Raw genomic sequence first — 72,089 nt, 5'->3', positions numbered from 1 at the left:
TATTTTCAAGCCATTACACAATTACGGTTCTACCTCCTGTGCTTTGTTAAAGACTTTGCAACGTCAGCGACGATAAAGTTTATGCAAAAATACAAAGACATGCAGTCGTTCGTAAATTTTACTCTGTGAAAGCAATCCTGAATTCCATGCAACACAACTAGATATATTGAAAGAAAATAAAAATAAAAATAATGTTTTTCTAAAATAAATTAATTTTCAATGCAGTTTTATGCCTGGTACTCGCTAGTTTTTTGACATTGTTTTATTCTAAATATAAGCTACAAGACAGTTCTAATTAAGTGATTGGTTTTAAGTAGACACAAATCTAGAATACCCTTGCCAGGCTACGCGGGTTTGCACACGATGTTGTTGTCACCACTGTGTCACCAACATACCCACATTCCTAACAATCATCAATTACATGAAAACGAGGTGATCAGTTCTGTGCCTGGGCACAGGACTGATCACCTCGTTTTCATGTAATCGACAATCAAACAAGGTGATATTGAATAAATATACGAATTATATATTTTAGTGCACTAAAATCAGTTAAAGCAAACAAATACCTACCACCGAAAGCTAAACTGGCAGTACACAACGGAGTCTTGGTTCCAACTTTATTGTAAGGAAGTGAAGCAAACACTCGCGACACACGAATCGGAAACACTGCCCGAGAATATATTTTTGAAAGTTTTCCCGAAATTAACTGCATAATCTTCTTTGACTTTCTTTTTTATATATAATCCAGGATTCGGACCTCACGTGGACATATAAGAGTTTCTGCTCAATAAAAAAGCTTCTTCGTCCCACCAATAGATGTCACTAGTGAAAATATTTGTGATTCTTGTACATTATTTAAAAATTAGATCATATATTTGGAACTTTTTCTTGAAGTGTCAATAATGTGTAGAATTGGTGAATCTTACACGTGTGTAAAGTCATCACTTAAACACTTACAGCCTATGACGGTCTTAAACCCCATAAATGCCCAGAGTTCCATATTCTTCTTCATCTATGTTGAGATGTCAAAAAATAATATTTTTATTTATTTCACTTTTCCAAGATGTTCGGTTCTAGGCCATCTGTGTACATTAAAGCGTTCGTTTTCGATATTGGAATATTTACTCCACCGCACAGCGCGAGCGGAATACAAATGGCCGGCATCTAGGAAGCAATGTCGCCCTTCAGTATGTAAAATAGCCAATGATTGACGCATCATTTATCAAGAAGGCTTTATTCTAGTGCCACAACGCTTACAGAGGGCTGCGACAAGAAGGAGTAGCAAAAAAGAACCTTTCACCCTTCCCGTACACACTCCAAATATAGAACGGTTCACACAGTTAACCGTAGTGATGGTTTTAATTTGGGTTATAAGTAAATAGGCTTCCATTTAAACTTGGTTCAACTCACAACTAATAAATTTTACCTTAACCATACATTTAACACAGAAGTAAAACCCTTATCCGCATCCCAATGGTGCATAGGGCACTGCGTCATATAAACGCTGTGTTATCTTGATCGTTTACACATGAAGGAAATGTGATCTACCCACCGCTTCGGGTACCAGTACAGGATAATATTGAATAAATATTAAAGTGAAAAAATTACTTATTTATTTGACCCCCTCTGGGAATCGAACCCGGGACATCCAGAACGGTAGCCGAGCGTGCTGACCAGTACTCTACAGAAGTAGATAAATATATTTTAGTTTTATATTCTCAAATATATTTTCACATTTAATATATTCTAGTTTTAACTGGATTCAACTCACCATATATTTCGCCTGCATATTAATGAGTTTAGTGAATACCATCTCAATACATTTTTTTATGTTTAAATCATTATACTTCCTTTATAAAGAAATAAAAAATACTTAAGTTGGTGTAAACTTTGTCCGCTTCCATATTCTAGTTGTAAGGGCGTTTCTACCGTACTGGAATCGATTCCTAGGGGGTCAAAATAAATTAAAGTAATTTCCACTCTAATATTTTTCTAAAATTACCGTGGACCTATTTGGAGCGAAGGACTGATCACCTTGCCTTTATAACATAAAAAAATTATCAAATTAGTATTGCATCAATTTGATGCTGTTACCGATGCATCATTGAGTACGGGTTAGGGTCAGTATTTGTAGTATGTATTGAAATATGAATGAAAAAATCTATTATTTTTGTGTTTTTATAATTATTTTGAACCATCCATTCCTTGCCACGCATTTCAATGGCTCAATCTAGTGAAATGAAAAATAAATAGATGGCGTGCATTATAAATATATTTAATTTCACAATGTTTGTGAAGTAATGAAAGTATTAAAAATCTGGAAGCAATAATCCAATCGAAAACATTGAAAATGATAAGTGTCCGCAGCTATCAAGAGGCACGCTGTACGCCATAGGCAATGCTTATTATTGAGAGAATACTGTTACGTTCAATACATAACACTTCCGTTGCGGTCAAAACAAAAGTTCAAATATGAAAGTAGGATTTTTTTGTGAAATTGGTTTTCAGCAAGACACTTTTTATTTTTCACCTTATTTTTGTCCTTAGCAATTATTTTCAACTCTGCATACGAGATGCGACCCATCATATATTTGCGAATCTGATCTACATACTGACGAGGACTTTTTGATATTTAACGAATTAAAAAAAAATTAATTAATGTTTTACTTAGTAAATACCACTATTTATTAAAATCTACTGTGACACGTGTTTTGATGCATTCCGCATCATAACACCGTATATGAAGCTAATTCTAAATTTTAGATTTGGGCCCTTGGGACGTTGAAGGTTGAAGAGGGGGTAGTAGCTGTTTCTTATTTTTATTTATTAATTTAATTATTTTTATTTTTTTATTTCTTATCATACTACCCCCTCTTCAACCTTCAGCGTCCCAAGGACCCAACTCTAAAATTTAGAATTAGCTTCACATACGGTGTTTGAAAATGATGCGGAATGCACCGAAACACGTGTCATAGTAGAATTTAAAAAAAACTGATATTTACTAAGTAAAACATTAATTAAAAATGGAAAGATTTTACCACAAAGTGACTGCCGAATCAATTAATAAAAGAATTCATTTATAGGATTTTTAAGTTTTTCTTATATTTTACTCGTTTTAAATGCTTGAATGATCTGTGGACTGGCAGTTGAATCGAGGCAATGCTTCTATGTTGAATAGCTAGCTATAATTGATAATATAGTGGTGTGGATGTAAGTAATTGTTAGAGCTTAGAAGCACTAACCGTTAATGGAGAATATTCCCAAGTGGTAGTTTGAAACGTGCATCATATCAACATTAACAATGCAAAAGCTTTATTTCACTACCCTTATCCAGACCGCCAATCCTCGCCCCAACTTCTTGCATGGCCTGAGTCCTTCCCTTAGTAAGAAGGGTGTTGCTAATCCACGGACTTACACATCCCATACTGAAGGAATTCACAATGATGTGAGAGAATTTCTAACTAACTTCAATATGTTAAATAGTCTAACTGGGTCAGATTGATAATGTGAATGATTAAAATTATATGACTTTCATTAATTTATTCGGGAGTCATTTTGCTGTGATTAATTATTTATTTTTAATAAATTTTCACTTTTTCTAAAATCTTTTGTGCCACTTATTTTCAAGTATTTAATCTATCGCATCATTTTCTGTTTGGAATAAATACAATATAGTATCTATCACAATTAATTGGTACATAGGTATTGATTCAGTTAAAATTTATTTTTTAGGATTTGAATTTTTCCAAGATTCAATGATTCATAGGGCACCGCGATGTTTCGATGCGGTGTAACCCTGATTGTAAATTCTTACGATTCTTATTCTAACAATTTCATACTTAATGGTAATAGGTCACTGCATCGTATTGACGCAGTATTATTTTCATCGTTTCTTTCATGTAATATAATAATAATAATAATAATATAATAATAATAGTAATAATAATTTCAATATTGCGCTTTAAGTACCAGTTAAAGGCAATATAAAAATGATGTTAAAGTAATTAGTACTAAAATTAATTATAACCCCTCCTTGAAATCTAACAGAGGGAAAATAAAAGTTTAATTATACCACGATAAATTAATCATTTCTGCCCCTCTAATTATTGGTCATTTTATCAAAATATGTTTGATTGGAAGTATATGACGTAAGTGAAGAAGCTCTGGATGAAGGATATAACTGCTGTTCGGGTAAGGAAATGAAGGGGAATAAAAGGTCGTAAAATGAGAATAGCGACAAGTAGTTTCATTGCATACCCATACTCAAATAGGCTTGTTAAGTTGTAAAGTGAGATAATTCGATAATGTTATAATAACCACATTATTTTTTTACTATCGCTGATTAATTATAAAAAATGCAGTTTAAATGCTTTTCTTCCATGACAATCGCCAACCTTTAGGGGCGGTACACAAACCATACTTTTTTACAATTTATTTTCATCCCCAAGCCTCAATATCATTCCAACTTTAATTTAATTTTAATTTCATAATATATTTTTATTTTAATCTCATAATTTTTTATGCAAATATTTTAATATACGTTTTTTAATTTGTAAATATAAAATTAATTCACCCAAATTTATTCATTATTTATGTATGAAAAAACTTTTTTGTAATAATCGGTTCTAATATTTAAAATGAAATTAATACTCCTCTGATGAAATCATTAACGAAAAGTGCTTTGGTAATTTACATTTTTTCACCTCTTTTGATTTATTTGTTTTCTCTCTTGATTTATTTGTTTTCTATTTGTAACCGTATAAAATTGTCTTCGAAAAACTTTTTTTTAATTCACTCATAATTTATTATTAGATTAAAACCAATATTTTTAGCTTTTCCACTTTTTTATTTGACCAGCGACCGGGTTTCGTCGTTACCGACATCATCAGACTGGTCTGACCAGTCAGATATTGGTTTTAATCTAATAATAAATTAAAAATGCAATTCCATCACGAAGTGTCAGTGGATAATATAAATCTATTAATTCACTCATATTTACATTTTTTTTCAATTTTTCCATTCTGTTTTCAAGGATTTGAAAAAAATCCTGAAAAATACATGTTTAAAGGAATATCGTTTTTTTTAAACGTCTTTAAATTTATTACTCTAATTGCTTATTCTAATTGATTTACCCGACCATTGATTTTAAATGGAAAATGATGAAAATGGAAAGCACCAATTTTGCAATGTTTGAAATGAAAATATTTGAAATGTATTTAATAACAATGCAATCGTTTTTTTATTAAAAAATTTTTTATATTATTATTTAATATTTAATAAATACCTACTACCTACCACTTTCAATTCACACTCTGTTTACATTGAGCAATGTTGAATATTGCTATTAACAGATCACGCTGTTGTTGTGGTAAAAACTGATTTACTAAATTAAGTAAAAATTGTCTATCCTAGGTAAGAAAGCCTGTCGAAATCTGTTTAAAAATGTAATGTGTTGAAACTTTAAAGCAATTGAAGTTGTCGAGATTTGGAATTTTCAAACTGACATTTATATTTTTATTTTTGTAGTAGATAATTTAAAAAAAAACTTTATTTCCTTTCATACATCACCAAAAAATCTTCAAGCTCTAATTTCTTTTAAATTTTTTTAAAAGAACAATTAATAATCGAACGTGTTTCTTGACTGTCATGAAAATTTATTCTAGACAGCAACTTGATTACATCAAAACAATGGATTTAAAATTCAGCAAAATAGGTACTATATTGCAAAGTATCTTTAGACAGGGGTATCCAAACTGCTATCTGAGATAATGTGTCATAAGCGTAGTGTGAATATTTTTTTCTGGCTTGTCTAAAATAGTTTTTGTTATATTGTATATCAATTATATTTCGCCTTGTTTTAAAAATTTTTAAACAAAATCGACGAACTTGTGGTCATATTTGTATCACATTTTTTAATAAGGTATCCAGTTTAATTTTCCATTGATTGAATAAATAAAAATATATTCTCCCGATTTTGTTACAGTTTATAATATGATGAAGAAAGTAGGAAAACACGTTAAGGCGTATATATCACTATTACAAATTCACAGCTATACGGAGAGTTCATAACTTACATGTCCTGTATGAATATGAATAGGTTATTGTTTGGATCAAGTTATTTGTTTACTGGAATACCTCAAATAGTTGCTGATTATTACTTTAAAAATACTGACATTTATACAGACTAGCATTCAAAATATCAGATTAGGGCAGGGGACAAACTATGGCATTAAAATCGCATGCGGCCTCTTTGCAACACTTATATGACATGTGATATTTAAAAAAATAAACTGTTATCTTCAAATATAACACTTGTCAAAAAATTCACAAAAATCAATGGATTTATTCTTGAATCAGATAAATAAATTAAGTTTTATTATTTATTGATTCGGCATTAACTTTGTGGAACGACATGATTATTTTATAAAAATTAAACATTTGAATATACCATTTTAATGAGTTTTATTTAAATACACGACTTGTTTCGAAAACGACATACGTTTTTATCTTCTGGTTCAAATTAAAACATATAAATAAAACTCATTGAAGTGGTATATTCAAGTGTTTAATTTTAATAAAACAAATTGAGTATTTAAAATTAAAAAGACTCTGCACTCCTGTGTAAGATTGATAACATATCATAAAGTAAATTAAAGTGCAATACGCTAGGGGTTATGTGGGTGTTAGGTTATAGATATTAAAACTTGGTACTAGGTGCAGAATACATAATATTTACGAGAATGATCATAAATAAAATTGGTGTTAATGTAAAATTGTTACTTTAAAAAATATATTTCATGGTATAAGATAATTTCGTTATATAAAATTAAATCTCGAAAATACAATAACATAGAACTGGTTAAAGTTTTGAGTAGATCGAACCATCAAAAGTTCATGCGGCCCTCAGTTTCGTTTAAAAGTTGGACAGCCCTGATATTGTGTATAAATTGTATGGAGAACAGACCATCTCGTATTGAAAACACTTCCGCGAACAAGTTGTAATGAATAAAGAGCCGATACTCCGGCAAATGCTGCTACAAAGGATATTGAAAACAAAGTTCCCAATGAGCATTCAAAGGCAGAATCCCAACTTATCATTATTCTGCCAACAAACGTGGTGGCTCTTTGTAGGAGTTTCTCCGTGTCCACTTGTCCCAAAGAGATTCGGTTTTTCCTTGTCAACAAAGACCGGTCGGCGGTTTTTCAGTCTTTTGGGCTTACAAAGAACAACAACTCCTAATTATTCCCCAAACATGCCGCAAGAGAGGCGCGATGGCTGCTTTTCCGAATCATAACGATAAAAATATGCGAAACGGCGTACAATAGGGCCTTTCTTTATTAAGGTGTGTTTTGTGAAAATATCGCGGAGACGTTTAAATATTTACACAAAAACCTTTGCAAAGTATAATTTTGAGAGATAACAAAATATTTGTTCAGAAATAAAGACGCTTTGAACAATTGTACCGTTTAGTGTTTTCAAAATTATTTCCCTTTTCAAGCGTATTGTTGGTTTCAAATAAAAATAATAAATCAACGTCTGGAAAAAATATTTTAATAATATGCGGAAATCTCCACAATATCGTTTTAATTTAAATACAAACACAACGACAAAATTATTTGTTTTTTTTTGCATTTTTTTTATGAGATGAATTTTTTTATATTCTGGAATTACTACTTTGTAACTTAAGGGATTCACAAACACAAAAAACCCAAAAAACAGTGAAACTCAGATTTGTGAACAAGGATTCGGACACGTCTCAAAAGGGTTGCCAATCAAATAATCTTGTTAAATTATCTTAGCATTATATTTACACACACACACACACGTGTGTATATATATATATATATATATATATATATATATATATATATATATATATATATATATATATATATATATATATATATATATATATATATATATATATATATATATATATATATATATATATATATATATGTATATATATATATATATATGTATATATAAAATCAAACTGACTAAATGAAGTGATCTATAAATAACGCCAGTATTGCTTTTAATAATTCGAATTCTAGGAGAATAAATATTTGGAAACAAAAGAATGGTTATAGAAGTTCGATATTCCGCCTTTACAGAGAAAACAAAGAATTTCTTTAGTCTTTGGTTAATGTTCTGACTGAATACCAAATTTTAGATATAGCATTGTTCTAAGCGTTCATTAATCTCATTCAATGGGTGAGTCGTTGAATGAATTATAAATGTAATCTAGCGACCTTAGGAACAGATTTTTTTTCTCACAAATAGACACAAAAATAAACTAGAAAGAAAATACACGAATAATAATAATAACAATTTCTTATAAAATATTGTTAAGAAATACAAACTAAAATTTTTAATGTCTCCTTTTTCGTCTTGTTGTATGTTTAGTACATCGGGAAGAATATTACATACATTTAATAAAGATCTCTTCTTAAACTGACTTTTTTCAACCAAAGATCGTACTGAGAACTACCATATGAAAGAACGTGTCGATTGGAGCATAAATATAACGTCTTAAATTTCGTTGTATATCATTGTTAGAGTGGCGTATGTTGCAAGCTTATATAGTGTTCACTTAAAACAGCCCATGACTGGTTGAAAGCCCTTTTAATACCTGGACATTCATTTTCTTCTTCATGTTTATTGTTTTTAAATAACAAGTTAATGCACAAACCCAGAATAGTAAAGAAAGATTTTGACACACTCAAAACATTGAGAACATATTTTAAAAATATTTAAAAAATCAATTTGATTTCCACAGTTTTGATTGTTTCAAAATATATTTTTAAAAATTGTTCGTTTTTTGAAAAATTAAATAGTTATTTATGTCAGTTGATACACGTCCGTTTCCTTCGTGTGGTAGTTAGCTTGATTGTTTATCAAGCTGGAAGTCCCGGGATCGATTTTTAATAGGGTTAAAATAAAATAACGCGAAATTTCCGCATAAAATTTATTTAATATTATTATTTTATGAATTCAACGGCCGAACTAACACTGTTTATATACAATCCTGTATTTTACGCATTACTAGTTTTGGATAAGGCTTAAAAGAAGAAGAAGAAAAACATTGTATTTATTTTTCATAAAAATCAATTATTGTTTTACTATTTTATCGCATTAATATTTATTTCATACCACTTGTACCCAAAAAATAACTTTAAAACATGCACGTATTATAACACAATCATGTATCCTAATTACACAGCAATTGTTGTATTACTTTGGAAGATAAAAGATTTGGAACAAAATAATTTTTACAGTTTTTGAAAACGTGTGTTAATATATTTCCATTGCTCATATCCTTGTAGACAAATTAAATTAATAATTCAATTTGCATCCGATCAAAAATAAAACCATTTATCAAATATTAATATTATTATTCTTTCGTATTTTGTATGAATAAAGCACTGCAACAATCTAATATGATTCCTTATTCACCACATGATACTAATAAGGCAGAAGGACGAAGATAAAGCATTTTTTTATTCTCTCCACACTGTTGAGCCTCTTTATTGAATTATTCAGATTCGAGAACAAAGACGATGTCGAGAATTATATGCATAATGTCAATGCCTTTTTTGTTATATACTTAGCAATAGCATTTAATGGTACCCTAGTACTGTATCTTGTAGTCTTGCGAATATCATATTCTGACCTATTTTTCCCTCCATATATCCCGTAATTGAGATATTAGAATTCAAGTAATGTAACATCCCCATGAAACTGCCTTTCTTCGGCTTTTTGCAAACAAAGGAAACTTAACGAAATGAGCGTTTTCAAACGAGAACCTTCCTCTAATCCTTAGCTTACGAATTGGTTGTACGAAAAGCTCTTCTGAGTAAAAAATTGTCTGTCTCATTAACGAGATGGGTTTTTACAATATTATTCATCTCCGAATGGTAAGTAATTATTATTTTTTGGACGGGAGAGATTTGTTCATTGCTTATATAACATAAAATAAAATTAATAAAAAAAAATTATACATTTTTACAAAACTGTATTCAATATTTTTTATGCTTAGTCATAAAAGTTATCTCTAATAAATTTGATAAAAATATTTATATTATTTCTTTATATCTTTAGTATTTTTTTTTTGTTTTGAATAAACTTGTATTTTTATAACATTTTTCAAAACCGTAATATTTTTGTAGGCCTAAACGGTCCGTCATTAAAATGGGAATCAAGTTGTGGTTGAGTGAGCTCGAATGAAGAATCCTCGACTCAGACACTCTGCGATGTTAAATTTGGGACTGCAATCCAACTTTTAACAGTACATTTTATTTCAAATGCTTTTTTTTTTTAAAGATATAAACAAAAAATATTTTCAAAAAAATGCACTTGACAAGTATAAAAATGTAGATAAGTAATTTAAATGGTAACTTAAATAATAAAATGATTCATGAAATGGAAAAATCTTATATTCGTCTTTTATTTACAAACATTTGAACAATTAACACGGTAAGTAATAAGAAGAGGGATACATAATATTTAACGTTTTTGATTATTTTTCTTTTATTTCTCATTTGAAATTGAGAAAACTGTCTATTGAATACAGTGGAGTTTACGTGGATGCCTTTGAAGTATAAATGATGATTGCTAAACATCAATATTATGTGCGATATTTTTAACTATAAAAAAACATGTAACGTTATATGATTGCGGAGCTTCTCTGCCTCATTTACAGGCTGTTAGAACTTGCTTTGGCGGAAGTGACGCCACGCGGTGCCGTTTCCGGCGTCGGGATACCCAAGACGCCCGGAAACCGCGACTGCAAAGCAGTTCAGTCCGATTAATGCACATGCACATTGAAGGTCTTTAGAAAACGTAATTCATATATATATATATATATATATATATATATATATATATATATATATATATATATATATATATATATATATATATATATATATATATATATATATATATATATATATATATATATATATATACATATATAAAAAGTTTCATTTTCACTTCAATGTTACGTTTTAATAACTTTTACTCCAATCACATGGTTAAATTTATGTGCCAAATATTTATTTTTTGAGGTAAAAAAAACATTCTTTGAAAACGTATTAAAAGTATAAAAATAGAAAACTTTCTTTTATGTATCAAACGCACCAGCAATACTCATACATAAGTAGGTACATGTTAATGAATTATACGTTTATATGTTACTTTCACAATACTAGAACATATAAAACTATAATGCAATTTTCGGTTTTAAAATTAAGAAAAGGTTATTGTTTTATTTTTAAAAAAACCATGCTTAAAAAATATTTTATTTTTAAAAATAAAAGGCTTGTATGAGACCACTTTATTATTGTAAAAACAACTTATTTTGAAAACTGTAGATGTTTTCATCAAAAAGTGAGAATACAAACACACAAAGTTTGTTTTTTAACCTACTAATAAAAACATCTATAGTTCACGAAACCGGCCTTGTTTACATTAATAAACTTAAAAAATATTAAAATGCAACATTTAACTTTTGTATCCAAATCGCATTTTTATTATCCGCATGGTGAATACTTAATTAATAATAATAATAAAACCCTTATCTGCACCCCAATGGTGCATAGGGCACTGTGTCATATAAACGCAGTGTTATCTTGATCATTTACACATGAAGGAAAGGTGATCAACCCTCCGCTTCAGGTACTAGTCCATGTTCATATTGTATAATATTACAGTAAAAAAAATCACTTATATTTATTTTACCCCCCTTGCGAATCGAACCCGGGACCTCCAGAACGGTAGCCGAGCGTGCTGACCATTACACTACGGAGGCAGACATTACACTACCTAATTAATAAACAAATAAAAAAAAATAAACGCGATTACTCTAGTTTAAAATATCATAAATGAAAAGAAATTTTTTAACATAAGTATGTGGTAATATAAAAATAAAATCTTTTTGGTTTCAAAAATTAATTTATACATAACTAAATTCTAATAATTCTCAAAAAAATTCATTTCTGTTTATCCAATTCGAACTAATATTCCAAAAGCTAACTTAATTAACCAAACAAAAGCACATAAACCGTCTACCATTTAGGAAACGATATACAGAACCTAATTTTTACAACTGTTGTTTGAAAAAAGGTACAAATTTAGTTTGGCTGCTGTAGCCGAGACCATTCCAGTTAGCAGCCACCCGCTGAAACAACCTTTCATAAATCCCGAACAACATGTTGCAATGAACCGAGCAACTAACGGTCCCGCTGAAAAACTGTTTTACTGTCAAACATAATTGGTAGAATTTCATTTAGTTCGCATGCAATCGAAATGTAAAAAATAATTATTTGTTGCAATTTTATTTTCTAGCCCAGACGTCGCCATATGCCAAAAAAAATATTTTAAAACTCATTGAATCTTTAACATAGAAATATTTCGAGTGTGTTGAAATACTTGTTCACAAATCTAGATTTTGTATCACGAGATTGATCAATATATCTAAAGCAGTATAAATGTCAATCAGGGGTAGAATTGGTAAATATTATAAGTTTTTTAAGTAATCATTTAACTGAGCCCATGAAGGTTTAAAGCCCTGTAAATGCAGACATTCATATTCTTCTTCATCTGTGTTGAGATGCCAAAAATTTAAACTAAAATTATGTGATGAGAATGAAACCATCTAGACTCCCTCACATTGCACTATACGGCCAACCCCAAGGTAGACGACTCCCGGGAAGACCACCAAAAATATGTTTCGACTGCTGGTAATTGATATTGCAGGAGGTTAATCTCTCTTAAAAACAAGCCACGAGGCCTACACCAAGATGATTAAGAAGAACTATTATTTACAAAAAAATATGTACAATCAATTTATATCTCACTTTTATTTAATTTTAAATGCGACTTATTCCTAAGGATAATTTTTATATTAACACAGCTATGTTTAAAATTTATAAAAATAAAAAAAACGCGTTTTCTCTTTTTGTCCCTTTCGAAATCGATAAAAATTAAAAACTGATTTTAGCTTCTCAAATCATGAATGATGTGATGGTCTCAAATCAATCCAATGATTTCAAATAAAAAAATATACGCAAATACGGGATGTAAAAAATGATGTATACATGTGTGTATTTATCTTTTACGACATTGAACTCTATAGAAAGTTTAAGATAAAGTGACTGACTTCCTATGATAAATAAGTTAAACAAGACGGTAAATAAAATATTATCAAAAAACTAACGTCTAGTATGAGTTGTTTTTCTTTTGGTTACCAAAAATCACATAATATTTATTTTAATACAAATAATGGCAGAATAAGAATACGATGTAAAGTAAGATGATTGAGTGTACCAAATAGTTCGATAAAACCCACGCCATGGTTTAATATGCGGACATTATAACGTTTTGAAACATAAAATCATTTAACCCTTGAGCCGCTCGCGTGGGGTGCGTTCAAGTTATGACTGAAAATGTCGTTTACATAGTAATTTAATTTATGCGCATGTATTGAGGCTTCATTTTTCAATACTTCAGTATTTCAGGCTGTATTGGGAGAGGTTTCTCCAGTCATTATGAAAAATCACAAATGGAACCACGGCCGTGCTCCTGATGTGAAATAAAACGGCAAATGTGTGGGGGAAGATAGTGATTTCGGGGGTGGAGGAGTCGAAACTCAGAGGGGTTGGAAAAGTTCGGCTAGTACCAGAAACGTGTGGAAAAACGTTACGAGACCCGGAGTCGTAAACGGCGTCCGGAGCCTGCTTTCTTATAAACTTCTGACGATAATAAATGAACTTTGGATATTCGCAGGAATATTTTTGCAGTTGATCAAAAGTAAGTGAAAAAAAGCACATTTAAATAGATTTTTCAGTGAGATAATTGCCCCAATATGATTTTTTTTAAACTTCGTTGTTAAAAACGTTAAGTAAAATAAAAAAATATTTAATTATTATTGTATATAATTGTATAACTGATCTACCAACCACAGTCTGGTATTATGATTTACATTTAATATTATGACACATTTTTACATAGTTATCATTAAAAAAAATCTTTTGCTATAAATAACTTTACAGTCAACAAAGTTTAAACAAAAATAATTGTAATAACCTCACCCGAAGATGCACATATATAAAACTATTCACTGCTTATTGCTTATCCAATAGTTTAACTCGCGTGTAGTGTAACGGTTAAGCCTGTTTAGAAACCATGCTGGAGGTCTCGGGTTCGGTTATCCAGGAGAGGTCAAAATAAATGTACTTGACTTTTTTTACTGTAACGCTTATATAACATAACCCTGGACTGATTGATATCAATATTTATCAAAAAAAGATCAAAAAAATAATTACTTTGATTTTCTAAAGTAATAAGATGCAATACCCTATGCTCTATGAAAGTTATAAAACATTACCTCGTTATAACATATTTCTATTAGAACAAAGAACAGGCAATTACATATGTATAATTTTCCTTTCATTTTAAAAAGTAAATACCACTAGAATTTATCTGTTGTGTGCAACGTTCGGGCACTGACAGAGTCAAAATAAGTACTAATGAATATTAACCTTCAAGATACTTACATAGTTTCCTCGCAAACTCACCGATCATATCCCAAAAATACAGGAAGAACACACCGGGAGCAGTAAAACTAACGGTTTGTATATGTTCTCCCATCCATCCCAGGGTTATACTCGTACGTATAATATTCCGCGGGTAGTTACGGGATAGTGTATGGTACAAGATGGCGCTATAGTATCGCGCTTATAGCTAGTGCTTAAAAACATTTTATGGTGTCTGGATATCTCTTATATTCAATGTATATTGTTATTAAAGATCGAAGAAAACGTTAGCTTTGAACGTGTACGTATTAGAAAGGACAGAAAAGGTTCACGAGAATAAAATAACATGACCCATTAATAAAATATTCAACGATTTTTTACGCAACCTATTTTCAGTAGTTTAAATATTTATAATGGTGTTCTTTATCACCTTGTAATAAAAGGTTTTATTTCAATAAATGATTATTTTTTAAAAATTTAACACTTGAATATACCACTTTAATGAGTTTTATTTTATTTACGGCTAGTTTCGAAAACGACAGATGTTTTCATCTTCTGGTACAAATTAAAACATCTGTCGTTTTCGAAACTAGTCGTAAATAAAATAAAACTCATTAAAGTGGTATATTCAAGTGTTTAATTTTAATAAAATAATCATGTCATTCCACAAAGTTAATGCCGAATCAATAAATAATGTCAATGAATGATGACGAATATTTTTATCATTCACATTTTCAATGAAATTTAATTGTTTTATATTTATTTACAATCTTCTTCTTTCCTTTCTTCCTATTCTTACCCTTATCCGTTTCTTATGGCGACATACACTGCATCACTTTGACGCACTGTTATATTTATCGTTTATTAATATATGTACATTAAAAAAAACTAATAATTAGCATAGTCTCTATTTAAGGGGCTTATCTGCAGGTAGGACAGTTATGAAAGATAAGGTAGATGTGAACAATACAGAATTATTGAAAATAAATTCATTTTGCAACTAGCGGAAATCGGACCCACAACGCTAGTTTTGAAATCGAGCATCTACCCACGGCGCCTGTCATATGAATCAAAGTGATAAGTCCTGCATTTTAGCAGGATAATATTAAATATGAGAGCCCAAATAATTTTTTTTTATTTCAACCCCTCTGGATTGATCCCAGGATCTCAATATGGTAACCAAATGTGCTACCCTCCACACTATGAAAACGGACAATGTATCAAATAAAATTGTATTTTTTGTTAATTATACATGTAATTTATTTTGTAACTGATCACCAAGCGCTTTTACATCGTATCAAGTTTTTAGAATGGTAACTAGTATACACTAATTTTTGCTTGTATACTGATACAAAAATTTTCTTTAAAATCTAAAACAAAAAATTGTTTTAATGTTATTGGTAAATAAAAGGTACTCAATTTTGAATTAAAAGTTAAAAATTTCAAAATACTTGTTAAAAATAATAGTTCTCGAATTTCTTCTGAAATTAACCAAGAAATCGCTTTTACGAGTACTAGAAATTTATTAATAATCCTTTCCGGAAAATCTAGACTCTACTGTACATTTATCATCACTATTACTATACATTTCCCTAATCTGTTGTTCTCCATAAAAGGAAGCATTATTTTTTATGAAACCAATAAAAGTACATAATCCGTACAATGATGTCATTGCATTTTTATGTCTCTATAAGAATATCTATTGAATCTGTCGCCATGGTGTACGCCATTATGTGCATAAAATAGTCTGATTTTACGATCAATTTGCTAAGATAGATTTTTCAAAGTACTCTGGATTATGGATGTGAAAATAATATTGGCAGTGAGACATTTTTTTTTGTATTCATGTAAAACCAAATAGCCGACAAAATAATAAAAATAATAATCAATTTTCTTAGTACTAAAACTGTAAGTAAAATATTAATGTCTCATGAAAATTGACCCAATGGTGCATAGGGTACTGCATCAACTTCATGAAATGTTGGGTTGGTCGTTCATTCCATGAAGGCAAGGTGATTAATCTTACGCTTCATGTACCAGCTCAAGGTGAAGTCTATCAAATATTATAGTGATAAAACACTTAAACATATTTTGACCTTCCTGAGAATTGAATCTGGGACTTTCGGATGGTATTCAATAACAAATACAATTTAAAGGTAGATGATATATTTATATATCTTTCAAAAATCCATGATAATGGATGTTCGATAATAGACATTATAAACGTTATAAAATTATCATTTAAGCCAGCCAAATGCCCGGTCGTACGCCTTGCAATGCTCAGTGTTACATCTTGTGTCGTATAAAAACAATACATGTATAGTTGGTTCATAAAAAAGTTGAGACACTTACAATAAATAATAAATAATTCGATGAAATATTATTTAGATCATTATTATCTCACTTAAATGATATCTCAACAAAGTTGAAGAAGAGTATGGAAGTCTGAGCATTTACGGGGCTGACGACCTTCAAAGGCTGGTTGAAGTTATCAATTTACACACGTGTAACATTCACCAATTCTACCCATTATTGACAACCACACCACTCAAATTCTTGGAAGTTCTTGAATCACTAGAATTTCACTAGAGACATCTATTGGTGAGATGAAAAGAACCCTTTTATTGAGCAGAAACTGTTTTATAAGTATGTGAGGTCCGAATCCTGTATTATAATCACACACATGAGAAACGCCTGAAAATATCATTTTAATTTTTATTATTTTAGCTTATTATTTGACCACATAATTTATTGTTAAGTAATATTTCCAAAATAATACATTATCAAACAAAATGAGTGTTTGATAATGTCCTAAGAAGACGAAATGCGTCACGAATTAAGATATACATAAATAAATGTAGAATTCAATCCAACAAAAACCTTGTTTTATTTTGGATATATTACCCAACAATTCAATATGGAATTCTACCAACTGTCTGCAGTTACAATAAATAAGATAATTTATTCAAAAATTTTTAAGTTTGTCCAGTATTTGGACACACTCAAAATGTTGTGTTTATTTTTATATGTAAAAAGATGTTCATAATGATACTAGACTTTACTTCCATAATTATAAATGTATAGTATAACGCAATCTGTATAAGTTTATGGCAGGAGTGCAAACATTGATGGGTTTATTACTAGTTAGCTCCTTCTTCCTACCACTCTCTTCACCCTAAGAGCAATTGCTTGTCATATTTTTTTCACTTTATGGTGTTTGGCGCGTATCTTGGGCGATATATTACGAGTTCGACGTCCATTGTGCCCTAATGATCAATAGGTTCTTTCGTTATGACAAACATAATGGGGATGACGAAGTCACTGTAGCTGCCTGTGTGGGGTAGCTGTAGACTCGGAACAATTCACTGTTGGGGAAACTTTGACGTACAAACTGAAAATGAGACATATGGTGGAGCTGAACTTCTAACAAAGCAAAGCCTGGAACATTGAGCGAGACGAGTAAAAAAAGCTCACCAGCTCATACAAAAATATGGTAATTTGTGAAAACCTGCTTTATTTTTATACAAAAAGTTTTATAAATAACTCGATGAAAATATACATCTCCAAATTTTAAACATAATTTTTCTGTTTGTTTAAGGTATTCACATAAAAATGGTTTATCTATTTCAAGTCGAGAGTGATTATATGAATAAATTTAAACTGTGTAAAGTAAACAATAATATTCTGTCAAGATCTTTTATTGAGATTTCAACATACAACAGATGAAAAAAAATGCGAAAGTTTGGCCATTTATAGGGCTTACGACTTGTCATAGGCTACTTTGAGTAATCACTTTATACATATGTAACATTCACCATTCACTACTCAAATTTATATTTATGCTTCAATAACGACTTTACGAAATAATAAGTTATTTATTGTAGCAATATTTTCTGAATTATAGTACAATTTTAATGATATCAAAAACCCCAAATAAATAAATTAAATTAATACAATAAGCTTTTTCTTGTTCTTCTTACCCTTATCCGTAGCCAATGGTGCACATAGCACTGCATCAAATTGGTGCAATGTTTAGTTGATCATTAATTACATGATGGTAAGGTGATAAATCTTACATTTCAGAAAATATAAATAAATACAAGAGTAAAAAACAATTATATTTATTACCCCCCTGGGAATCGAACTACATGTATATATGTATATATATATATATATATATATATATATATATATATATATATATATATATATATTTATATATATATAAGTATGTATATATATATATATATATTTATATATATATATATATATATATATATATATATATATATATATATATATATATATATATATATATATATATATATATATATATATATATATATATATATATATATATATATATATATATATATATATATATATATATATATATATATATATATATATATATATATATATATATATATATATATATATATATATATATATATATATATATATATATATATATATATATATATATCATATACATATATATTATCAACAAAGTAGAAAAATATCTTCTTATACAAACAATTTTAAATAATGTCTAAATTTTAAGTCTTAATCTTTATTTTTATTAAATATTTTTTTTTTTGTATTTTTTATAATTAAACACAATTTAGCAGACTCTAAAAATCAGTGTTTGATTTTAATTTTGAATATATAAATTAATATGGAGTTCTACACATTGAACGCCAAATCTATAAATAAACTGTGACTATTTAAATGTCCGCCTCCGTAGTGTAATGGTCAGCACGCTCGGCTACCGTTCTGGAGGTTCCGGGTTCGATTCCCAAGGAGGGTAAAATAAATAAAAGTGATTTTTTCACTGTCATATTTATTATATATTACCCTGGACTGGTACCTGAAGCGGAGGGCTGATCACCTTTCCTTCATGTGTTAATGATCAAGATAACACTGCGTTTATATGACGCAGTGCCCTATGCACCATTGGGGTGCGGATAAGGGTTTTATTATTATTATTATTATTAATCTTTAAGTTTTAATAACTGGTTGTATCTGTGTTTATCATTTTTAATTACATACATGGTATTAATTTTTATTATTGTTGATAAATACAACAATCTTCTTTTCATTTTTTAGGACTAAGGAATAAAGAAAAGGAAAAGGACTAAAAAATATTAGTGGAATAATTGTGTAGTTAATTAAGTGAAGTCAGCTATGAGAGCGTCTGTAGGCGTGGATTTCTTTTTCTAGGAACAGGGAAAATATTTACATTTATAAAGTTTCCACAAAGTATGAAAAAAAATCAAAACACGTGTATATCTCACTTACCGTGTAATCAGAGTACTTTAATCTATAGGGGAGGTAGTACACATAAAAATACATAATCAAATAAATATCCCCTTACAATTACTTAGTATGATATGATGATAAGCAGATTTGTGAGACAATGTAAGTAGGTACCGGCAATATAACATGAAACGGAAGTGATATTATTTGTTTACGGAACTACAATCTGCTGTATTCTGCTCAAAGGATGTCTGCTGATGCTCGCAGTAGAGTTTGCTTTGTCGGTTGAAAGTTTATTAAAAGGAAAAGTTGTTGCACCGAAGTCAGAACAACATTTTTTACCGTTAAACAGACCAGCCATTAGTGCACTACCAGACTACAAAAACTCTTTCTTTGAGATGCACCTGGTTTTCATTATTATCTTGAAAATATATACTCATTAATCATATAAATAATAAATAACATTTTGAGTGTGTCTATATACTTGTCTCTAAATTTAGATCTCTCTTTTTAAGGAGTTATTTACATTTTTGACAAGTCAACATAAATGAAGAAGAATATGGATGTCTAGGTATTAACAAGACTTACGACCAGTAGCAGGCTGGTCGAGCGATCGCTTTTCACACGTGTAACATTCACCATTCTACCCATGACTGAAAAACACACACACACCACTCAAATTTTGGAAGTCATGCATATATTATTTTTTTAAACTTTATAAATTCATGTTTTGAATATTGAAAGCATTAACTTTGTGGATGATATTGATATATTATTTCGAGAAATAAAAATACTTTGTGTTCTGATCCACTCACCTTTTTATTAACCAACTAGTTTCGGCAACAACCTGTTGCCCTCTTCAGGGTTTCATTTATTACTTATTATTAGAAATAATTTATAAATTCAAATAATAAAATAAATGTTGGCAAATAAACTTTTCGTGCTTTGAATTAATTTCCTGGTAATTGTATTACTTTCATCATTCTTAATTCTGGATGTACGAGAAAGCCATCTATGGTAGATGTTTGAATGGTGATATGAGGAAAGAATGCTAGGCTAAGATATGGGAAATATTGTTGATAAAATTTAGAGAGGTTTGTTGTGATGGTTTTGGTATATGAATCAAATGAGTGAAGAAAGAATAGTAAATCAAATTTATGATGCAAATATGATCGGTAAAGAAGCAGAAAAAGAAGAAATCTTAGCTGATGAAAAGTCATGATCGAGTTTTTCAAATACTTGAAAGTATTGAAGTATTAAAGTACTTGAAGGTCAGGAGTCGGAATAATCAGCGGATATATATACAATATATATATATATATATATATATATATATATATATATATATATATATATATATATATATATATATATATATATATATATATATATATATATATATATATATATATATATATATATTTTATTTATTGTTTCGGCATTAACTTTGTGGTAAGACATGTTACAATAATTAAAGAAAACACTTCGTTTTTTACCACTTGAGTTTAATTATAGACTACATGTTTCAGAAGCTAAACTTCCATCATTCAGGTCTGTATAATAACTAAAATATAAAATATAAAATTGTTCTATAAATAAGGATAGGGGGAAAGTAAGGGGAAGGGGTTAGTCAAGGAACGGAGTTTGAAAACAAAGGAAAAATTGAAAGCAATGGCGAAGAATTTTGAAACAATATATTATTTAATAAATTATTATTAGAATTCAGGTTTTTTTGTATTTCTAAATTTTCAAGATAATTCATAATTTGGCCTTTATATGGAACAAGGTGTAATAATTTTAATTTATGGGAGTGAAATGAGTGATTAGTATCTATTATATGATTTGCAAATTCCGAAAAATAATTACTAACAAGACCGCTTTGATGTTCTTTAATTCTAATCTTTAAATTTCTCGCAGTTTGGCCAATATATTTTCTATCACAATCTCCACACGAAATTTCATAAACACCACTTTTTTGTAATAAATCAATTTTAGATTTTGAGTTATCGAGGATTTTATGTAAATTATTATTTGTATAATATGCAGGTTGGATATGGGAGGGTAAGATTTTCGAAATATTTTTAGTTATTGAACCCGTATATAAAATTTTTCGCCAAGATTTATTTTTTATTGAATCATTATTAGGTGCTGAATATATGTATTTTTTGGTAAAATTATTTTTAATTTTATTTTTTAACATTTTATCTATTAGCGCGCTATTATACCCGTTGTTTTTTGCTATTAGTTTAATTGTGTTTAATTCATGATTATAATTTGAGTTACTGAGGGGGATATTAATTAGTCTATTTAATAATGAATGGAAACTGGCCATTTTATGTGAAATGGGATGAATGGAATCAGCTGGAATGACTGTGTCAGTGTGTGTTGGTTTACGATATATATTAAAATCTAATTTATTATTTATAACTTTAATCGATAAATCAAGAAAATTTAGGGTATTATCGTCATTTTTTTCCATGGTAAATTTAATATTATTATGTAAAGTGTTGATGTGGGTAAGGAATGAATCTAATTGTCTATCAGTCCCAATAAAAATACAAAAAATGTCATCAACGTACCTAAACCATCTAAAAATACATGTTTTTACAATAGGATGATTAGAATTTAATAATTCTGTCTCAAAATCATTAAGGAACATATCAGCTAATACTGGCGAAAGAGGAGAACCCATTGGGAGTCCGTCTCGTTGTTCATAAATTAAGCTATTAAATTCAAAATAATTTTGAGATGTACAAATATCATAAATTCTAGTCATTTCTTTTACATACAAATCATCTAAATCTGAATCACATAATAGTTTCATAAAAACACTTTTGGCATCATCTATTGGGACGTTTGTGAATAAATTTACAATATCAAATGAAATAATTTTAGCATTAGAAGGAATATTTAAATATTTAGTTTTCTCAATAAATTCCAAAGTATTCTTTATGCTATATGTTGGTGAAAAAATTTTATGACATATAATTAAATGATTTAGTAATTTACAAAGTTTATAATTTGGCGCACTCACGTATGATACAACTGGTCTAATTGGAACATTTATTTTGTGTAATTTAGGTAACCCGTATAATCTTGGAATTTGGGGATTTTTATTAATAATAAAATCTTTAATATTATCAACAATGATAGTAGGGCAACGTTTAAGTACTTCTTTTAATTTCGTTTGATATTTAATCGTTGGGTCTTTTTTCAAAATTTCAAATTTTTCACTATCCAAAAACTCTTTACATTTGTTTATGTAATCAGTTTGATTTAAAATGACAATGCTATTTCCTTTATCTGATCTAGTAAAAATAAGTTCTTTATCATTTAAAGTCCGTTTTATATTGTTAACCAAAACACTTTCATTGTTCACATTCTTCTTTACTTTCGGTATGTTCTTAAATAAATCAGCACATCGATGTTTTAGAGATGGAGATTCTTTCCAAAGAGCAGCCTCTGTATCCACTGCTAATTGAATTAAGGGTTTTTCACTTGCATTTTGAATATTGTATTTCAAACCTTTTCTCAAAAGGTTCATTTCGTTATCAGGAAAATTATGTTGCGAAAGATTTACTACACGATCACTAAATTTATGGTTCGATGAATTTACACAGTCAAATTTAGTTTGGGTGGATTGATTTTCAATAAGTAATTTCAGTTTTTTATCTAATTTAATCTTCTTTTGAAATGCTGCAATACTTGCGAAATATCGTACCTTATCATCAAAGATATCCCATTCAATAGGGTGTAATATATGGGTTAATTCACAATGCAGATATTTTAAAAGAATTTTTATATTATTTCGTACAATAAAACAGGATTTCAGTTCTTCTTTTAGCCATGTTTTTTGGGCACTTTTTATTGCTTTTTTAGCAGATACACTATTATTTTTGATATTTACACACACATAATTTGGTATAACATTATTTTTAAGACACTTTTGGTTGAAATATATATTTAAAGAAACAATTCTATATTTAACACTAAGCTTTTTATATTTATTTGCCTTATATGCCGTACTGGCCACTGATATTTTATTTATTGTTTCGGCATTAACTTTGTGGTAAGACATGTTACAATAATTAAAGAAAACACTTCGTTTTTTACCACTTGAGTTTAATTATAGACTACATAGAACAATTTTATATTTTATATTTTAATTATAGACTTATTTATAGAACAATTTTATATTTTATATTTTAGTTATTATACAGACCTGAATGATGGAAGTTTAGCTTCTGAAACATGTAGTCTATAATTAAACTCAAGTGGTAAAAAACGAAGTGTTTTCTTTAATTATTATATATATATATATATATATATATATATATATTATATATATATATATATATATATATATATATATATATATATATATATATATATATATATATATATATATATATATATATATATATATATATATATATATATATATATATAAATATATATATATATATATACATATATATATATATATATATATATATATATAAATATATATATATATATTTATATACATATATATATATATATATATATATATATATATATATATATATATATATATATATATATATATATATATATATATATATATATATATATATACATATTTATATATATATATATATTTATATATGTATATATATATATATATATATATATATATATACATATTTATATATACATATTTATATATATATATATATTTATATATGTATATATAAATATATATAAATATATTTTTTTTTATTATTTGGAAGGAAAAACAACAGTTACAATATATGATAAATAAGAATACAAAAAAAATCATGAGCATCAATTACAGTTCTTCACACCTATGCATAAGAAAAGTCTATATATATATATAAGAAGAGACATGAGACAAGGATGGGATAAAGAGAAAAGGAGATGACAGTGATAGGAAAAGAAGAAAAGGAAAAGAAAGGGAATAGAATTACCCTTTTAGGCTTATAAGATTTCGAACAATTTAGCTTTCAAGTTTGAAAGATCGGAGTAAAACATATCAAGGATATGTATGAGGAGATGCATGAATATGGAAGAAGGGGAAGATTGTTTGCAAAGACAGATTGCTGTGGCATTCTATTCTCTCTGTTTACCCTTGCGGGGAAGTGGCGTGATGGTTAGCTAGTTTGAGTTAGTTCGTATATTTTTAAATTATTGATTTATACCATCTGACGATGTCACATTGATGTCAATGTTAATGTTAGGTCAATGATGAAACGTGAATGTTTTATTTCATATAATTGTTTGAAGAAGATAGTTCGCAAAACTGATTGGTGTAGCATTCTATGCTCTCTGCTTACCCCAGCAAGGAACCAGCGTGATAATTAGTTATTTCATATATTTATATATTATTTATGTATACTATCTGACAGTGTCACATTAACAGTCACTTTAACACATTCACAGTCAATGATGAAACTTCAATGTTTTGTTTCGTAGAATTTTTTAAAGAAGATGGTTCGCATTTTGGTGGTTTTTTTGTATGAAAACAATTTTAAAAATTCACTTCAAAAAGTCTTATATAAGTAAATGTCTCTCAAGTCTAAAAGCTCAGAAAGCTCGCAGCCATCTCAGCGAGTAATGTCCTCTTAATGGAGTATCTGTCCTCTCCCATACATTAAGGACGTCTGCCCGGGTAATTAGGTTAAATAGGTCCTCTGTTCGTCTGTTCTCCGGGTGCAATCATGCGGACCATCGCAAAGTACTGATTTGTTGGACGAAACTATGAGAGATTCTAATCACTGCTCTTTGAAATAAGGTCCATTCCAGAGCTAAATAGTGATTTAATGAAGCCGTTACCGGAAGTAACGAAATATCAATGTTATGTATCATATAATTCCTTAATTATTATTATTTCAAGTCGAAATAAACGTTTTATAACGTTAAATGCGCAGTAAGGAATTGCAAAACCAAAAAATAAACAATTTAGAAAATAAATAGAATTTCAAGGAATCAAACAGAAGAATTTCGTTGGCAAAAGATGGATAAAAGTATGCTGAATGCAGTCTAAATGCTAATATGTGAAAAAATATACATGATAGATGTTCAAATGGTGAAATATAGAATGAATGCATAGCTGAGATAAGTATTATCGATGAAATAAGGAAAGGAGTGTGGAGATGGTTTGGGAATGTGTAATGAATGAGTTAAGAAAGAACGCCGAAACAAATTTATGAAATGAATGTAGTTGAAAATAATAGAAAAGACTCAAAACAATAAACAATTTTTAAGGATGCTCTGATTTTTGCTCACAATTTCTGATTTTTTGCGATTTTTTCATTGATGAAGAAGAATATAGAAGTCTAGGAGAATGTTACACGTTTAAAACATTATCAATTAAACCAGCCAATGAAATGTCGTCATATCTGTCAATTACGAGACTTCCGTGTTTTTTTTTATCAATTCTGAGATAGCAAAAAAATATCATTAAAAAAAAATAGTGGAAAAAATCCATAATTTGTAAACTAAATTTAAAAAATCTCAATACTACCGTTTTTTTTCAAACAATATTCATATTGAAAGGATATAAATGTACACAGATGTTGAAAAGTTAACTTTTGCAGTCAGCAGTTTGTCATTTCTGTTAAAGCAAATAATTCCGTTTCCATATCTGCCAGAACGGATTATGTTTTCAATGGAAGTGATTTTTCATTAAAAAATATATTTTCCTGTTTTAAGGGTATAAATCACGAATGAAAACAAACCCGTGTTTAAATGTTAGATTTTTTCTCTTAGTTTTTCGATAATTAGGAAACATTGTGTTTTAAAAGATTAATATTAAATTTTATTCAAATAATATTTGTAATTAGAAATAGTGTGAATATTGTAGAAAAAGACACTAAGGAATTAAAAACAAAAATTAGTGTCACGCAATCATAAAGACTTATGATGAAATTCAAGTATTTACTTACTGTCGTATTTTTGTCTTACATATTTTGAAAACAGTGGTATAGTTTTTTTTTAAGAAATAATCTACCAAGACTCTTTTTTAAAGACTTGTCTGCAGCTAGGTTAGAAAAAATGTAGATGTAAAAAGATGTAAGCAGAGGTAAATGTTATTTATTTATCTTTTATATATTTTTTTTCTTTCTATGTTCATTTATTTTTGTAACGCAAAATTAAATTATATGTTGTTTTGAAAATAATAGACACAGCGTAGGAAGATAAAAATTATAATAATCACTAAGAATTTGAAATTGAAAGGTAAATACTTGTATCATATCTCTACTTAAGTAAACAATAACTACCTACGAAATACGATACGATTTTAATATGAAATCACTTACTTAATAATCGATTTATTATGTTCATATTTGTGTTGTTTATTTTCAACGCAATAATTTAAATTCTATAAAGTGAGTTACTGTAATTTTTGTATGCGTTTATCTTTTAAATAATTAATGGCATTTTTGGTCTGTTATTCACTTTCAATGAAATCAAACATCAAAAGTATCTTAACAAAATGTACAAAGTGTAATATTTTGAAGAAAAAACTTTTTAGAAATAATTTTATTTATACTTGTAATTTAGTGATAGCGAATGCAATCACTGATGTCCCATCATTGTTGTAACTTATCCTTTTTATGTTATCTCCCGTATCACTTAAATAATGAGTTATTTCATTAAATCATTAGTATTTGCAAGAATAATTTAATTTTCAATTTTTACGCGACTATCAAGTTTCATTGTAAATTCTGTATTTTTGAAAATTATACATATTTAACTATCAATGAGTTTAAAAGCCTTGAAACTTTGCCAAATTTCATCCAGCCTAACCAAAAGAATGGCAATGACAGGATGAAAAAAGGTGTTTTAATTTATTAGACTGCATAAAATGTGTCTGGATAAGGGAATAGGTGGTTTATTCATTATTTATTTCAGTGTGTTGTATATTGAAATACACCCTGTATTAAACAATATTTTTTTTTAAATATTCTACGAAAATAAATACAAATAAAAGGAATCAATATATATATTTCCCTTATTTAAATAGGCTTTTAAAATCAATGATTTTCATGATTTTTTTTTTGAAAATGTGACTCTTGAGGATATATTTCCCAGTATGAAATAACTGAAAAATACCACATGACAGTTGCAGTCTGAACTACTTATCCCTGACGCAGTGAATCCTACATCTCAAAATGTAATCTTACATTATTGACGAATCAAAACAGGCCATCGGATAAAAAGTGACGAATTAATTGAGTTGTACGCCGACTAAAGTGCTGGTTGATAATTTTTTTTAAAAAACAGTCAAAAAATGGTTGTCAAAATTACAATTATATAAAAAAATGTTTAAGGTTAAAGTTAAATAAGATGAATTTTTTTGAACAACAGTATTTTTTAATGTTTTTTTTTTAAATACTTGTTGCTTTCGAGGTCTCAAAATATTCATATTGATCTAGCAAACAGTTAACATTTTTATTTAAAATTATAGTATGTACTTTTTCTATAAAGATTTTTTTAGTATCTCGTTTTGGGACAAAACTTTATCGTAATTTGACTTCTGGATATTTTCAGTAAAATAAATATAAAAGAAAATGCCTCATAAGATAAATTCATAAATAACATTTAATTTTATTGTGCGTCAATAATTTTGAATTTTTCTTCTGATTTTCCAGAGTACAGAAACTCTTCAAAATATTTTCGTTTATTGAACTTCTCTATTGATATAAATGTAAATTGGCGGACGTACTGACGCTAAGCAATATTTGCACCTTTAATAAACGTTAATAAACGTTACTTTCATGTTTTGCACCAATTACAAAATTAAGTTAATTAATAAACGTTACTCTCGTGTTTGAAAATTAAAATTCAAAGGTCACGGACGTAAGTAATACCCGAGAAACATAAAATTGTATCGGTTGTTCAGTACATGAGGTTTATGTGTCGCGTCACCCGAAGCCAGAACAATGTTCTGTTCGCGCCCCCGGAAAGCTTCCAAAACTTTGTCAATGTACATTACGCCATCACAATGTCGCTATGAAAATAATATTAATGCAGAAACAATGTTCGGTCACACTCGGCCGGAAAGGAACATTAATTACAATCCGCCTTCATTATGTACGCTGGTTAAATAAAAGCATATTATGACGTCAATTTGCGCGTAGAAGAAACGGGTTGGATATGAAAGATGAACAGCGGTGTAGTTATGAACTATCAAGACTCCACGAATTCTCCACCGACAAGACAAAATACTGCAAAAAAAATTAATTACATGTATAAATTTTGAAATTATGACGTATTTATATGTATACGAATAATGATTAAAGAAAACACTTCGTTTATTACCACTTGAGTTTTATTATAGACTACATGTTTCAGAAGTTAAACTTCCATCATTCAGGTCTGTATAATAACTATTATACAGACCTGAATGATGGAAGTTTAACTTCTGAAACATGTAGTCTATAATAAAACTCAAGTGGTAATAAACGAAGTGTTTTCTTTAATCATTGTAATATGTCTTACCACAAAGTTAATGCCGAAACCATAAATGTATACGAATATATACAGTTATCAAATAAATATTTCAATAAACATGTTTTAAACATAGATTACGCAGCATCTTTTGCGTACTCAATGTTGACAAAATTCTGGAAGGAGCAGATGATGCTTCCCGATAAATACTTTCGAAGGAACAATGCAAGATGCAACCTTGTTAGACCTTGTTAGAGACTCGAAATATATGGCATTCATTCAGTAATTTTTTAATTGGAATTTATAGATTTCAGCGATTCCACCCGATTGTAAAAATAAGTTCATACAATTTTTTGCGTTTTTCTTTGAGTATTTCTATCTATTAGTCATCGATTTGTGGTCTGGGTCGGTTTGTGGTTCAGTAGTTAGTGTCACAGACTCAAAGAGAGAATTCATGAGTTAAACTCACTCCACTACATATAATCAAATCCTTTTTTTTAAATACTTTTTTTAAATATTTTTTTAAATACCACAAAAAATATGAATGTAAAAAATTCTAGTATATAATAGAAACACAAATATTTCCCTAAAATTTAAAAAGGTGTGTATGTGTTATATATTTTTTTATTTTTAAAACAAAATATCCAACGTGTTTAAAACCTGTGCCTGATTATACAAAAAATTACAATGTACATTTTTTATGAGGTTATTATAATTCAAAATTAAAAATAAGTGGAAAAACGAGATAAAAAGTTAAAAAATGGTGAAAAACTTCTGAAAATGTGTAAAATAAGAACTGTGAACTAAAAATCATTTTGCAAGTAAAAATTAGTGATCTATCCCCTTTCATAGTATTATAGTTAGAACATATAGATAATATGCTAGGTCTTGGGTTCGATTCCCAGGGAATCAGAATAAGTGAAGTTTTTTTTTTAATCAACTTTTATAAAAATCTTTTTTATTTAATTTCAATCAGGATTGATTCCTGAAGCGTAGGACTGCTCACCTTACCTTAATATAAAAAATATTAAACTTACATTGCACCAATGTGATGCAGTACCTTTTGCAGCTTTGTGTGGGGATGACGGACAGTATTAGTTGTTATACTGAACGTCATCAAAAAATAATTTCATTATTAAAAAAAATCTAATTTTGAGTATTTTGAGTCATCAAATACAGTATAAACCCATGTTATTAGAATATATATGAGGGTGTATATATAAATTTTTTATCTTCTTTAAATACAGTATAAACCCATATTATTAGAATCTATATAATGGTGTATGTATAATTTTTTTCCTCTTTAATTTAGGATACTAAATTTTTTGCCAATATCCTCCTCATATGCGAACTAGAAAAAAATCTAAGGCTGTTTTGTTTCAGGAGTCTTCAGCGTAAAACGATTTTTCAAAAAAATTCAGTTACTTTCCATAACAAGGGTGTTAAAACTGGGGCCGAATACGTGTGGTCACGTTCTCGTCACGTGACTTGGAATGTTTCTTTTATACAAAAAAAATGGAGTCATGTCACATTACTCGGAGCGTTCACATGGAAAATTAAAAATGCCGACGTAAAATTCTTTTTTTCTGAAACGAAATATAACAAGGAGAAAAGATTTCGTCTCAGTAAAGATTTAGACCTGAAAAGTAACTTGTTTTATCAAAAAGAGTATGTGTTTGTTTGGTGAAAATATCTTAACAAGTCATATCTTCATCAATTGATTCGGCAGTTACTTTGAGATAAATTTCATCCATTTTTAATTTAAGTCAATGCCACTATTATGAAAAAGTGGTATTTAAGTAAAACTTGAATAAAAAAGGCATAATCTTCACTGAAAAACGAAAAATTAAATAATTAATGATTTTAAATGTCTCGAAATATGTAACCATATTGAAAACATAACAGACACGTGAAATAATTGCTATTTACAACATTCAACTCAACGATTTTCTAGTACAATAAGTAAAATAATATAAGTGATACGTAGCATATTCTGTGCACTTAAAGAAATTACCTGTGCATGTCGTTAAAGAAATAAGAAAAAATATGGATGGTTTCAGAATAAAATCATTAAAATATTGTCCATTTACGGCGGAAGTCTGTGAAAATTGCAACCGATACCATGAATGGGAGAGAGATGCATGTATGTGGGCGGAGCTTATTGGAAGGGGTTGGAAGCATTTTCTTTCTTGAGCAATCAAGACAAGAACAGCAAATTTTGTAGTTATTCGTAAAAATGTTTTATCGTAATTTTTAAACGAATAAATCAATTTTAAATAAATAGTGATAAAAACACTTCTTCTATACGCAACTGATATCTCAGATATTTGAAGATATTTTCTAAAGTAGCCCTTAAAGTTATGTCTTGAAATTCAAAGAGTAAAGTTTTGAGGATGCTTTTCATCAAAGGGGTGTTTTTATTGAAGATAATATTATAAATGTCGTCGGTGGCGGATTGATCTTTTTACATCCGGTGCATATTACTAGCCCTGTCTGGAACCTTGACGGATATCTAAAGAATCACAAACGACGCTTCAGCAGTTAGTATTTCCGCACTCTCTGAAGGGGAAGGTCGCGTGTTGAAATGTCTGAAAAACAATCCGTGCGAGCTTTTTTAACAAAGTTTGAAAACTTTTTCGCTATCGAGTACATTAAGAAATTTGCTCGTTAAGATGTTCACAAACAACACGCTGGGAATTATGAGTAAGAATCATTTGTAGTAAAAATCGAATTGCAATTTTTTATTTAACTCTTACAATCAAAAGTTAATGTATACATTTTTTAAATATTTTTAATACAAACAATTATTTCTTAAAGTAGTTTTATCATGGTATGAAAGACATAAAGAAGATTTAAGAAATATTTTTTTTTAAATAAATATATTAAAAATTGTACTTACCAAAGAGCACAGAATACTTTTTTACACAATTACGCAATGCGGGTGCATCAATGCTTATAAATTATTTAAAAATATGAATTATTCATATTAAAAGTACCACTACATATAATAAATAAAAAAAGTGCAAAAGTTTTTTATTTGAGTAACACTCGTTTCTACTTTTCCCCACAATACAATTTAAATGTCTAACAACTACTTTTTTTACCAAAGTCTCTTGTTTTCAACCAGCTTTTTGATAATATCACTAACCATATTGTTAACCTTTGCATACTACGCTGTATAAAAAAAGTTTTTCATTTATTGTTTCGGCATTAACTTTGTGGTAAGACATGTTACAATGATTAATGAAAACACTGAATGATGGAAGTTTAACTTCCGAAACGAGTTGTTTTTAATAAAACTCAAGTGGTAAAAAACAAGTGTTTTCTTTAATCATTGTAAAATAGTTTTTATCATTTTTCGGTTTAGTATAGTTCTGAAGTAAAATAAAAAAAAGTACACGTCTTTTTTACAACACTTACCATAATGTGGTCGTAAAAAGAGGTTCACTTTTTTTGTAAAATAAACTTACTAATTACCCATCAAGCTGCTTCCTTTAAGGAATAGGTAGAGAGAATAGAATGCCTCACTACTCCGTCTTTGCAAACATTCCTCGCCTCTTGCACATAAATGCATGCTATTATAAAATATATACCCAGGGATTTATCAGACTCCTGACCTGATTATTTTAAGTATTTGAAATACTTAACGGTGCCAACAAAATAAAACGTGTTTTTGTACTTTTATTTGTACTTGATGATATATTTTTTTAACCCTTTTTGATCACTTATTTGTTCCGCGTGTACAAGCCATCTCAACACAGTTTTTTTTTTAATTTTATCGAAATGCTTTTTCAGTATTACGTTCCTTCTTAATGTCACCATTTGAACATTTATCAAACATAGATTTGCAACACGTTGACTGAAATTATTTAACTAATATTATTATTTTGACAACTCCATACTTATACCTCCATAGCATATGTTTGGTACAAAGACTCTATGATGCACTTCTATTTTAACACAAATTTAATAAAAAAAAACTCAAATAACCTCCTGAAATATGTCATAATACATTCACAAAAAACATTTTTTCATTCAGACGTTTGAGACATTTTTTCTTTTTTTTTGGTCCATTATTTAATTTCCATACGACTCGTAAAACAATAAAGCGATTATGAAATACGCTTTAATTAACATCAGTATTCAACCAGATTAACTCAATGAATGAGATGTCTCAATTATCAAAGTTGGAATACGAATTCTGAAACTTGATTATCTCAGTATCAATACAATAGTAACTGAATTATAATAACTTTGCTATTAGGGAGTTTCAATACTACGAGATAAGGGACCATCGTCGTTAGACATTCATCTCATTGTCACATCAATTTATACAAGACGCCATTAGTCAGTTGGGTACAGGGTGCCAGAGGGCTCGAAGCTACTGCGAATCTCAAACAAATCAAGAGGCTAACGCATTTCAGCTCTGTCAACAGGATCAAATGTTAAACCTTTATTATTTAACCATTGCACAACCATCAAATTATTGTTCTATTTATTTGTGTACATATTTATATATATATATATATATATATATATATATATATATATATATATATATATATATATATATATATATATATATATATATATATATATATATATATATATATATATATATATATATATATATATATATATATATATATATATATATATATATATATATATATATATATATATATATATATATATATATATATATATATTTATATATATATATATATATTTATATATATTTATATATATATATTCATACATATAGCACATTTAGCAAAACCCCATTGAAATGAAAAGAAAAGGAAAGGTTTCTTCTTTTGGTGATTTTATATGTACCTTTTGAGTTTTATTAATTTATCAGTTTTCTATTGCGCAGACTTTTACTGTAATTTTATTTACTTTTAATGTATCGGAGGGCATGTATGACTAGATACATCTAGCTCACTCCTTGCACTCCTTGCCTCCTTCACATCATCCATACAGGATGATGTGAAGGAGGCAAGGAGTGTATGTCACGACAGAAGAGTGTGGCGTTCCATCTTTTCTGCCTCCCCATGCAGGGAAACGGTTTGATGGTAGTAGTAGTAGTAGTAGTAGTTTTCTATTTTTTCCTTTTTTTAATTACCATAATCTTTAAGTGAAAACATAATAAGTTGAGAATTTTAATTGAATTGGTATCAACTTGTATTTTTTTTACGATTTACGGTTAAGTCATACAAAGTATATTTTTCCTCGATTCGTTAATAATAAAGATGGCACTGAAACACCAGCACCGCTGTCGTCAATCAAATAATTACAAAGATATATTATATAACAAATCAAAGCATTTCAAATCATGTGATTGGACGTTCAGAACAAAAGAAAAGGTTTCCTTGGTTATATTTATTTATGAAATTGTGAAGCATCCCTCATGTTATGAAAATATAAAAAAATCCAATTAAAAATCAGGTCTACAATATCTTTTCAACATTTGTAGCACTCAATAATAGGTCAGTTTATCCAAAAAAAAAATTTACCAATCAATGTTTACGGCTTATTTAAATTAAATTAATTTAAAAATCGATCAATGGCTTATTTCATCGATCAAGTAACAACATTGTAATTTTTTCATTCATTTATAAAATTATTTGTACTACGAGTAAGTAAAGTCGGATTAGATTAGGACCTAACCTAACGTTCAGGTGATACCAAATGTTACATTCTTCTTCGGCGTTGTTGTCCACATTGCTGATTATCCTCTCTTCTTGTCCTCAAAACATTATGTTTAGCAGCCCTCCACCCAACATACCACAACCCGTCTTGCTCCGACCACTGTTGAACTTTTGGCAGCCTTTATTAGGTCATTCCGTCTAGTGGAGATATTTTTTTCTTCTAATCACTATGAATCCTTCTTTAACTATTATCTCTTCAATTAAGTAGTTTTTTTTCTTTCAATGTTTATGAAATAAATAGAATTCGTCTCAAAAGGACGGAAGATAATTAAAAAAAGTGTTCCTGTATGAAACATTGATAATCTAGGCTGCATTACTATTTTCGGGAATTAATTAAGTATTATTATTTTTCTACTTTATTCACTGTTATCTTGGTGGTTAATTAGATGAATGTAATTGGCTGTCCAAACTCAAAACACAGTATGGGACATTTTTTATAGTAGGTTTTTTTTTGCATTTTTGGACTAAGTAGATTCTACTTAGTCCAAAAATGCAAAAAAAACATACTACAAAAAATGTCCTTTACTGTTTTTTAAGTTTGGACAGCTGTAATGTGATCGATCCTTTTGTTTGAGTACTTTCCTGCCAAGTCAATATTTTAAAAAAATTACAGTTACAATCACATATTAATTTTGAACTTCCTGAGAATCGAACCCGGGACCTCCAAATGTGTAACCACTATAATTTTAAAAAAACATCAACATTGCTAATGATTATTATTCTTTTAATTCAACACTTGAATATACCACTTTAACGAGTTTTATTTATATGTACGACTAGTTTCGAAAATTTACAGATGTTTTTATCTTCTGGTACAATTTAAAACTAACGAACAAAAAATATATTTAGGGGTATATATAGGTTAATAAATATAGGGAAAGAAGGGGTGGATTAAAATCAGATAAAACGTTAATTAATAATAAACTGTTTCAAAATACGTCACCATTTTTATCAATGTTTCCTTTTACAAAAAATCTTGTTCCTTCCCTATATTTATTAACCTATATATACCCCTAAATATATTTTTTTTTCGTTAGTTTTAACTTGCACCGAAAGATGAAAACATCTGTAAGTTTTCAAAACTTGTATATATAAATAAAACTCATTAAAGTGGTATATTCAAGTATTTAATTTTAAAAAAATAATCGTCATGTCATTCCACAAAGTAAATGCCGAATCAATAAATAATAATAATGCTAAAGATAACTTTTTAAAATTTTATTGCTACTTTTTTGGTTGTTTGACCAATAATACTGGGATCTTCTACACTCCATATATACTCGTACACTGTCTAAAATAAATAAAATATTAAAATGTATACGATCATGTTAGCGTCATCCTTAATTACAATTAGTATGACATCTCAATACACAAACACATTTCAAAGAGGCTTTTTGATTGTCACAAATAAATAATAAATTCCAATTTAAAAAGGTTTACTCTTTGTCGTTTGTATAACGATTGACCTGTATAATGTACTAACCGACCCCTATTAAATTACTCTGGGAGGACAATGTTTGACTAATGCAAGATTTCTCAGCTTCAAAGAGATCCAACATTAAGGTCCAGGTTATACAACCTTTTTCAATTATGCCCTGGATTTAATTGCATGTTAATTAAGCAAGCTTTTGATAATGAGAAGAGAGAATGAAAATACTTCGGGGATGTTTAATAATTGAGCGGTGTAAATTTGCCTTGGGAAATCCGTCAATCAAGTATTTTTCCAACCTTCCTTGAAGTAGAAATGTGTAATTAATCTTGTAAGCTGAGTACTTAAAATTCGTTTCTTTTTTAAAAATCTCATTATGTTGAAATCGAAGTGTTGTTATGTTTTGTGTTTGTTGATTTTTTAAAAATATTTTAACACAGATGTTTTAGAAACACTTTTTTGGTTATTAATATTATGTCAAGTATTTTTTTACTTGGTCGAGTAGAAAAATAATTACCATTATTGAATGTTATGTTCAAATGTGCTAGATTAATAAGGAACAGTTTATAAAATCAAATGAAAAATAAAAATAAACATATTATAGTACCTCAATAAACGTATTTAATTCATTTCTGATCCTGATACTTACCTTAGACTTAGACCAAATAGACCACATACCAAACGAATTTATCCCGTCTGAAAAATTAAATCCCACAAAATGTAACATCTGACTAACGTGAGTCGTATTCTAAACAAAGGCTTGCCAGCATACTGCCTTTTTCCATCTTTGATTTTCACATTCGGAATCCCAAATGATTTTTTTTCAAACACTGCATGTATACTTGGAAGTTTTGTTTTAGCTTTATATATTTGAAATTCTAAAATCTGAAAACAAAAACAAAATACACGCGGGTGTCGACTGTCTTATACAAAACAAAATTACTTTCAGCTAAACAGGAGAAGTAATAATTTAATCTGGAGCAAACTTTTACCAAGTTAGATTTGTATTCATTTCATTGAAAAAAAAACAATACTTAATAACAACAACAAATAACGGATTAGTATAATATTTTCAACAATAACCTTTTAACGAGTAAATTTATTTTAAACTTACTCAGCAAAACGATTAATGAAACTTGGTATTCTAAATTAATTTTGTAACATTAATTAATTATTATTTTGGGTCAATAAACAATGTTAAACATTTAAAACCAAACTCTAAAACTTTAAAATAAACAAATTTATATATTTAGTACATAAAATTATTTTCCTGACGACAAGTTAATTAACCTTTATATCGACAAGATATTTTACCAAAAATACATTTCTTACTAATAAGCTAACAAAATCAAACACACACGCGTTTTTCCGATTCAGTATCACACAGCAATGAAAAAAAACCCCAATCAACTATCACAGAAACTTTGACAGAAAGTATAATACACGGATTTATCCTAAAAACATGTATTGAAGACATTATTTCGTGTGATTTATACTTTTATTTTTTTTCTAGATTTCCGAACGAATCGATGTCGAGGATGAAATATTTTGCTGTCTCTCTCTTAACATGAGACAGATGCATGGTGCAAGAATATTAGCCCTCTGGCTCATCAGCCTTTTATCAAAAAGTAAGTAATCACATTTTGATAAAATAAAAAAACATCCCCTTACTTTAATTTTCTTATTACAATATTATTTTTAAGCATCAATGTTTATCGATTATCATATCTTATTATCGCCGTATTTTTTTAACTTTTTAAAAAAACGTGCCATTCAACTAAAAATGTGTTTTTTTATAATAATAAAAAAAACTTTTTTTATTATTATAAAAAAACATATTTTAATTTATTTGATAAAAGTCCTTACCATTACGTATTTTTACTACCTTTTTATTATATCCTATATTTTTATACGTTAATATATCACTTTTTACCTGTGAATGCACATAGAAGTACATATGGTAGGTAATAAATCAAAATAAGTTTTAGAAATAAAATGTAATGTTATATTAAGCTTCTGTTTTTTACAGTTGAAGCTTTTACACCGGACTTTGGGGAACCAATAGTGAACCTTACTATAGCACGGGGTAGAGATGCAACCTTCAAATGCATTGTCAACCATTTGGGTGGATACAGGGTAGGAAACGTTCAATTTATAACACAAAAAAAAACAATGTAATCATTTAAAAAAATTATAATAATAGTTTTCTTGTAATGCACTTTGAATTTTTAAGCAAATACTAAAATATTGACATTTGCAGGTTGAAAATAAATACACATTTGATGTTATAATTACGCTCTTGCATTTTTGTACAGTTAAGATAGTTTGCATTAAAATTATTATATTCCCTTCCTTTCAAAAAAAATACTGAAAATAAGGGTTTTTAACTGATGAATTTTATAATTGTAATACTGTAATGATTAAGGTTTTTGATTAGCGTGCTGAATATTAACAGCAATATTTTTTTAATATTACCCTTTACTGGTACCTGAATTGCAAGACTGATCACCTTGATATCAATGATCGGGTTTATTTAATGCCCTATGCATTAAGGTAGAGTCAAAAGAAGAAAAAGACGTTTGAAATATACAATTTACATGAAATAGTATGCCATCTTACAACCGGTCATAAAAGGGAAGGTCGAGGGTCGCAAAGGGGTTGGAAGAAGGCAGCTGTCCTTGCTTCGGGACATTTGAGGATAGACCGGGATGAGAGATGTGGAGCTGTTTCATGCTGTCCAAGACAGACAAGGTTTCTCCTAAGTGATCGTCAATGTCTAAGGGACCCGCTAGGATACATGAACAAGAAATATACATATCAATTAGAGAAACATATTTTTTTTAAGAGGAATACTTATTAAAAATAAAATAATGAAATTCTTACTAGGTGGGGTGGGTAAAAGCCGATACAAAGGCCATTCAGGCCATTCATGATCACGTGATCACACACAATCCACGTGTATCCGTGTCCCACAGCGATCACACCACGTGGAACCTTCACATCAAGGCCGTCGCTGAGGAGGACCAGGGACAGTACATGTGCCAGATAAATACGGATCCAATGAAAAGCCAGGTGAATATTTTTTTTAATATATTTTTATTTATTTAACACCAAAAGATGTTCTGATCTGAGCTTTTTACTGATAAAATATGTTCAAATGGTAAGTATGGAAGGAAAAGTGATATAAGATAAGGCTACATTTAAACACTTTTTTGAAAATTTATACAGGTATGCGATAAAATACAATAAATTTTATTAACATGACGTAATTTTTAACTTCAATTTATTTCTGCTTAATAATATATATGAGTTATATTTTTTTATAATATTGTATTTCATGGAACTCTGATCATAATAATATATATAAATTATTATGATACGTACACAAAATCATAAGTAACTTCAAAAATAATTCCTCCTATTCATTAAACTGCACATCAATGATGGGTTGACGATTCAAATATTAAGGCTGTAATTTCCTTACAATTTTGATACTGAAATAGTCCTGTTATCTTCCTTTCCAGGTTTAATTATGTTGAACACAACAACCTTTCTACAAACGGTATTCGTTTGCGCAAGGGTTGTTATTAGCTACAGTTACCCTAAAATCTAGAAAAGTACATCATTATTTGTAGCTCTTTTTCTCTTTAATACATTTTATATTGTGTCTCCTTTCTTTTGTCTGCTATCACAAATTTTACGGTGTAAATTGTAAGTGTACAAAATGCCGATCATTCATCTTAGTGAAATGCTTTTCTTGTTCGAGTAAGAGAAGATCCGAGTTTGTAAATAAAATTTAAACCAAATAATTTTATTTGCAATCCGGATAGGGTGGGCTTTGGTACATACCATATAATTAATTTTCCACATTTTTTTACGTCAAATTTAATATTACTCCATATACACAGTTAATTATGTTATTTTAAAAAGGGATGTAAGTTTTAAATCCTTTTTTATAGGTATTCTATGTAAAGATAAGCAGAGGTTTTTCTTTATAAATTCACAGTTAACGCAAAATGATGAAAAAAAAATTTTCACCAAAAACTAAGCGTAAAAAATATTATCCTTGTTTCCTACAAAAAATATCTTTAACTTATATTTATATTTGGAACACAATATACGTTAAACATTTTAACTACTTTTTTAAACAAAATAAGAATAAAAAATTTATATATCTCTCTGCATGACTATAGAAATTTTTACTTAAATATGTTTTGAATAGCTAAATAAGAAAATACACAATTCAACACATTCATAAATAAACATTACAACCCTTCAATACATATTTCATAAAACATTTACCCTTTGCTCAGAAACGAAAATTTACTAAAAGCAACGGTTAAAAATAGAAATTCTGGTATCATTTTCCATCTAGGAGAAAATAAATTCATTACGCCCATCAGCGACGAGTATCTTCTCTAATTAATAAGAAATTCGATTACTTACAGGATACATTAAAATCAACCAATAATGTAAAAATATGAACTGGCATTTTTATTTACTTTTATTTAAGTTACAAAAAAAATATTATTCGATGGCGAATCGTTCAAATAATGACTTACATTATTTTGTCTGGAGGAAATGTCGTTAGATATGTACAGCTTTCGGAAATATTAAAGCAATGTATAGAAAGGGGTATAGGTATATGATACTCAGAAAATGTCAATGGTCTTGAAAATGTACGTAAATAATTTTATTTAATAACTAGAATTATAAAAACATTAATAAAAGAAAAAAATGTGTTTTTAATACATTAACGTCAAAACATCATGTCAAATATTTTCTGTTATTTTCTTTTCAATCACAGATGAAAAATACTCATCATATATTAACTAAGTAATGAGAAAAAATATATGCAGTAAAATATTGACGTTTCATAATTGACCATATATAAAAATGACGCTATCAGACGGTACATATAAATAATATAAAAATTAACTAACTTACTAAAACTAACAAAGTCTTCTCCTCTTCTACATTAATGCATCTCCTCATATGTACATACCCGCCGATCATTTCGACTTCTGATTTGACTCTTTCAAGCATTTGAAATACTCGATCATGCCAAGTTTTCCTCGGTCTTTCAACATTATAATTAAGTTTTAATAAAATATTTATAGTGATTTTAAAACAAAGTTATATTTTAATTTTAAAATGGAAAATCACAAAGTTATTACTTCACATATAAATTATATTTAATAAATTGTTTAGCTGGGCGCCCTAGAAGTGGTCGTTCCCCCAGACATCATAGAACAAGAGACGTCCGGCGATATCATGGTACCGGAAGGGGGCTCCGCCCGAGCGTCGTGTCGGGTGCGGGGCTCCCCGACCCCCCACGTGGTCTGGAGAAGGGAAGATGGAAAGGACATAATACTGCGAGACCAATTAGGCACAAAATCGAAAGGTTAAATAAAACTTGTATTTAAAGCTTTCGACTTTGAAAATAATAACTGAAACATTCAATTACTCATCATAAAATGCGATTTACATTCTTACGATTTTCTTTTCGGCGCACTAATCATCAAAATGATTGTTACAAAACGTTTACTTCAAACTCATTTTAAAGTCAAAGACTTTATAAAAGCACATATTTTAGTATAATTTTAAAGTTTATTCTAAATTATATTTGTATTTATTTTGAAAATAATATGACTATAACTTATCGTCTATACACCTACTGAAAAAATCAGAAATGACATTTCCGACCCTTGTCTGCACCCAGTGGTACAAAAGAAACTGCATTCAATCTATGCAATATTGAGTTCATCGTTTATAATGTAATACACAATCAAGGCTCAACTAATCAATGCTTCGCTTAGGGTACCAGTCCACGGTAATATAAGATAAGTATTAATTTTGACTCTACTGAAAATCTAACTAAGGTTCTTCAATGTTACCAAAAGCACTACACTTTATAGATAGATAACACGACAGTTGTTTATATATTTTTTTCGCTATTTGACACAAATATTAATATCTACGATATTTCAACCATTTCTCTTAATTAATTTTCTTTTAATGCACATAAATACATCTAAAGATAACACATTATACGTGCACGTCGTCCACTAAACATAGCAAAATTTCTAATGTGTGATTTTTTCCAGCACCTAGATATCAAGGGGAAGTTTTGTTATTATCAAAAATAACGAGATCAGAAATGGGAGCGTACTTATGTATAGCAAGTAATGGAGTTCCTCCTTCCGTTAGCAAAAGGATTATGGTTAACGTACATTGTGAGTACCAAAACTCTCATCTTATCTCAACTCAATAAATGTTTACCATGATTTGAAGTTGCTTTAATGGTGATGTTTTAAATCGCGCTTTTGGTTTTAAATTATTATTTTCTTCTATCGATATGTTGTAAAAATTGTTTTGTAAACTTTTGAAACTAAAAAAGACAAATATCACAGTTTGAAATATGTCTACTAACTGATCTAAACATCAGCTCAGTACAATTCGTATGCAATTTGTATTCGCTGTTTTATAAAATTATTTTAAAGTCGATTTTTAAAATGATAGGAGGCCAAATTAAAACTGTAACCCTCTTACCAATTTTTTACTTTACCTTGTAAAAAACCAGTATAATAATGAAATATTTTTTTAACAAATGGGATTTAAAAAATAAAAAGTAATTTTTTTAATACTTTTAACCCCGGTTTTCCTTATCATTCGTTGTTTGAGATTAAACAATCAAGTTACAGACACGGGACCTATTCAGATCATATCCGTTAATAATAATGCTCAATTTGCTTCCCTCGAGAAGATAACGTTGGTATAACCTCTTATTGACTTAGTTATTTCATTAATTCTTAAGAAATGTAGATTTTATTTAAAAATAACACTTCCAGTGAAATATTTATCAATATATTTCAATAGTGTTAAAGACATGGCTAAGATAAAAATTTGGAATTTTGAACATTTAAGAGTCAAATTTCTCATTGACTGGTTTTATTTAAGTGATCATGTTTTTAAACGAAAATCTTGATGAACATCGCTTGTAAGGATATCAAAGATTTGAAATTATTCAAAATATTTTTAAAAATTATGTTGCCCGATGGAAATCACGTATTAAATTTCAAACTATATTCTAGTTCACCCAGTTATACAAGTTCCAAACCAACTTGTTGGAGCGCCTCTTGGGACTGACGTCACTCTGGAGTGCTTTGTGGAAGCGTCACCAAAGAGTATCAACTACTGGTTAAGAGATAACAGTAAGTATATGATTTTTTTTTAATTAAAACGTTTTCCAATATTTAGAATAAAAAAATTCTTAGTATTGAGCTTCACCTGTGGTTAAAAGGGAAAGGTAGATGAATTTGTTCATTATTTATGGGTTTAATTTAATAAAGTAGTATGCAATATACCGATGGCTGTTACAGAACTAAAAGGTTAATTTTACCAACAGATTTCCGAACGAAACTGAGTAATGTTAAAATTAATTTATTTCAAAGCATTATCGTTCCGATGAGAAGAAAATTTATATACTGGAATTATAAGGGAAATGTGTAAGAGTGAAAATAAAATACTTTAAAAGCTAGCTATATATATATATATATATATATATATATATATATATATATATATATATATATATATATATATATATATATATATATATATATATATATATATATATATATATATATATATATAATATATATATATACATATATATATATATATATATATATATATATATATATATAAATATATATATATACATATATATATATATATATATATATATATATATATATATATATATATATATATATATATATATATATATATATGTATATATATGTGGAAAACAGTAAAATCTTTACTTAAACTTGATCTTATACATAATTTTCAAAAACAAGCAGTAGATAATTCTAATTATTTATTAACAAACTTGATTTGTAACAGTTATATTTTTCATAAAATAAAGTATTTTTAAACCATATTGAGTATTTAAATTGAGATATTAAAAAGCTACTGAAAATCATTTGCGTTATCCGAACTTGTCCATTGACCGTCAAATTATTTCAAAGACAAAAAAACGAAATGGGCTCCTCCAAAGATCTGTCCAGAATAAATCTATTTATAATATTTAACCGTTTGAATGCGCAATTTCCCTCTCAGAGGCCAATCAATTACCATTTCGCTTTTACCTGAAGTGGTAATTATTAAGTGGGAAGGTAGGAGTGACGCTATGTTAGAAGTTTACCTATTTAAATATTTATCGAGAGGGCACATCTGGCGCAGAGCTTTCTAACACGGCTTTTGGCGGCTACAGAGATTTTCGCGAGAGTTCTGCCTCTGAATAGAGCCTTACGCCAGGTTGTATGAATCAGACAAGCCTACTAACAAATTCCTATTGTCACCCAAATTTCTAAGTTTGAAACGTTAGCATTCCTCTATTGCGTCATGCGGTGGAGGAATCGATATGCAAACATATTGCTCGCAAAACTTTACTTGTTCTTGCTAAGTGACATAACGCTTGTTGTTCCGATTCCGCTGATCTTTTAAAAGCTTTCGGAATAAATTACATACAGAACTGTAAACAACATTATAAGTTAAATATATCAGTAACTTGATGCCTTTATTACGGGAGGATGATTTGAATAAAAGACAAGGTTGAATTACAGACTTCAACACGAACAAGGAGATTTTTTTTGAGAAATATGTATGTAGTATGAACAATTAGAAGGCAAACAATCTGCCATTAGATGCTTTAAATTATAACTTTACCGAAGGGTGTTTATATTTTTAAATAGGTACACATATTTCATTTTTGTTTTTCAATATGTATAACTGATTTAAACAGAATTAAAAACGAAGATATAAGAAAGGAATGTAAGGCTGAACGAGGAATAATTGAAAAGATTTGAAAGAGCTCTTTGCGGTGGTATGGACATGTGGAGCGAATGGAAAGCGAGAGAATGACTAAGAAAATATATGTGGCGAATGTGAGAGGGAAAACAGAACGTGGACGACCGAAAAAGACTTGGCACGATCAGATCAATCAGAACCTAAAATCTGGCGGTGTCAAAAGTCTGCGTAATCGGAGGGCATGTACGACTAGATGTATGGATGTGAAGGAGGCGAGGAGTGTATGTCAGGACAGAAGAGTGTGGCGTTCCATCCTCTCTGCCTACCCCTGCGGGGAAACGGCGTGATGGTAGTAGTAGTAGTATATGTATATATATATATATATATATATATATATATATATATATATATATATATATATATATATATATATATATATATATATATATATATATATATATATATATATATGTATATATATATATACTTTATATAATTATTATATGATTATTTTATGTCAACATTGGATATTAAAAAAATATAACACTTTAAAGACATAACTTAAAATAATAAGATATTAATGAATTATTTTGGTATAATATCCAACGTGTGCAATATAACTACGTTTATATACAGAAGTATACCATATTTGTCTATTTCCATCACAATCTTCGCCTCGCATCGAAAGAAGTCTGGCATCGGAGGGTTTTAGTTGTCCCTATCTACAAAAAGATCCCGGATAATTTTACAAAAAAGTAATGGAGCAAGCTCGTAAATGTTAAATGGAAGAAAATGAGAAAATAAATAGGGCCATTGATCATAGAGTTCAGTTTATAAAGCAAATAGCTGCCACGGTACCGCTGCAAATAGACGTGTCACTTAAGTGTGTTTCCCAGCCGCGGAGCGGGCCGTGTGCGGAGCGCGGGAAAATGTGAAAATGTTTTTCCTTATTCTTTTTATCACCCGTTTAATTTCTCAATAACGTAGAAAAAGACAGTACATTCTCATGTTAATGTTATCCTGGTAACATTATGTTTGAAACACGTTTAGCATTTTAATGATTAATTTTCGTTGTTTACAAATTTACATTTTATAGAACCGGAGTTTAATAAAGACGCTGGAAAATAAAATACGCGAATGCGAATATTAAATACATTTTCAATTTAATTTGCGTAATATTTTACGTTATTCGCATTTTGATGTTTCTATGTTACATTTATTTACTCTTTCCTCAAAACGTACAATTTTATGTGTTAATATTTTAAATACTTATTTAATTTCATTTTATTATTTTTTCATTAACACGAATTGACTACGTAAAAATTAGAGAACAACATTACCATGCGTTATCTCTTTACCACTCTTACCATATTACTAGTCTTGAATGGACATATTCAGAATAAGTGTATTATGTACAATACACCCTCAAGTTGAGAGTGTATAACATATTCAACTTTGGAGGCGCCAACGCATTCGTAATTGCTTTTATATAATTATTTTTTCACTACTTTGTTAAAAAAAATATGTCAATAAATAACCACGCACCGAGGTTTTTGTCTACCAGTTTTGAGACGTCACCATCTTTTATACTATACGCCACTACCACAGCAGTATTCACAACTTACAACTACACAAACTGTTAATCACATGTGATTTTGGTCGACCTGAGAACCAACATGCACTAAGAGTTGAAGATCAACATGCACTAAAAAGCCGAAGTCTGACATGAGCCAAAGATGTTAGTCAAAATATGTCAGGTTTATTTACCAAAGTTTGAAAGGAGTAGGTGGGGTTTAAATTAGATGCTGACAAATCTTGGGTTATCAATGTTGAATCAAATACAGGACTATGAAGATGAATTTAGTACTTAGAAGTAAATGATTCTAATATTAATAATCTTCATACTTTCTCTACTCCTGTAAATGTTTGCTAAAACTTAAAATTATAAGTCTTTGACCCTCGTTTTATTGGTGACGAATGTTATTTTCTGTTAGAACAGTTTTAACTGCTTTAGTTTTGTAATGTAACGTCTAGTTTGAACTTTCACCAAATCAGCTGAACTTAATTCCAAAATTTCAAATAAATCTTCCACCTCATAAATAATGCAATCGCAAGTACGGCTGAGTAACAAATTGTATCGATTCGTTTGAAAATATGCCATGAAAGCTATTAATGGCGTCTAGCTCTTACACCATATTTCCTTACAAATACAAGATCGCGCCAGATGGAAAATAAAAACGTCCGACGTTATTACGTGGAGTAAATGCAAAACTGGGTATGTGCCCTACAGGGTTGGATGTGCGCTACGGACGCCGACGGGAAGGCGGGACTCTTATGTACATTATAAATCACCAAGACGTCAAAGGAAATATTCTTAATAAAATACAACACATAATGTATCATGCATTATATTGTACAGATTGCCATTCTGTACTTGACTAAAATAGATGAGGGCATATGATGCCGGAAAATATTCACATTCTATAAAAAAAAAACACCCTGTTTATTATTATTCAGCCATTCACCCTTGTTCGCGTGCAATAGTGCATATGATAACAGATATTTTATTTTTAATTAATTTTTTACTTAATAAATACCACTATTTCTTAAAATCTACTGTGACACGTGTTTCGATGCATTCCGTATCATTTTCAAACAACGTATGATGCGGAATGCATCGAAACACGTGACACAGTAAATTTTACCACAAAGTGACTGCCGAATCAATTAAAGATATTTTATTAATTGTTTCGGCATTCACTTTGTGGTAAGACATGATTAAATTGAATAAGAAAAATACTTGTTTTTTATCACTTAAACTTTATTCTATTCTATTAAAACGACTAGTTTCGATTATATTTAGGCCTAGATATGGAAACATAGCTTCCGAAACTAGTCGTTATAAAAAATACATATAACTCAAGCGGTAAAAAACAAGTGTTTTTTATACAATTTTAAGATAACAGACATTAATTTGCGTTTTAACGACGAGAAGGCAAGATGATCAGAATAGCCTTTTAGGTATAGATCCAGGATAGAACTGGCCATCACGATGTTTCTCGGCAGGGGTAGGCAGACAGAATAAAATGCCTTACCACTCTTAAAATGTCTTATAATATATTCCTCTCCTCTTAAAAATATGTATCTCCTAATACAAACTCGCCAATTATTATATGTTCAAATGCCATAAAAACCTACGAAGCTTATACTCTTAACTTCGAGGTTTAGATAAAGAATATACAAAGAATTAATGAAAGCGATTTAGTTTTAATTATTTAGTTCTGCTAGTCTATTTTTAAGGAATATTGTAATTATATTTAGACAGACGTTGTGACGTAATTGGATAGACGCTTAACTGCAAAACTAGCGTCGCGGGTACTATTTCAGCCAATTGCGAAATAAATTCAAGAAGGATTTCTTATCAATTGCTTTGGGTATTTTAATACATATTTTTTACATCTGTAGACAAGTCTCTAAAAGTAAAGGCTTTTCAATTTATTCATTTGAAAGATATATTTATTTAAGAATAATTGTATTTTTTTAATAGATGAAATGGTGATATCATCGAATAAGTATGTAGTTCACAGTTCAGCCAAGTCAATATTTGAATCTAAAATGACGCTTACAATACGCAAACTGCAAGTATCTGATGTCGGTGGATATCGATGCATCGCCAAGAACTCTCTTGGAGAAGTTGAAAGTAATATTCGCTTATATGGTGAGTTTATAAAACCTTATTATACATTAATAACTTTTTATGGTAAACAGGTCTTCTATCTAAGTCTGGGTTTTCAGACTAATTCTTTTCTTCATTTTTGGTATCTTAGCTTTTTTCTCTACTCCTTATGTTACACCCATCTTAAAATCGTATCAAGAATTTCATTGATTGTAAATGTAACGTATATTACATTGTTTTCTACGATCACATATATTTTTCAACAAAAAAAATGATGTTTTAATTTTTTCCTGCAATTTTTTTTTGTATTTTCACTCGAGGCTACTCATATTTTTTATCAATTTTAAGACATCATTTATTTATATTATATCTCCTCTCTTTGTATTTTTTATCTAATCTTCAATACAATACACATCAAAGATTATATTGATCGTTCAAAGGGATTTTTTAAAAATGTTTATCAATAAAATATGTATAAAATTTTTGCATCTAAAATTTCAAGCTATAAAATTTTGACTTGTTTTTGTTTTTATTAATTATGAGTTTCACAACATTTTGAGTGCTTACAAAAACTTCAAAAAGAAATCTAGGTTTCTCGACTTATAAGAATCATGAGTTATTTTACAATTTTGATACTTAAACGTAGATAAAGAATATGGAAGTCTGGAATTCCAATTTTTTATTTATTTATTTTGAGATGTCAAATATTAAAAATAATAATAGACTCATTGGCATTCGCTCATCATTATTTGTATTTTTTTCTATAATTCTTAAATGTTTTTTTTATTGTTAGAGAAAAAACTTATTTTTCACCACTTGAGTTTAATTTATTATTACGACTAGTTTCGTATGCTATGCTGCCATCTTCAGGTCTAAATATAATCATTTGTTTTTTTTTAAATAGAAATACCTGGTCCGACTCGTAAATCCTTACCATTCGAAGACAACGAAGAAATTGACTATTCTGAAAATGAAGCCGGATTAGAAAACCAATTCGGCTCTGCTGAAGTGGGTGACGATGACGATGGAGGCGGGGATGACGTCGACGGTGAGGCCAGTGACGTCACTATCGTCAGCAAGGTGAGGAACGCTCCTCCCCCTCACCCCGCCCAAGGAAAACAGCCTCCGACAAACCAGAGAAGCAAAGGAGGGTCGAAAAGCAATTTCGACAACAATATAGAAAATAACAAAAGTGGAAAAAATACACCAAATAATGTGACGCTTTCATTTATAGCGCTGTTAGGAATATGGACAAGATTTTTTTACGAAACTTATTAAATACCAGTGCCATTTTATTATATTCATTTATGAAGGCATTTTATCGTAACAATATACTTATACATATTTTATTATTATGAAAAGAACATAAAATATCGAAATGTGTAAAATTATGTAAACCAAGCTAGAAAATCTCCTTATGTATTCACCCTTGAAATCATTCCGGTATACTGACATACAAGTACAATACTGCTGATAATGTATCGATAAGTACAATTTTGTTTCAGCGCGTAAATTAAGTTTCGCGCATATCAAATTCCCATTATCCGAGGTATTCCTGTATAGTAAGTATATATGTGTGTCGTACAAGTATGTATATGCAACACACATTCACATATACATATACATATATAAACAAATATGTATATATATATATTTATATATATATATATATATATATATATATATATATATATATATATATATATATATTTATATATATATATGATATATATATATATATATAATATATATATATATATATATATATATATATATATATATATATATATATATATATATATATATATATATATATATATATATATATATATATATATATATATATATATATATATATATATATATATATATATATATATATATATATATATATATAATATATATATATATATATATATATATATATATATATATATATATATATATTAATATATATATATATATATATATATATATATATATATATATATATATATATATATATATATATATATATATATATATATATATATATATATATATATATATATATATATATATAACATACATATATATATATATATATATATATATATATATATATATATATATATATATATATATATATATATATATATATATATATATATATATATATATATATTAATATATATATATATATATATATATATATATATATATATATATATATATATATATATATATATATATATATATATATATATATATATATATATATATATATATATATATATACATACATATATATATATATATATATATATATATATATATATATATATATATATATATATATATATATATATATATATATATATATATATATATGTATATATATATATATATATATATATATATATATATATATATATATATATATATATATATATATATATATATATATTAATATATATATATATATATATATATATATATATATATATTTATATATATATATATATATATATATATATATATATATATATATATATATATATATATATATATATATATATATATATATATATATATATATATATATATATATATGTTTATATATATATATATATATATATATATATGTATATATATATATATATATATATATATATATATATTATATATATATATATATATATATATATATATATATATATGTATATAAATATATATATATATTTTTATATAAATATATATATATATATATATATATATATATATATATATATATATATTATATATATATATATATATATATATATATATATATATATATATATATAATATATATATACATATATATAATGTATTATTTTGTAAATATTTGTACGAGGAGTTGCGAGTGCTAATAAAAAAGAAGTACGCTTGTTTATACATTTTTTATATGAAAATATTATTACAAATATAAATTATGCCTTTACTTTTGGATACGCATAAATTAATACCTTTTTTTATAAAGGCAACTTATCAGTAATTTTGTTATGTTTGCTGTTTGAATAAAATCCAGAATTCTAAAATGTTTTCAAGTTATATTGTATAATATCAAAAACCAAAAAAAGGATGGTTAAGACTAGGTTTTTTTTACAATATAAGTGGTTTTGGAACACCTTGCAAAAAGTTTGAACGTATCCATTTTGGAATACACATAAAACATCATGGGGTTACGATAGCAGTTCATATTGAAGGTTCCACCCTTATGTACTCGGTGTAACACAAACACTAAGGGTTGGTAAAATTGTGTGTTTATAGCTTTACGATAACACCGCGAGCTATCGCTTACGGTCGCCATTTTCCGTTGCGATTTTTAATGTTCAAACACTTTTCCATTATGTTATAAAAGAATGTTTGGTTATTGGGATGAAAAAAGACTGCGTGATTTTATATTTTTTACTCTAAAAAGTTTTAAAAACGCATTTATTTCGAATTTAATTTATATTTTAATAAAATAGACAGAATTGTCAGACTTGTAAAAAATATTTAATTACTATTTTAGTAAATAACATAGTTGCTAAGTATCAACAAAAAAATCTAATGGAACAATAAACCTAATAAATGAAATAATAACCTGCATTATGCGTAGATATGTACATAATTGCACTTTTTTTTGGTAGTAAATTAAGTAATTTCTTCCTTATAAAGATAGTAATTTAATAATAAATAAATATCTTTGAGTTTCATTTTATTATTAAAAAAGTTGATACTTTGATATAAAAATTCTATCGACGAGTAGATTTTTTTTCTAAAAGAAGATTTTTAAACTGTACATATGAATATATCCATTAAACTGGAACTTTGGGCATAGGTCTATATGGGTAAGAAAAAAGTTTAATCAGTAATCAGTTTCCAATTTGTTTACCTTAATTAGTTTCAAATGTCATGACAATAATAACTATTACAGTGAACAAAACATATGTGTAGGTTCATAAATTAGTCCTTTTTCAAAATAAAATATAATCGATACATACCTACTACAATTGCTTGAATTATTCATGTTTTTAAACAGATCATCTTTAAACAGTAAAATTGTTATGCATATATTATATTATCTCAAATATTGTATTATGATCCAAAAATGTTAATTAATAAATAAATTTAAAAAAAACATATTTGCATTTATTACTCAACACATTTTTTGGTGTTAATCCTTGGTACTGAAAATGTTTTTATGAAGTATTCAAATTATTACAAAATATTTGTTACAGGAATTCATTTTTAAAGAAATCTATCATACTTATTAATTTTTTTACAAAAATATATAATATTTAATATTAGTTTATAATCACTCACCGAGATTTTCATGTCTACCGGTTTCGAGACGTACCCATCTCTTCGTCAGGACAATCACTACCACAATATGCAAACAATATAACCCTTCACAGTAGTGAAGGGTAATATTGTTCATAGTAATAGCACTATTTACATACTTAAAACTAAACAAAATGTTTAACACATGCGATCTTGGTCGACCTGAAGACCAACATGCACTAGGAGTTGCAGCCCAAACATGCATTAAGAGCCAAGTCAAACATGCACTAGGGATATAAATTACAATCCGACAAGCTTGTAAAGGTAGTATTGTTTGCATGCTGTGGTAGTGATTGTCCTGACGAAGAGATAGGGACGTCTTGAAACCGGTAGACATAAAAATCTCGGTGAGTGGCTATATACTAATACTAATAACATTTTTTTTTAAATAATTAAAAATGACTAACCACAAAGTATATGCTTTAAATAGTAATAATATTGAGAATTAATCTATTTTAACTTTTTTTTATTATTTGTGAAGTAAGTCTGCCTCTTTCAGATTTTTTGTAGTTTATCGACTTTCGTAATATTAACCTTTTTTATTTCTAATGTGAATCAAAATCTATGAAATAAATCAAAGTATAATATTTCAAGAAACCTTTTAAATACAAAAATATAAAATATTATGGGTTAATATTTTTGTTGGCTTACGAAAATAACAAAAGATAATTGATATTTATGGAGGGTTTCCACAAAAATCCCTTCATTAGTATCAGTTTTCTTTTCCTATGAAAAGGAAACAATAATAAGCTTTGTTAAACGGAAACGAGGCTACCTATCGTAATAATATATTTCCCAAAGAAATATATATTTTAAAATGGTTATTTTACTACTTTGGTTTTATCATCAAAATCATGTTTTAAAAAAAAAATAATTACTTGTAGGATTTCAAATAGTACAGAAATTTTATGATATTAATGAAAAAGATAATTATTTTATCGAATCTTTCTCGTGACGCAAAATTTTCGAAAGAAAATATTTTTCGTGCGATTTCAACTATGGGTTCCTATCATTTACACTGTGATACTAAGACTGAAAGCGGTAACTGACCGGAAAAAAATGAAATATTTTTTCTCATAATTATTTCGTTCAAGCTACCTAAGTTTGGTTAGTAATTAATACGGCGAAAAGGTATTCAGAATCTTGATCGCGTTAATAATTTCGAAAAATTAATAAGTACCTATGTTTTTTCGAAAATAGTAAAATATACAGTTGCGATTGTAACAAATACAAAAAATGTCAACGAAGTCTTGGTCTGAATGTTTTTCGCAAATACTTTGTGGCACATTTTATAAACCTTATAAAATAAAACAACTTTGTTTTAACTCCTTTTTTTGGTACACTTTTTCCAACCGGAGGAAGTTTTTGGTATCGTAAGGGAAGTTTTATTAACTATTACCTAACTATGAGCATTTTAATGTTTTTAGAATTAGTACATAAACCCTGACGATGACCAGGTTCTTGTCGAAACCGGTTGGAAAACGTGTATTAATTAAAAAATTGTTAAAAAATGTTGTTTTATTTTAAAGTTAATAAAAAAATGTTTTTCAGCTGGCCGTTCTTAAATGTTTTCACTTGGAAACTCATTTATATGGAACCCATATATGTTGAGTACAGTCTTTTTGGTAACTTACGTTTTTATTTTTTTAATGACATAAAATATTTCATACTTGGGTATAAAAATAAACACCATTACTCTTTTTGTGTTATTACTAAAAAATCGATATATACAAATAAAAATGTAATTTACAGGATGAGGGAAATCTCCAATATATCCCTGTAGCCTGAAGTCATGCACAGTTCCGCTGTTACTAACACCTGCCACCATTATATGAAGTAAAACACATTTTACTATTTTCCAACAAGTTTATATGTACTAGAAGCCAATGTATAAAAAGCTCAAACTAGGATGAGACAGAATAGGTTTTTAAGAATTTAACCGAACCCAAAAGTTCACTGAATTCAGGGCAAAAATTTAATATAAAAAATAGTGAATGGTTAAAAAATATGTCCACCTCCGTAGTGTAATGGTCAGCACGCTCGGCTACTGCTCCCAGGGGGGGGGTGTAATATTCACCAATTCTACCCATTATTGACAACCACACCACTCAAATTCTTGGAAGTTCTATATATATGAACCAATTTTGAAACATTGTTCTTGAATCACTAGAACTTCACTAGAGACATCTATTGGTGAGATGAAAATAAGCTTTTTATTGAGCAGAATTTTTTTTATTGGTATGTGAGGTCCGAATCCTGGATTATATTCACACACATGAGAAACTCCAGAAAATGTTTTATGCCTAATCATAAAATATATAAATCAGTAGAAACTAGGTTATATTATTATTGTTTAAATTTTGATGTTCAAAAATATAATTTCGTTCACATGACAATAAAATTTTGTGTGAAACAGTGGAGTATTGAGTTGGGGTAATTCACACCCGCCTTTAAAATTTCTCGGTGAACAAAGGTTTTATTGTCGTGCGGTGTCAGAGTGCGCTCTTTACTGTCGACTAGGTGCAACCAGCCCGCAACCCCTATTACGGGGGGATATTATAACGGCGGAATATTTACTGCGCTATTTACCAAACTGTTATTGTCTTAAACGACCTAAAATATTTCGACTATTTCGAAAAAAGTGCACTACACTTTAATACGTTGTTTTTTAGTGCTGTTCTGATATTTCGTTTACATTTGTTTTGAATAAATGTCAATTTTCTTTCATTAATTGATTCAGTCAATTTAAGTTAGTATTGATGTAGTCACATTGTTGCAATTTTTTTGACATCTCATTAAAGATGAAGAAAAATATGGAAGTCTGGGCATTTACGGGGCTGACGACAGTCATAGGCTGGTTTAAGTGATCATTTTACACACGTGTAACATTAACGAATTCTACCCATTATTGACAACCACACTACTCAAATTCTTGGAAGTTCTATATATATGAACCAATTTAGAAACATTGTTCTTGAATCACTAGAACTTCACTAGATAATCCAGATTTTGTGAACAAGTGTTTGGACACACTCAAAATGTTGTATATAAATTATTCATTAAACTTTTGTAAGTTAAAGTTTCATTTAATTAAAATAAGACGTGGCTTCGCACACAGTGTTTTAAAATGATGCAGAATGCATCGAAACACGTGTCACAATAGATTTTAAGAAACAGTGGTATTTACTAAGTAAAATAAAAATAAAGTTTTATTTCTTATCTGCACAAAAACAAATAAAATCAGTTAAAATATATTTATTATTCGAACCTTATCAAGACCAATGGTGAATATGACACAGTGTCGTATTGACCCAGTGTTGTCTTGATTGTTACTTACATGAAGGCAAAGTGACCAGTCTGGGGTAATATTAAATAAATAGTTAAGTGAAAAATCACTAATATTTGTTTTCATCCCCTCTAGGAATCGAACCCGGGACCTCCATCACGGTAGCTAGTAGAAGATATTCAATGTAACATTTTTTTTAGAATCACCATTTATGAAATATCTTGCACAGATTTACAATTTTCTTAATTTACCCACCGCTTTCGACCAAAAACGTATTTTAATAAATGTATTTTTAATCAATTAATAAAACAATCAAACTAACATACCATTTACTTTCATGAATGGATTGCAGAATAATTAATTTAAATAACTTAAAATAGTATTTATGTCATATGAACAATATGATGTAGGTTATTCTATAATTACTGGTATCGGGTCTCTATCTACTTTGAAAAGTGATGAAATTTTATTGGGCATTGGAAAGCTGAATTCAGAGGATTTCAGAATTTTGAGGACTTTAACAATATTTTGTGCGAGACGCTTTATTTAATTTATAACGTTTTGCTTCAAAAGGTGTAATTTATCTTGCATAAAACAATTATGTATGTTCAACATAAATAAAAAATTTAAATTGTTTTTGATTTTTGTGATTTTTATTTATTGTATTATTAAGAAGGCTTCATGATTGATAGATGCAATTTCGAATGAACTTAGCGACTGGCCTAGGAAAAGGCTTCAACCCAAACGCTTAGAAATCTCAAAGGGTTTTTTTTTTATTTAAAAAAAAAACTTTATAACATAAAACTCCAACTTGGTTTTTAACTACTTTTTTTCTTGGTATTTTTCTTCAAACTGATTTTTACAAGTACCTTGTCATCTTCAAGGATAAATATGTGCACATATAAAGTTTACATCCAATTCTTAAGATTACAAAGTTCTTGTCGAAACTGGTTACAAAAAAGTACCAAAAATAAAAGTGGTTAAAAGAAAAGTTTTATTTTATAAAGTTTTTTAAAATGTGCCACAAAGTATCAACAAAAAACTTAAAAGACTTTTTAAAATTTATTTCGTATCTCATTACCTGTTTGTCTTTATTATGCCTATGAAAAATGAGTATCAAATTAATATTTAATAACGAGGCATTTTTAAACCTCTCTTCCTTGTTGTTATATTCAAAGAGTCATATTCTGTTCTTGGTCGCTTGGAAGAAAAGTGCCTGAGTCGTAGTTCTGTAAATACAACCCTTAGTATTCCAATCACGACACCTAACTGAGAGTGTCTAGTAAAGTAACATCTGGTGTGACCGTATACGAATAACGTGTGCCTATTCAAAACCTGATTCTGCTTCAAACTTAGACCAAAAACAATATGAAATTGATTAAGAATGAGAATTTTTCTACGTGTGAATTGAATGTGAAATCCATTTGTTTTTTGGGTTCACGAGAATTGAAAGGTCAAAAGTTGTAGATATTGCAGTGAAAGATACTTTTTCAGCTCGGAAATTACGCATATATGAGTAACAATAAAACACCCAATGGGAAGAGAAATTGAGGATACTATATCAATGCAATTATTTTCATTATCATACTTTTTAAAAATTGTATAAGTGATAAAATAATAATTGACATCGTAAACCGGTTTTGACAAAGTGATAAGTGTTGTTCTTAATTAGCCATATTTTGTTTTAACTAAAAAGTATTATTTTAAGATATTATCACAAAATAACACAAAGAAAAATATGAAAAATAACATATCTTCATTCTGGAGATGTGATGTGAGAAGATCAGATCTCTGGCAATTGCAACACTAGAGTTGCCACATGTCCAGCCTCCATCTGTGTTCAACAAGCAGTTTTATGATAAGGTTGGAACGCTTGATCAGTCTCTCTCGGAAGCTTGCCACTTCATATCTTATAAGCTCATCCCGGTGTGGTATGTGTACAGAACCAAATAGATGTTAATAATGGGCAGAAATGAAAACGTTATACAAGTGTATAAAGTGATTACTTGTGCCACCCAATGAGGTCTGGAATGATGAAACACTCATATTTATTCGTATAAAAACTATAGATCTTCTTTTCAAATTGAGACGCATATAATATTGATAAATAATATACTTAAATAAATAATGGAAATGTGAATTTTAAACATTAAATATATGCAAAAAAAATTAAAACCACAAGACAATATTTAACAGTATCGTAAATCGGAAAATGTATAAAAGGGGTTTTTCTTTTAAACCTTTTTTAAAAAGTACATAGATAGTGATAACGTTAATAAAAATTACACATTGAAACATAAAATAAAATACTGTATTTTCATTCCAGCAAAATACAGTTTTTTTTATTCTTCCAGAATTCCATAAAATGCATTCACAGCTTTAAAAAATCACAAATCTGCACAATCTAGTTACATCTCACTATTCATGTCACGCTTTGCCGTTCGCAATGATAGGCCGCCATGATTATTTGTTTAATGAGAATTTCAATAGAGTAAGCGCAGAATTAGCGGCATCATTCCCTTGTAGAAGATATGGCACAGGAAGGATATTATATGGAATATGGAAGTAACAGTAGAATGAGGGATGAGAAGCTCTGATGGTTTAAGTCGTGTTGCATTAATGCAATATTTACCACAGTCGAGTGAAATTTGTATTGAAGGTATATGTTACATGGCATCTCTATATCAGAATCATAAAGCAATATGTATATTTTGTTGCATTCAGTGCAGTTGGGTCTTATTGCATATCGAAAAACATTATTTATAGTGATGTGTATAGAGTTTTTATATACAGTTGTGTTAGTGCAGAAGTTTTTTTTTAAAATAAAACAACGCAAAGATATATCTTTAGTGAAGTATCAGAATTCTAATAATGCATATTCTACAACATTTTGAGTGTGTCCAAATACTTGTTCACAAAATCTGGATTATCTCCAATTACAGGAGTTATTTTCATATTATTTTTTGACATCTCATCAAAGATGAAGAAGAATATGGAAGTCTGTGCATTTACGGGGCTGACGACCGTCATAGGCTGGTTTAAGTGATCACTTTACATACGTGTAACATTCACCAATTCTACCCATTATTGACAACCACACTACTCAAATTCTTGGAAGTTCTATATATATGAAGTATTGAGTAGTGTGGTTGTCAATAATGGGTAGAATTGGTGAATGTTACACGTATGTAAAGTGATCACTTAAACCAGCCTACGACGGTCGTAAGCCCCGTAAATGCACAGACTTCCATATTCTTCTTCATCTTTGATGACATGTCAAAAAATAATGCATATTCGTATGAAAAAAAAAATTCGGAAAACCTATACTTAAAGAGTAATGAACTCAAATATCCTCCAGAGTATTTTCTTATATTATTTTTCAACTAATGAAAGCTTAGCTTATTATATGGATTTGAAATGTACACCCTTAAAAAACAGTCAAGTATTAATTAAATTTTAAATGGAGAGTTGACACAAACAGTGGCTTCAGACTCAATTTTAAAAATAATTATTATTTATATAAGGATTTTAATTTCAAAAGACTGGACTGCAAAAATTATGCGTCTTAGTACGATTTCCGCAAATTATTTTTTTTTAATCGGTCTTTTTTACATTAATTATTCATAACTTTCAATCCTAACATTCCTACCTGTAGACAAGTTATTTATATAAAACTTTTAAAAGGCATATTTGAACATGACTGAGTTTTTATACAATTTCAAAAAAGTTTATTTCATACTTAAAAAAATCATCAAACCCAAATATATACAAACATTAAATACATATTGATCAAATTTCTCTTAAGTACAGATAATGTATTATACATATGTAGGTATGTATGTTTGCTGTGGTGAACGCTTACATTCCGTTTGAACCGAATGCTAATTCATGGAGATGTTCAACTGTGATGTGTGAATATGATATCAGAAATTATAAATACGAAACAATTTCTCTATATCATTTTATCATAATTCTTGAGTACACAAAAAATCAAATGGAATTTTGAGTTCTATAAAAATTAAAAAAAATAGAAAAACCCTATATTGTTTTTTTACACCGTAGTGTACTTAAATATTGTTTATAATTTCAATTCCGATAAAAACATTTTCGTCTGTATTATCACCTCCCCTGGGTGGTAAACCTAGGACTTCCAACATAAGATAGGTAATTGCCCTGACCACTTAAAAAAATATATATATTTCAGTAGCGGTTAAAAGATAAATATGGTTTTGATAAACATACAAAAGAAAAATATATATTTTTAAATCTCGGAGTTAAAATTTGGTAGACAATATGTATTTGATATTAAAATTGTACGTAAAGATACTTTTTCGTGTGCTTAATTGATTTTTGATCACAGAAAGAAATATTGTAATAAAAATATTTTTATATAGCTGGATTAATTCTTAGTGAAAATTCATGAAAAATGTAATAAATGAAGATTCTGAATGTGTATTTGAAATATATTACTTAGTTGACATCAATTCTGTACGATTTAAAAAACTTTGAAGTTTAATTAAAGTAAAAATAAATAAAAGTGTTATTAAAAGTTTTAATTAAAACAATTAAGAAGTTAATTAAATTACAAACAACTATACAGTAAAGTTAATGTCTACACCATTTTAAAAATAGTTCAATTTATTTCTAAATATATTCTCATTGTATGCATATGTAAAATTTCATACAAGGGAAGCTTTTGCATATGAATAAATGATGTTTTGTGTAAAAACACACATTTTACATTTTATCAATGCACTATAATTCAAACTTACCTTGATTTAAAAAAATACGAGCCTGATTCAAGAATATGCATTATTTTATTCTAAGCTATATATTCAATTCATTCAAGTTTATTTAAGTATTTAGAGCAAAGACAAAATAAATTAATGGATTATAAATTTAAAAAATATTTAGTTAGTATTACAAACTGTTTTTTTTTAAATATTTTTATTATGATTCTCATATCGGACACTAAATTATTCGCCCTAATGATGAAATTTCAATTCAAAGGTGTCTCAGATTGATGTGAAACATGTTTCGTTCTTTTTCATGAAAAAAACTTTTTTTGCTTTCGTAAGTTCTTGACATTTTTTGCAAATTGAATGAAACAGTAACTTTAGCAAAAAAATAATAAAAAAACTCCGCTCAAAAGTCAAATCAGCTGGCTTAGTTACACGAAAGTGTGTTATACTATATATATTTATAAAAAATATAATACACTTAAATAAACAAATAAATGAGGCTACGTGCTTTGGATATTCATTTCTTCCCAACTCAACGCAGGGCTTACTTATTTCCTTACTTAGGAATAGCTCTCATAGACTGCGAACTGTGAAGCATAATGTCATACTATCATGAAAAAAAATGCAATTAATTTGATCTAGTCTGAATGGATATGTCATATTCCGATGTTACAAAAATTGTAACATCGGAAAGTGTCTCGTTAACATGGTACGAGTATCTAGAAATGCTTGGGAAATTGCAGCAATAACGTGGCAGAACGCTAACTTGTGCCTTGTGCCATTTCGCAACAAAGTGGCCTAACTGAAACAAGTGACATGGAAATCTAGCTTTATTTACATACATTTGAGTTGTAATCACAACGCTTTGTCGGAGTGTCGTTTCAAAACACTCGGAAAGCTGAAAACCGTGCAAACAGTCCTTTATGACATACTAGCTGTATTTCACACGTCTATTAGTGTAACGATATCACAAAGTATTCTTCAATTCTTATTTGTCTACTCTTACAAACAATATATTATTTTTATCATAAATAAATAATCATTTTATAAATTGCTTCTGCATATACTTTGTGGTAACATCTTTCCATTTTTAGTTTAATTTTTACTTGGTAATGAATATTGGTACATATTTACCAATTAAAACTTAAATTAATAATGAGTACATAATTAAGCTAGGCGTATATTTTTCTTATTCGTATATTGACCCCTTTTAACATCATCTACTGACAACGTCCAGTGCTATTTAAAGATATTTTTATTTTCCCTTAAAATGAAGTATTATTTTAAATTAAGTATGTCCAAGCATTAAAAATATAGAATGTAACATCACCTTGAATACATTTGAAAAACTGGATTCAAATATATTCAAGGTGATGTTACGTTCTTTATTTTCAAAGCTTCGACTAACTTTATTTAAAATAATACTTCATTTTAAGGGAAAGTGTTTCAAATGTATTCAAGGTGATGTTACGTTTTTATATTTTTAAAGCTTTGACTAACTTAATTTAAAATAATACTTCATTTTAAGGGAAAGTAAACATATCTTTAAAAAGCTCTGGACGTTATCAGTAGGTGATGTTAAAAGAGGTGTTTCAAATGTATTCAGGAATCATCTTCTTCACATGATTTTTCAGTGTTTTTTCAAATATAATATATGGTGAAATAATGTTTAGGTGTTATTTAAAATAATATATTAGATATTATTTGTATTTCAAAATGTTTCATTAAATTGAAGTTGTCCAAAGCTGACGTCATTTCCATTTGCTACAGCATCCCGCTTGATATACGCTTTAGTACAGAAATGACCCATTTATATCAGTTTAAGCTGTTTCATCTGAAAATTACACATCTTCCGTCAGAGTGAGTGGAGTACGTGGAACAAACCACCACGATTATACGTACAAGTAAAATGTACCGACAACGTGATGCAGTGTACTACGTCCACTATGGATTCAGCGTTCCTTCCCTATCATTAGTTACACCCTCTATCTCTGCACTTCAATCTCTGTCTCGTTCGTGTATTTGTACTAACACGACAAGACAGGCATGACCAACATTTTCTGTTTTTTTTAGTAAATTCTTCTTTATTTTGAATGACATCTCAACATAGATGAATATGGAGGTGTCTTTTTGAGGTGTTTCCTAGTATCTAAAATAATTCTTGAAGAATCTTACATACATCTCATGAAAGTAAATAAAAACTAACTGAATCATACATGGTATCGAGAGTTCACATAAGAATGAACGTGTCATTCAAAGGATAAATACAACTTCCTAAATTTTCAATCTTGGTTTAAAGATAAGTTTATATGTGATATAATAGTGAAAGTAACAAGTTTACCCATTAAAGAAGTGTTGACAGGTATTAAGTACTGTCAATACCCAGACATCCATATTTTTCTTCATCTTTACAAAGATATCGGTGAAAAAAAAAACATTTTTACATGTCAACAAAGATAAAGAACAATATTAAAGTCTTAATTATATATTTATAGGGTTTATGACCTGTCATAGCCTTGTTAAGTGATCTCTTTACACACGTGTAACATACACCATTCTACCCATGATTTACAACAACACTACTAACTTTTTTGAAATCCTACATATGTCACAAACCTCATGATGCTTTATGTATGAATACACCGGAGATATCTATGGATCGTTTGAGTAAGCTTTTATTTAACAGACACCCTTAGATGTTCGCATGATTCTAAACGTATAATTTTACATACTGAGATTTAAAATAATAGTTACAGTACATTTTTTTGTACAATTTATATTTGAAGCACTAACTTTGTGATTTTCCATTTTATAATTAAAATGTTACTTTGTTTTAAAATCACTATAAATATTTTATTATAACTTAACTAGTATTCGAGGCTAACCGCTTCTTTATCAAGACTGGTTAATTAATTAATAGGTCTTGACAAAGAAGCGGTTAGCTTCGAAACCGGTAGAAATTAAAATTAAGTTGTAATAAAATATTTATAGTTATTTTAAAAAGCGAAAGCGGAGGAGCGGTAGGGTGGGAGGGCGGGGGGTCGCGGGGGCCAGAGACCCCTCACTTCCGGTACTCGACCCCCCTGCAGCACCCAGCCAGCCGGGAGTACGTTCTGCGATAGCAACAAAAATTATTGTACCGTAAATATAAATATATTTTACAGACTATAAATCCCACCTTTTTCTTTAAATAATTGCATAAAAAATTCAGGTGCATTTTATACTCAAAATTAATACAAAAATGTCCAGTGTTTGATTTCAAATTCCTGCCAGTCTTAAAAATGGCCATATATTCCATGCCATAGGAAACCTATCTCTATCTGGTAACATCACAGTGATGGGAATCATATAATAAAAGTTCACAACACAACACACATGTATTTGTAAAACTATACTATGTTATTATATCTAATCACCTCAACCAGAGTAGTTTTCTCAAGGGTTCAGAGATGTGTAAATATTTTGGTGTTCCGGATGTGTTTCAGTATTAAAAACCGTTTAACTGTTTATGAGTTTTGCATAAATTGCATTACAATAGTTTAGTCAGGATGCAACAAACAAATTAACAAGGACCTTAAAAAGTTACATTTTAAGTTTAAATTATTTTGTTTATTTACATAATGTTAGTACCCCTGAAGGAAGTGTAGTCACCCCAAACCACCCTTTACCTAATCACAAGCAATACCAAACGCAACCCAAACTGGAGCGGGGATGGACAGCGCACTGTGGATAATGACCTTTTGTTGTCCTTTAGCATGCACTCAGTTGCAATTGCACGTTTCCACGATATTCGACGTTAATTATCCTTAATTGCATACAAATAGTTATCGCTTTTCCCGTCCGTTATTCAAATCACATTAGGCTGAGTCGAAATCCAGTAATGCATACAACGTTTCGGATTCGATTATAATTTCAACGAAAAAAATATTTACCAAAGATATAATAATCCGCGTCCGTAGTGTAATGGACAGCACGCTCGGCTACCGTTCTTTATTTCTCGGGTTCGAGTCCCAGGGGGGTAAAATAAATATAAATGATTTTGTCACTCTCATATTTATTCCATATTGCCCTGGACTGGTACCTGAAGTGGAGGGCTGATCACCTTTCCTTCATGTGTTAACGATTAAGATAACACTGCGTTTGTATGATGCAGTGCACTATGCATCATTGGGGTGCGGATAAGGGTTTGAATGAATTGAATAATGATATATGTTTAAATAATCCACGTTTGTAGAGAAAATATAACTGATAATATTTCAAGTTTTTTTAAAATGCCATGCACTGTTGTAGGATTCCTTTCGTATCTGTTAGTTGTAATTCCACCATAAGTTGAGAATTTGTAGATTTTTTATATTTCTTCATACATTCTAATCATCTGTTTTATGAATAATCCAGTATCTGGTAGAATAAATAATAAAAATATATTAAAATTTAGTATTTTCGACTCGGGTATTATAATGAGAATCTCACATTTGACAAATTGAGCCATAATTTATCCTTATTTTATGAATTGTTTAATGATATGCAAACATTTTATTAATAAAACATATTATTCATACATTTAAATTAAATAAATTCAAATTGAGATTGAATTTGTCTATGAGAAAGATTAGTTCACCTAAAAATATTTCTATCAAAATATAGTATTTATTTTCCGAGAAGCATTTTTTGTTATTCTTGAACCTGTTGATTATTTATGACAAAAATGCCTCTGATACTCATCGCGAAAAATTCAAAAGCTTTTCGTATAATCTTTTTCCATCCCAATCAAATAAAGTTTTCTCTGAGACTTTCATCTCTTTTTTGTGTAGACATCGTTAAACGAATCAATCTATTTCCAATGATAAAACGATGCATTTATTAAGTTAGAAGCGCTTCGGCTGAAAATGTCACGATAAACTCAATTTGCGTAAACTGTCAGGTGGCGTCAGGTTCCAGAGATAAGTATCCAGATTCCAGGTTCCTGATTCTGGAACGAAGCAGACAGTTACAGCTTGCAAATCTGTAACTCGATTTGGGAACGTCTCCGCTAAATCTGTAATGATTTGCGGTACGCAGTGTACAAATAATAAACAAAGTTCCTTTTCCTCTCATTTCGGTATTTCTCAACCAGTTTTTCTCTTTAAAAATGTGAAACAAAATTAATGATCTCCATTTCCTTATATACATTTTATATTGTATTGAACTACCATCATATTGTGTCGTCTTAAAATAGGTATATCTTTGATTGATATTTTCATGAAATGATGTAATTATCAATAATTTTATACACACTACCAGAAGAATGGAAATAGCTATAAAAATATACATGTATTGTAAACGACAAACATATTGAGTATTTGCAGTACTCAGCTAAAAAAAAATCCAGATATATTTGATTTGACCAGTGACCGGGTGTCGTCATCAGACATGTGTCTCAATCTCTTAAATCCCCGTCTGACGATATCAGTTACGACAAAACCCGGTCACCGGTTCAATAAAACTTTAATGGAAAAAAGACATTATTATTTTTATTCAATTATTTAAAATGCAGTTCCGCAAAGAAATATCAGTGCAAAATTTAAAACTCAGTTAAATACTTTGGTACAAAAGTACACAAGTCACCAAGATAGTAAACAAAAAAAATTAATATATTTTTCTCACCAATATAAAGGTACTTACCACTTTTTTTCATATTTGCATTTACAGTTTTATATTAAAATTAATTAACACTCGTTTCTTGTCTTGAGATTTTCACAATTTATATATGAATTTAATTATTTTAATAAACATTAATTGCCATTTAATTTCAACGTAAAAACAGAAGATATTGTTTAACAGAATAAACAGTAACCAAATAAAAAGCAGATTGAATTTATGTATAATAGTGAGATATAAATTTGATTTATTAGTGTTTTCTATACAATTTGATATCAAGAAAACACTTAATTAATCCGTTTCTTTTGCATTTTCAAAAATAAAGTGCGAAAAGAAAAAAATTCAAAAAATAATAATAAAGTTGTTCTATATTTCAGTATTCATTCTCAAATCCTATTCAAGTTATATAATGTTAGACGAAAGTTTTTGAAATACAAAAAATATTTTAGCCTTGTATTTTATTTTTCTGTAAAAATTTATTCTATTGCCGTAAATGGAAATAAAAACTCGTAAGAACGCGTGTGTCATATTTTTCTTACCTTGAGAGATTAAATTTTGATAGAAGTCAAAAAGAAATGTGTCACAATAAAATACACCAAAAATGTATACTGCCGAGACGTACATGTACTAATATGTACCGAATGTTTGATGAAGTTTTTGAAAAGATTTTTTGTTAGCCCGATAACATAATTTAAAAAAAAGTTATTTTGTTTGTTCACACACTAACACTGAATATAATTCCTTTAACACTAGCAGGTCAAATAATTCGGAAAGAATCTTTTATACATTCTATGAAGGTTTCTAATAAAAAAAAACTATCCGACTCAATCATAGATGATGCCGAAAACTAACATGTAAAAAAAATGTCCGTCAAAGGATAAATATAACTTCTGAAATTTGAGTGGTATGGTTATCAAATATGGGTAGAAGGGTAATTATTACACGTGTATAAAGTAATCACTTTAACCAGGCTATGATAGGTCGTACGCCCTGTAAATGCCCAGACTTCCATTTTATTTTTCGTCTTTCTTTAATAATAATTAAATAAATGTTTAAAAAAAATCTGATTATCAATATAACAGTGTATTTTTAATGTTACTTAACATTGTTTATGTATTAGAGTCGTCAAAAGGATAGAACCAATCTTTACAGGTATCTGAGCCTTCCGGTATCAAAGGGTGAATAGCAATTGTCATAGGTCTTCAATATCTGGGAAGTTCTGGTTTAATATGTTAACAGTTATTCGGTGCTAAAAGGGTTTAAGAGATTATTTGATATCTTGAGATGTTATTTCGCAATTTGCGCCAAATAATGTAATGTAAATATAATGTGGCACCTCATCTGAAGTCTATTTCTAGTAACAAAAGAAAAATATTATCTGTGATATTTATACTACGAGTATTATCGTGGGTTCAAAGCAAATTGATACGTAAATATGAAATAAAAGATTTTTTAATACTCTGTTTTGGATAAATACAATACGTATTTATTCCGATTTTTTTACATAATTTTAACCGCCCTATTTTCTTTAAAGTAAAACGTATGAAATCCTCATGCCAGGGTTACAATGTAATTTAAATTTAAATCATGAAAGATTGCTCTTTTATTTTTACAAATGTCATAAATGTAATATATATTTCTCCAGGTAATGGCACAAATACAAAATACCCTACCGATATGCTATATTTTTGGTCGATGAGACGCGAATTTTCTTGAAAACATAAAAAAACCTCAAGATGGATTATGTGTGAACTCACTGTTACTATCTATGGATGGATTTATATTATCCACTGACACTTCGTGATGGAATTGCATTTTTAATTTATTATTAGATTAAAACCAATATTTTTAGCTTTTCCACTTTTTTATTTGACCAGCGACCGGGTTTCGTCGTTACCGACATCATCAGACTGGTCCACCAGTCTGATGATGTCGGTAACGACGAAACCCGGTCGCTGGTCAAATAAAAAAGTGGAAAAGCTAAAAATATTGGTTTTAATCTAATAATAAATTATCTATGGATGGTTTAAGAAGGCTTCTATTAAGCAGATTTTTTTTAAATTTAGATGTTTGCAAAATACTCACCGGATTATTTTACATACTAGGAGACGCCTGAATACACGATTTTCAATTTTACGCAGCCTGTAATTTGATCAATAAATTTACTCACAAATTTTATTGTATGTAAACAACTTCTAAGTGTAGAAGAAACCCAGATTGGTGAAAAAATATCAGAACACACTCATTAAAAAATATTGAGAATTCATATCTTGATTATAAGACTATGACAATTACTAAAACAAATGTACTAAAAAAACAATAAAACATTATGCAACTTAAAAAATCTTCTATGCTTTGAGCGCGGCCCTAATTATTTGTAAAGCGAATTTGTCTGTTTGTTTTCTTTTGACAAATCGTCTTCTTCAAGGCAAGGGTGCTGGTAAGAAGGCTTAACATAAATGTAAGCAGGGGCTTTTCTTCCTGGAAGGAAGGTTGTTTGGGGGTCTACAACGTCCCACTTATTTTTGACACTACCCGCGTCAAGGAAAACTTTTAGAAAACAAAATGTTTTATTTAGTCCCGTGAATGCGCTAAAATTGAACGATGAGATGGGGTTGTCTTCAATGAAGAAAGATTCTTAAAGTCTTACAAAATGATTATTGAGGACTTTAAATCGCTTTATAATTAATGATTGCTTTTGAAATCTGTTTTTGTAATAAAACATAAAAAAATAGAATTAAATAATTTGAAACAAGACGTGACAAAACAACGTTTTACGTAAGCCATCTTTTTCTTTGAACTGCTTTTATTTCGTTAAATTAATAAATTTGCTTGAATAAAGTCATACTAACATTCATATTTGTCAGACAAATATGCGCAAAACAATGTATGCATGTTCGAATGATGAAATAAGGAAAAAATCAAACTGAAATAAGCATTATCGATACAATTAAGAAAGGCGTGTTGAAATGATTTGGACATGTGGAAGGAATGAGTGAAGCTTTCTTCACTCATTTATGATCGGAATAAAATGTTAAAGAGAAAGGAGCAAAGGAAGACCAAGAAAAAATTGGCATGATCAGGTTTGACAAATACTTGAAAGCGGCCGTGTCAGGAGTCAAAATAATTGACGGGTATGCATGTGGAGATGCATGAATGTAGAATAAACGAAAAATGTTTGCAAAGACAGAGTGACAAGGCGTTCGTTTCTCTTTGCCTACCACAGCAGAAAAAAACTGGGTTATACTCGTAGTTAATAAGTTCATTTAAGTTTCTGAATTTCTAAAGCTTTCTTAGCAAAACGCTTGTTTAGGTCATTTGTTTGTTTATTTTTAAAAGCGTAATTATACACTGCGGAATTTATTCATTTCCTTACTTGTAACGTATCAGACGTTTGTTTCAGATGGTAAGAAATTAAACTAACAAAACAACACCATCTGCCGCCTTGCTATATTCATTGAGACTTTGCTTTGCTTGTGTGTTACTCTCTAGGGCAAGCAACGTACTGTAATATGCTAAAGAGTAAACACGGGTTACTTTGCCAACACAATATTGCAAAAACAGAAATATAAACATAGTTTTATCATACTTTGATAAACTACTAACCGACTGAGCGGAAGCAGGGATATTAAACATTTCCCTATGATGTTTTACTACATTTACCTTCCCCTCTCGCCAATATTCATTTACTACAACTTGACTTTAAAAATTAGAATATCAATTAAAAATGTAATAGATACGGGCTCAGAATTTTTATGTTCCTCCGTAATACAATTACGTATTTCTTAAAAGTATTGATAAAAAGTTACTCATTTGCAGTAATAAATAAATTATATAAAATCAGAAATAGAATCACCAATGCACAAACGTTTTTCAGTGTGTGCGGGCGTGCCGAGCTTTGCGTATACGCGCACGCGGCTTTATACTTTTTCCGCCAATCTCCTTTTAGCAGCGCACAAGTTGTCCTTCATGGTGGTCGTGTCATCACGACAGCTAAGGCGGCTTCTTGCGATGTATTTTTTTCTCGTTTTCAAATACTTACTACAGCTAACATTACAAAATTGATCAATTTAAACTTCAACTATGGTCAGTAAAAGCAACAATTAGGAATATTCATATTTTCCCCATTTTCATATGGTATACAAAATACTTATCACCGTACGGCGAAAGGTTAAGCCCAATGGATTTTACTTCTTCTTCTTATCTTTTTCTCTTCTTCTCTTCTTCTCTTCTTCTCTTCTTCCCTTCTTCTCTTCTTCCCTTCTTCTCTTCTTCTCTTCTTCTCTTCTTCTCTTCTTCTCTTCTTCTCTTCTTCTCTTCTTCTCTTCTTCTCTTCTTCTCTTCTTCTCTTCTTCTCTTCTTCTCTTCTTCTCTTCTTCTCTTCTTCTCTTCTTCTCTTCTTCTCTTCTTCTCTTCTTCTATTCTTCTCTTCTTCTCTTCTTCTCTTCTTCTCTTTTCTCTTCTTCTCTTCTTCTCTTCTTCTCTTCTTCTCTTCTTCTCTTCTTCGATTCTTCTCTTCTTCTCTTCTTCTCTTCTTCTCTTCTTCTCTTCTTCTCTTCCTCTCTTCCTCTCTTCCTCTCTTCCTCTCTTCCTCTCTTCCTCTCTTCCTCTCTTCCTCTCTTCCTTTATTTCTCTCTTCTTCTCTTCTTCTCTTCTTCTCTTCTTCTCTTCTTCTTTTCTTCTCTTCTTCTTTTATTCTCTTCTTCTCTGCTTCTCTTCTTCTCTTCTTCTTTTTTTTCTTCTTCTTTTTAGTTTAGGCCTTGTGGCCTGCTTTTAAGAGGGATTAACTTCTTGCAATGTCCATTCCCAGCTGTCAATCCATCTCTTTGGTGGTCTACTGAGAGTCGTCCTCCTTGAGGTATGTTGTGAAGTTCAATGTGGGGGAGTCTGGATAGTTCCATTTGTTTCACTTGCGCATACCATTGTCTTCTTCGTTGCCTTCTCCACCTAGTGACATCTTTGATTTCACATACTTCTCTGTATTGTCAGTATTTATTATAAACAACCAGCTCTTTTAAAAAATATATCAAAGTTATTTTGTAATCAAATATGCGTTGTGGCTCAACATGATTAAACAGAAAATAATAAATAAAATTGAAGCACACTTTTCAATTCTAATATGTTCTATTTCACTTTATGAAGCAATGAAAATAGTAAATACGATATGGTATGAGATGATTTTGTTTTC

General features: G+C 28.8%; 1 protein-coding gene across 1 annotated transcript; it reads left to right on the top strand.

The window, feature by feature from the left end:
* The first annotated feature begins 31,799 nt into the window (after positions 1-31,799).
* LOC148302960 (lachesin-like) lies at positions 31,800-50,294 on the top strand. Its single transcript, XM_088270807.1, has 9 exons — positions 31,800-31,959; positions 37,910-38,024; positions 38,426-38,532; positions 39,283-39,468; positions 41,608-41,800; positions 42,504-42,632; positions 43,491-43,610; positions 48,761-48,931; positions 49,794-50,294. Exons 2-9 carry the CDS (start codon positions 37,964-37,966, stop codon positions 50,165-50,167), a joined length of 1,341 nt encoding a protein of 446 aa, XP_088126933.1. The 5' UTR covers positions 31,800-31,959; positions 37,910-37,963; the 3' UTR covers positions 50,168-50,294.
* The last annotated feature ends 21,795 nt before the right edge of the window (positions 50,295-72,089 follow it).

Source organism: Brachycentrus maculatus, unplaced genomic scaffold (assembly GCF_059751285.1).
Source record: "Brachycentrus maculatus isolate JH-2025_06_01 unplaced genomic scaffold, ASM5975128v1 h1tg000396l, whole genome shotgun sequence".
Classification (NCBI taxonomy): Eukaryota; Metazoa; Arthropoda; class Insecta; order Trichoptera; family Brachycentridae; genus Brachycentrus; species Brachycentrus maculatus.
This window is presented reverse-complemented; position numbering and strand designations above follow the sequence as displayed.

What these genes read in the sequence shown, in the direction of transcription:
- LOC148302960 (XM_088270807.1), top strand. Translation starts at nt 37,964, where the DNA reads ATGAGACAGATGCATGGTGCAAGAATATTAGCCCTCTGGCTCATCAGC. An exon ending in ACCATTTGGGTGGATACAGG is followed by an intron (nt 38,533 to 39,282) that starts GTAGGAAACGTT and finishes AATTCTTACTAG; the next exon opens with GTGGGGTGGGTAAAAGCCGA. An exon ending in GATTATGGTTAACGTACATT is followed by an intron (nt 42,633 to 43,490) that starts GTGAGTACCAAA and finishes ACTATATTCTAG; the next exon opens with TTCACCCAGTTATACAAGTT.